At 35.8% G+C, this 72,089-nt stretch overlaps 2 protein-coding genes across 2 annotated transcripts; both read left to right on the forward strand.

The window, feature by feature from the left end:
* The first annotated feature begins 4,182 nt into the window (after positions 1-4,182).
* On the forward strand, positions 4,183-16,171 carry LOC123658962 (cytochrome P450 6k1-like). Its single transcript, XM_045594253.1, has 10 exons — positions 4,183-4,213; positions 9,047-9,156; positions 10,024-10,227; positions 10,773-10,919; positions 11,326-11,510; positions 12,001-12,143; positions 12,233-12,351; positions 12,970-13,075; positions 15,433-15,681; positions 16,002-16,171. The coding sequence occupies exons 1-10, from the start codon at positions 4,183-4,185 to the stop codon at positions 16,169-16,171; spliced, it is 1,464 nt and encodes a 487-aa protein (XP_045450209.1).
* A 1,964-nt stretch (positions 16,172-18,135) lies between these two features.
* On the forward strand, positions 18,136-33,912 carry LOC123658963 (cytochrome P450 6k1-like). The gene is made up of 9 exons (XM_045594254.1): positions 18,136-18,297; positions 19,454-19,543; positions 20,670-20,873; positions 22,229-22,375; positions 28,888-29,020; positions 29,400-29,518; positions 30,410-30,515; positions 32,094-32,342; positions 33,587-33,912. The coding sequence occupies exons 1-9, from the start codon at positions 18,136-18,138 to the stop codon at positions 33,754-33,756; spliced, it is 1,380 nt and encodes a 459-aa protein (XP_045450210.1). The 3' UTR covers positions 33,757-33,912.
* Positions 33,913-72,089: the final 38,177 nt, after the last annotated feature.

The raw sequence follows: 72,089 nt of genomic DNA on the forward strand, positions 1-72,089 counted from the left end.
ATAGATAAATATATTATAATAACTACTTATATAAATAATATAGTAAATTTACTTATACTTACATATATAAATATAAGCGGGTGGAGGAATACGCCCCGGCAGGGAGATCAAACGGCCGGGGGTTAGGGCTGTAGGCTGAGAAACCGGCGGACAATCCTAGCCGAGTCAAGTAACACCGCCTTCTGCATCCTGGCTGCGAGCGAACCGTCCCGGATCCCCAGCTGCCTCAGATGGTGAGTGAGGCTAACCGGGATCAAACCGTTGGCAGATATTACGATAGGGATTATTTCAGCAGACCCCACACCCCACATGTCGACAATCTCGTGCGCCAGATCCAGATATTTCCGTTTTTTCTCAGTCTCGGCTTTCACGAGGTTCTCGTCATGCGGGACGGTGATGTCCACTAAAAATACCCTCGACCGTGCCCTGTCCATCACCACGATATCAGGCTTGTTCGCCAGTATCGTCCTGTCTGTGGCGATAGGTAGGTCCCAGTAGAGCCGGACTCCGTCGCGTTCGAGTACTGGCACCGGTGAGTATTGGTAATACGGCATCCTCTGTTCCAGGAGACCGTACATAAGAGCAAGCTCTTGGTGGAGAATCTTGGCCACTTGGTTGTGTCTGTGCAAGTACTCAGTATTAGCAAGCGCGGAACAACCCGAAAGCACATGCCTGAGTGACTCACCGGGATGACGACAGGCTCGACAGAAGTCGGGAGTGCCATCCTTCAGGACGTGCTTTCGGTAGTTGTTCGTCTTGACCACCTGATCTTGTATTGCACAGACAAAACCTTCGGTTTCCCCAAAGAGGTCGCCGAATCGCAGCCACTGCACGGAGGCCTTACTGTCCACGTGAGGCGCGTGAAGCGCCTTGTAGAACCGTCCATGCAATTCCTTCTCCATCCATACGGTCTCCCGGTCAGAGGTGCTCAGTACGACCGGTTTCTGCCAGTTCTCTTTGGCCAAGGCTAGGGGGGTTAGTCCTTTGTCACACATTGAAACGTCGCCATGCAAAGCGCTGTCCCGTCTCGTCTGAAAGTAGGCCCTGAGGCTGCACACCTCGCGGTTATGCATGGTCTTAGCGCTTAACATGCCTCGACCACCACACTTCCGCGGGATGTACAGTCTCATGACCGACGACTTAGGGTGATGCACGCGATGGTACGTCATAGTTGTGCGGACTCTTCTGTCCAGGGCGTCAAGTTCGGTCTGAGTCCATCTGAGTATGCCAAAGGTGTACAAGAGAGTGGGCATGACCCAAGCGTTATAGGCTCGGACCTTGTTGGCTCCAGACAAGTAGCTCCGAAGAACTTTTGTCAGCCGTCCAAAAAAGATTTCACAAACTGCCTGTTTCATGTCCACTTCCTTCACCCCTATGCATTGTGACATGCCCAGATACCGGTAAGATTCAGCTTCGGAAAGGGTCTTGAATGATGTTAATTCGAGACTAAGCTGCGACGATTGAGTCACCTGACCCCTGTCCACATGCACGACCGCACACTTATCCACTCCAAGCTGCATCCTGATGGAACTGCTGAACTCCGTAGTGATTTTCAGCAGTTCCTGCAGGCGTGCAGCGTTAGGTGCCAGCAATTTGAGGTCGTCCATGTAGAGAAGGTGGGAGACTTTAGTACCTCCTCTCCGAAACTGAAAGCCTGTTCCCGAACGCTCCAGCAGGGTGCTTAGAGGGTTCAAGGACAAGCAGAACCATAGCGGACTCAGGCAATCACCCTGGAAAATACCCCTCCGTATCCTGATTGGGTCACCCGCACCCGTCAGTCGCTCGCCCTGGAGACATAGGATCGTGCTCCATTGCCCCATACATACTCCGAGGAAGTCTCGAACTGCCTGGTCAATCTTGTACAGCTCGAGGACCCTCAGGAGCCATGAATGAGGCACCGAGTCGAAAGCCTTTTTGTAGTCGATCCAGGCGGCCGAAAAGTTCCGACGGTTGCGTCTGACAAGCTGGCCCGCCACAGAGTCGATGAGAAGGAGCTCCTTTGTACCGCGACCGCCTCCACGACATCCGTTCTGAGCTGCAGACAAGATATTAAACTCACCAATATGTCGTGAGATCTTACAGCTCAGAACGGACGTCAGTGTCTTGTAGATGGAGGTCAGACACGTTATGGGGCGGTAATTGGTGGGATCTGCGGTGTTGGTGGACTTAGGAGCTAAGTGAGTGATCCCGGTAGTGAAAAGGTTCGGGAGTGTCTTCCGATCTATTGCCTCTTGGTATTGTCGAGCCAAGGTCGCATGGCAGACCGAGAGCCCTTTCAGCCAGTAGTGATGCAGACCGTCGGCCCCCGGACTTTTCCAGTTCGGAGCCCGCCGGACCGCACCACTGACGTCCTCCGTAGAGATGGCGATTGGGTTCATCGGTTCGATTTTAGCACATGCGTCCTGAACCGCCGCAATCCAAGGGCCCTCCTCGTGCTCCACCTCCCCTGACCATATGTTGCGCCAGAAGGCGACGAGGTCAACCGTACTCGGTTTTAGGGAAGCAGAGCCCGATATCGGGTTCTCCAGCTTTCTATAGAACCTTTTCTGATCACTCAAGAAGAGGCGATTTTGTCGAAAGCGCTCAACTCTCTCAGAGTACCTGCGAATGCGCTTTCCCCATGCCGCGATTCTCTGCTTCAGGCCGTCGATGCGCTCCGTTAGTTTATCGGCTATGTCAGGCTGATCGAGGCTGATGCCTAGCCCGTTGAAGGCCATTCTAACAGAGCGCACAATCCTTGGCCTTGTGTTGCCCGACCTGAAAGCTAGCAGCCTACCAATGAGGGACCTGGCCAGGTTGATACGGCGTTCTATTCTCCTCTTCCAGGCTGGTACGTCGCTATTCTTATGAGTAGCGCGTCCAGACTCCTGGGTCTTGGCTCCGACAAGGCGGTGCACCGCTAGAGCGGCGCCGAAGAGAATAGAAGCCGTATCCTCCAAGCTGAAGCTGGTTTCCAAATAGGGAGGCAACAGCCTGTTAGCTGCCTCAATGGCATGCCGCGTCGCGGCATTGAGGGGGAGGCGAGAAAGTCGCGGTCTCATTTCCAGAGGAGCGCCTCGAGTCTCGGAAATCGCCTCGTGCAAGATCCCTCTCATCTGTTCTACTTTTTGGGCGACTGCTCCCTCAGTGATCGCCTCCACAGGCGCTTCGCTACGAACGCCTTCTTGTTGCGTTGACACTTCGTTGCGCACCGTGGACACGGGTTCGACTTCAGGAGCAGCCTCACGTCGAAATCGTTCGAGCTCGGCGACGTCAAATATGCCCTTTCGTTGGATGTACCGAGCTCGATCTGCCAGGTTCTGTTCCGTGACAGTTAGCGTAGGCTCAAGCAGTAGGAACTCGCGGTGCATTACTGCCCGGTAGCCAGTCCGCCCGGTCTCTCGTCCTACAGCCCTATAGTACGCACGCATGACATTCTCATTCATCCCCCAGCCGGCCAAAGAATCTTTCCTTTACCAGTTGTTTCATGGCTCCGTCATCAATGCCCAATGCCTCTGACATTCCGAGATATTTATAGGTTTCACCTTCGTTGAGAGATCTAAAAGACAAAGAGTTGTTAAGTTGTAAATTTTCTGATGATACAATTCTACCTCTTTCTACATGGATGACAGCGCATTTATCCACACCAAACTCCATTCTTATACAAGTGCTAAAGGTTTCTGTTATTTTTAACAACTTGTATAAGTCTGGTAGTTTGGATGCGAAAAGCTTCAAATCATCCATATAAAGTAGGTGAGAGATTGCTTTGCTTCCTCTACGAAGGTGAAAGCCCAACTTTGAATCCTCCAATAAAGTGCTTAAAGGGTTCAAGGCTAGACAAAACCACAATGGACTCAAACTATCACCTTGAAAAATACCCCGCATAATCCTTATCGGTTCAGTCGATCCTGAAACATCGACAGCACCCGGATGACGCAAAAAAGTGTTCCACTGTCTCATACACGTACTCAGAAAAGAGCACAAAGCAGCATCAATTTTGTATAGCTCCATTACTTTCATAAGCCATGTATGAGGCACTGAATCATACGCTTTCTTGTAGTCAATCCAAGCGGCAGCCAGATTTTTCCGGTTTCGACGTACCTGTTGGCATATGGTCATGTCTATGAGGAGAAGTTCCTTGGTACCGCGACTACCAGACTTACATCCGTTCTGAGTCGTAGCCAAAATATTATTTGTAGTAATATGTTTTGTAATTTTTGCGACGAGAACAGATGTAAGTAGCTTATAGATGGTGGGTAAGCAAGTTATAGGGCGGTAGTTTTTAGGATCAGCGGTACATCCCGATTTGTATAACAGGAATGTGGTACCAGTCGTCATAAATTTTGGTAATGAATTAGTAGAAACTGCATTTTGGAATTGTGATGCCAGGATGGGGTGCGAACTATGAAACCATTTAAGCCAAAAGTTATGCAATCCGTCCAGTCCAGGACATTTCCAATTCGACGTTGAACGGATTGCATAACTTATATCTTCTGAATTTATCTTAATTTGTTCCATTTGTGGAAGTGAGCTGCACCTCCTTCTGACAACATCCATCCAATCACTCTCAATGTGATCAATGGGGTTCGACCAAATATTTTGCCAAAAATTATTAATCGATTCTCGGGTCGGTAAATCACCATTAACCACATTAGTAGTGCACTGTTCCCAATTCCTGTATACCTTTCGTTGGTCGCTTTGAAATATTCTATTTTGATGATATCGATCCCTGCGTTTTTTATACCTCTTAATGCGTTTTGCCCATGCACAGAGTTTTTGTTTCAGAAAATCTATGCGGTCTGAGACTGATGTTATGTACTCGTTGGATCTTATATTTGTACCCGCAAAAGCCTGATGTACAAACCGCATGATTTTTGGACGCCTGTTACCTGCCCTGAAACATGTTAATTTGGCTATTAGTGTTCTGGTTAAATTTATTCGTTTTTCAATTCTGGCCTGCCAAGCTGGAGCCGTGTAGGGTGGTAAAGTAACTTTATTTGATGTAAACTTCACTTTAGCTACATTACAAACGGCTGCAGCTCCACAGTACAAAAGTGAGTGAGTATCGGATAAATTTTGAGTGCTGTCTAAATATTGTTGTAAAATTTTATTTATTATTATTATTATTATTATTATTATTAAAGTTAATTATTCAGCAATTTAAACAGCGAAAGCATTATAAATAAATAAATAGTATCTAAACAAGTACTTACTTCAAGAAGTTACAAAACAAATAACCAATTCACTAAGATGGCGTTGATTAAGTAAAAACATTTAAACGTTTAATCTTAACCTAATAAATTAAAAACATATAATATATAAAATTCTCGTGTCGCGGTGTTTGTAGTTAAACTCCTCCGAAACGGCTTGACCGATTCTCATGAAATTTTGTGTGCATATTGGGTAGGTCTGAGAATCGAACAACATCTATTTTTCATCCTCCTAAATGAGGATAGCCCCTAATTTTTTTTAGATAAATTAATTATTCTTTATTTTATTATGATTTGGCGTTGAAAAATACATTCAACCCTAAATTTTCACCCTTCTACCAACAACCCCTATTTTTAAATAGCGTTTAGCGGCAAGACAACGTTTGCCGAGTCAGCTAGTAGTTTTATAATTTTGAAGCAAAGCTTGTATTTTGAAGTTCGATTAGCGTCCGCGGTGAGATGTATAATGATAGGGAACTAAATAATATAGTATGAAGTATTAAATAAATATCATTCTACATGACATTGACAAAATCACATGTGTTATTTTGGGACTGTTTGAAAAAGTAATAAAAACGATGACCTAATAATTACATAAATATGATTTGATTTGATTCAGTCTGTAATATTCCACTACTGGTCATATTCCTCTTTCTCCATGCAACTACCATGTTTAACTGAGGTAGGGCACAGCAGGAAATTTTCTGCTCAAAATATGGAGCAGCCCGACTGGGATAGTACCTCGACCTTACAGAAGATCACAGATAAATAATACTGCTTTCAAGCAGTGTTCTGTTCTTGTTGGTGAGTAAGGTGACCAGAGCTCCTGGAGGATTGGGGATAGGGTCGGCAAAGAGCTTGTGGTGCTTCTGGTGTTGTAAGCGTCTATAAGCTACGGTAATCGCTTACTATCAGGTGAGCCGTACGCTTGTTTACCGACCTTCATCATTACAGCCTATACAGTCTACTGCTGGACATAGGCCTCCACAAGTTAACGTCAAAAATAACGTGAACTCATGTGTTTTGCCCATATTTACCACGCTGGGCAGGCGGGTTGGTGACCGTAGTACTGGCTTTGTCGCACCGAAGACGCTGCTGCCCGTCTTCAGCCTGTGTATTTCAAAGCCAGCAGTTGGATGGTTATCTCGCCACCGGTCGGCTTTTTAAGTTCCAAGGTGGTAGCGGAACTGTGTTATCCCTTAGTCGCCTCTTACGACACCCACGGGAAGAGAAGGGGTGGCTATATTCTTTAGTACCGTAGCCACAAAGTACTTACCGACCTTGTTGTATAAAAAAAAATGTAAGTGAAGCTTAATCCGTCACAACGCTCTAATAAATCTAATTTTTAATTACGTTTAGTTAACGAATAAAATTTAAAACTTTTGTATTATGTATGGATTTGTAATATTGCAAAATTCGCTTGAGTTGCTATCTGTTTTAGCGGAATCGTTATTCCTGTTGATAAACTCAGTTTTCTTGAAGTGTCTAATCTCCATTATTTTCGCGTACTTAGCTTTTGTTAACAGGGTTTTAATGCGGCTTACATTTATTACCTTTGATATTTTTGCTAAGGTATTTCTATTTTATTAGTAAAACTTTTATTTTATTTTGTTATACATATAGGAAGCCAAAATAAATAAATAATTTGTCGTCTGCTCCTACATACATATAATTATATTTTTTTCAATTTTTGTCTATGTGTCTGTCTGTTTGTTTGTTCAGGTTAATCTCCTAAACGCCTGAACCGATTTGGACGGAACTTTCACTGACAGATAGCTGATGTAGTAAGGAGTAACTTAGGCTACTTATATTTTAGAAATTTATTTATTTTATAACTCTCCGAACTGGACAATAACTTTTTTGTTAAATTCAGCTAGTAAATAATAAAATATGGTAAAGCGCTAGTTGATCATCACAGTCATCATATCAGATCATACAGTGGGCAGATTACTTCAAAAGAGTGGGTGAGATGAGGTACCCCGATATGTGTTTAAAATTATAATTCACCTGTATTGTATTTATAAAAATTAGTTGAAATGGAAATTTATTTCAATAGAAGCAATACCTTAGGTTCAGTTGTTAAGGGATCCTGTTGCCTGAGATCCGGGACCCTCCAATTAAAGCGGCTGAAGGCTCCTGCAGGGGTTTTGGTCGGTATTGCACCCCCCATTGCTGAAGCCGACATATGGTCTAGGAATGATTACCCGGGCATCCTGAATATCAGCGGTAAATGGGTTCCCCTGCGATACCAAAAAAAGGTTCAATTGTTAACCTACCCTGCCCAAGAAAAACTTATATTACATGGCTTAGAATTTGTATGTAGTAAGGGCGGTTTTATCTAATACCTCTCTCTTTAATACAGTATTTATATTGATAGCACTATACAGCCTGTATTTCTATTCATGGAAATGTTTTACGCGTGACTAGAAAGTCTATTATACGTAATTTTATAATTTTAAAGATCCCAAGAATCAGTGTCAAATACAAAATTTAATGACTGATTAATCCGAATTTAGACGATCAAAATTCAATCAAAACATTAAACTTTGGCAATAAACCGTGCTTCTAAGGCGCGAATGTGATCCGGTCGTTTTAATCCCGATTGTGGAGAATGAAAGGACATTTGTGTTTCAAATTAAACATAACAAGTTATTTTTGCATTATTGGGTCTGACTTGTTCTGATAACGATAACATGAGCCGATCTCATTTTTAAGGGAGAATGTTTCGTTTTCTTTCTTTCTTTGACTAGCCCGTTGGCGCAGTTTGTAGTGACCCTGCTTTCGGCTCCGGGGGTTGTGGGTTCGATTCCCACCCCGAGTCTAGGTGTAAAATATATATAAACCTATACCTACCTGATAAATATACCTAAGTATATTTATCGAAAAAAAAAACCTATACCTATTACACACGCATTAAGTTGCTTACTTTAGGAACAGACGACCGTGTGTGTATTTTGTAGACATTTATTTATTAAAAAAAGAATATAAATAGTTATAAAAAACAGCCGACTGGTATAGCTACACTTTTTTTTCGAAAAATCCTTCCTGAAAGGAATTCCGCTACCCGACACTTGCGGTCGGATGTCCGTATCGTGCTGACTATTGGTGTAGTAATAAATGCTGGGTTCTACTCTAATTCCTTTATCAGTCAATCAGTCAGTCAGCGTCAATTATACATGGCCTCATATTTTCCACTTTCCAAAGATATTCCGAGAACGTTTATCTGACGCTTATAATACGCAAAGATGAAAAAGTTGTTTTAGCAGGTGAAAAAATCACTGTTCCAACACATTGCCCGTTCTTCGGCTTTCGAAACCAATCGAAAGCAGCAATGAAAACAGCCCATTTTTCTGAGATTTTGATTCATCCAGCGTTGAAATGATGAGCTTATAAAGATCCACTACCAAGTTGTTCCTATGGTCACCAACTTAATGCTTGTGTTACAGGTAACAGCCGACTGTTATAACTATTTTTTTTATAGACTTACATAGAAATAATACATATATAAATATATAAACTAGTGATAAAAAAACCAGTACAGTTTTAATTTAAAGTCAAAGTTCATGCGCTTTATTTGTCAAGTTTTATCGATAACGGTAAATACAATTTAGCGTAAGAACATATAATAACTCGAACTTTGACCTTTGATTGTAAATAACTTATAGTCGATTATAAAATCGTTACTTTGAGTGTTCAGTTGTCTTAAAGACGCCGAATTAATAACTGTACTTCGAGCGTTATCAACAAAGAGAACCAGTTTGCTGAGTTCAGAAACAGCAATTGTGATTATTTATAAGTTATTACTATGTGTTTTTATGTGGTATTAATTACTACACTTCTGTGTCTTGTGACTTTAGTTCATTTATGGTGGTCTAAGGTCAAGAGATATTGGGCAGATCGTGATGTCCCCCATCTGCCGCCAGTTCCACTTGTGGGCAACATGACTTTCCTGCTAAGAGAGAATATCGTAAGATTAAGACATTTACTTTAAAGATATTTTGACAACGCGTTGACGCAGCGGTCGCATCACTGGCTGTTGGCGCTGGCAGTCGCTGGTTTGATTGCCGCTAATGGAAAATTTTTGTTTGCTATGAGCGTTAGCCGTACAAGTGTTTTCCGTGGTATGGGCGTTTATGCGTGTGTATTGTGTATATTACCGGAACCCCAATATTGGAGTAAATTTTAGTGAAGGCCGTTGCGTGAGGGCGTTTATTATTACTATTTTAATATGCTTCAACTTGTAACATCCCACGGCTGGGCATAGGCCTCTTTCTCCATGTAGAAGTATCGGAGCTTCATTTTTTTGCACGTCTGGTCCTAAAATAAGCAGTTTAATGTATGTTATTGGTAACAGCCGGCTGATATAACTACTTTTTAACTAACTAACTTTTTTTCTCGATAAATACATGCAAATTGTCAACACATATTACATAATAACATGCGTTCGTGGTGAGTTCGCAAAAGTTACTCTGCGTATAATTATGTTATAAGGAAAGAATTTAGTAATTTTATTTTTAATAATGCCACGTTATTTTTTGGTTTTGCTTTACCGATCCTATCTCCAATCTTCCCAGGAGCTGGACCTCACTCACCACAGGAACAGAACACTACAGGAGATAAGTCATATTTAGCAGTGAACTTGTTATTGACTTAAACACATCATAGCTTATTGATAACTGTTTTCATTTTAACAAACACATCAGTTAATTACTAATTAATTCGTTACTAATTAATTACTAAGTAAACATATTTTGACCGTGAAAAAAAATACCGGTTTATATTTATCATTTCTTTAATTTATAATTCAGTTATTATTCTTTGTATTATGACTCAGGTTTATTGGTTGGAAAGGGTGTATCATCAACATTATGATAGGCCCTATGTAGGCTTTTGGATCTTCTGGAGACCTGGACTGCTCGTCAATTCACCGACTATAGCCAGGAACATATTAAATAGAGACTTTGACATCTTCAAGAATCGTTCTTTGAGTTCTGGTAACACAGATCCTGTTGGTGCACTGAATCTCTTTACCGCCAAGGTTGGTAATTTTTTTTTTACATTTTACATTTTTGTAGTATTTCATAATAATAGCATTTATTTTTAATTAACTTGATAAACCACGACAAAATCCAAAAAAAATGTTTACATATAATGAGTATTTATTATATCATACTTTTGACGATATATTGGTGCAGAAGTGACTGATTTAGTAGTATGTCTAAAGTTTGATTCTTAGACTTGTTTTTTGTTAAATGTTGTACCCGGACACTTAACACTGAATTTTCATTGACGATAGTCATTTCTTTCTGGGCACTTTAAAGCATTTATTTTGATAGAATAAAAATCGTAGTATCAGGGAAACATAAACAATCTGTGGGATCCGTGTAGTTGTCGAGAGTTTTGACAGCTTAATTAATGACTTATCATAAATGCAATGAGTCTTGTATATATATTCAATCACTCTGACAACTTTGACATCGCGATGATATATCAGTTCGTATGTCACGAGATAGATGGCGCCACAATCGCTTTATATTTTTGATGTACTATAAAGTACTCATATAAGTATATTACTAATTACAGGATCCTCTTTGGTCACATTTACGACTGCAACTCGGCGGTTTATTTACAAGTGCAAAGCTCAGAAAATTTCAAGATTACACTCGAATCAAATCGAAAGAATTAGTTCAAAGGATCCATAATGATCGCAACAGCAAGATTGACATGTTGGTAATAAAAAATATATATAATTTAATAAGGTGCCATTTTCATGTCAAGGAGTAAGGTACTGCATGTAAATTAGCAATGACACACAATTGCGTGTCTCAATTTGTATCTTTACACAAAGTTTATAGGATATAAGTAGGATTTAAATTTATAGGATTTTTTTTTATATATTTTATTTAATGTCCTATCACAATTTAATTTGTTGACTCATTTAACACAAGAAAGTCGCACAGGTATATTCAAAAGCAATAACATAGCAATGGTACTTACATCATTTTAATGTTAATCAGCCTGACATTGATAACATACTTGAATTTTCAAATATATTGGGTTGTTCCTTTTTGTTTGATTTATTTTGTTAACGCCAATTACTGTTTTAAACTTATGAAATATAAAAAATTATTTTCAGACTCTTTTTAATGATTACACAACCGACGTAATCGGTACTACGTTGTTTGGCATTAAGAGCGATGCTACTTTGACGGGAGCTGGTCCTTTAAGGGACATCACTAAGGACTTCTCAAAATATAGTTTATTTAGAAGTATAGGCTGGTTTAGCATCTTCTTCATTCCGGAATTGGTTGATATTTTCAGGTTTGTTTTACTTAATATTTATGAATTTTACCTACTATATAAGTATTATATGTATATATATATATATATATATATTCTTTATTGCACTTTAAAAAAAACATAATTACAAGTCATTTTTACAAAGAATGTTGGCAAGAGTGAACTTATCTCTGTAAGAGATCTCTACCAGTCTACCCATGGTGGTGAGAGATGATGTTATCGCGGGACTCATAAGCGCATGTGAGATAAATTGAAAAAAACTGAACAAAAAGTTATAAATTAATAAAAAAAGCCATGTACTTATTTTGCAATATATACATTCAAAATTACTGATATAAAATACATATATACATAAATACATACACAGTTACATGCACATATACATGCATACATACCCACATACATACATACACATATACATACACACATACATACATACATACATACATACATACATACATACATTATTACCTAATTTTCATTCAAGTACATATGATTCTTGTTCTTGCAGATTTAAATTTTTCCCAAAATCTTCAATCAATTATTTTAAAAAAATATTTCAAATACTTTTATCGCGACGTGAAAAAAACGAGAAAAGCAAAGACACTAAAGATCTATTGGACTTCTTGCTTAATATTAAAAAACAAAATGAAAGTAAGACGTAGCATGTTAATTAAAATTTATTAATTGTTAATTATAGTAATAAAAGTGAGTGTTAACTTACCGTCAAAATTCTATTCAAGGTTTTTCAGATGATATAATTGTAGGCCAGGCTGCTGTTTTCCTATTAGGTGGGTTTGATACTTCTGGAAAACTCCTGACATTTTCAGTTTATGAACTGGCACATAATCAAGAAATACAGGTATACTGATTTAAGATAATTATAATAAGTTAAGGACAACGCCATCTTTCGGAACCCTATTGGATTCCGACAGATGGCGTTATGAGAAACTACTTTGATTCGAACTATCGATCAAATGCTGTTACACGGCTGGATCTACTATAATGTAGTGAGCTATATCCACTAGAGAGCAGTGGCAGTTTATTATTTGTAAATAATTTTGATGATTCTTGTTTTAATCGAAAGCTGAGACTTGTCTTGTGGTCATATTTAAATTTGATTGAGTTCTGATAATTACTTTTGTAATTGAAGTCGGTTTTTTTTATATAATTATTTTCTGTAAATAAATTAATGAATAAAAAAGGTTAGGTGAAGATTAACAATGTGTCGAAAAATATGACATCTCTGTGTAAATGGAATCAGTACTTTAATATTTTTACAAAGTATTTAGTTTGCAAATCCGATGAACTTTCGAAAAACGTCCTTTTTCGAAATAAGAATGGGTTATTTGTGACAAAATTTTCTTATGCAAAATTTTATAAAACACTTTAAAAGCTATAAACCATAAAATACTTATTTTATGGTTTATAGCTTGCGTCAATGATTCTAAGTTTAATTTTGATAGCCCTTTATTTGTAGAACAAATTATATCAAGAATTATCAGAAACTATGCGTTGTAAAGAAAATGACGACTTCAATATGCAAACACTTATGGAATTGCCATATCTTAACGCGGTCATTAAAGGTAAAGTACAGTTCCAGTATATACAATTCGAGTATTATGGATTTAGTTATAAGGTTCCTTGAACGCAAGTAAAGAAAAACATGAACTGGAAGGAGAGTAATATTTTATTACCAGCGCGGTTGACCGTGTCGGTGGTCGTGAAAAACTAAAAAGTATGGGATCTTTTAGTCTTTTGTCAAAGCTCTCAAAGGTAATGTCTGTCTGTATTAATTACCATCACTGCGTGAACTTGAAGGAACCCTGGCACATTCCACAAGAGAAAATGCGAAGCTCCTTGGCCTTTTTTGCGTTGAATTTAACGGCTAGTCTTTTGATTAAGACCCGTCATTTTGATATTAAATAGGTTAGGGTTATTTTTTTTGTAACGAAATTATGTCTTTTTCTTTTTCAGTTAAAGCTGTTCAACTTTGGAACGCTCTACCTTCTCTTATAAAACATGCCCAATCCCTGTCTTACTTCAAAAACATACCTTAAGGCGCACTATTTGTCACTTCGCCATAATTGTTTTTAATATCTCTGCATAACATAATGTATGAGTTCTGCTGCACTTGTATTATGTATTCTATGCTTTTATCCATATTATATGTATTTTGTATGTATGTATGTATTATGTTGTATATGTATGTGAATTTGTACTCGATAATTGATAGCATTCTAGGTGACATTAATTGTTAATTGATTTAATTAATAAATAATATTAATTGATATATATATATATATATATATATATATATATATATATATATATACCTAAATAAAATAATATAAATTAATAAAAAAATTAATAATAATAATGATAATAATAATATAAATAAATAATAATATATAATAATATAAATTATTTAATATTTAATTAATTTAATCAATTAATTAATTTTAACTTTATTAATTTTTTCACTACGCTGTGTCCTATATGCCCAAAGGTTGTCTGGAAGAGATCACGCGATAAGAACGCCTTTGTACACTCTTCTTTATTTGTAATAACACGTGGTTCAATAAGTCCCGAGACTAAGTACTAAAAAAAAGTCTTTTTTATAAAATTAATTTTTATTTATCAACATAGTCTCCTCCTCCAAGAGCGATACAGTCCCTCCAACGCTTTTCTAACTTTTCTATCCCATGTGTGTAGAACGATTTGTCTTTGGCTTCAAAATAAGCCTCCGTTGCTGCGATAACTTCACTATTTGAGTCAAATTTCTTACCCTGAAGCATTTTTTTGAGGTCTGCAAACAGCCAGTAATCGCTGGGGGCCAAGTCTGGCGAATAAGGGGGATGAGGGGGATGAGGAAGCAATTCGAAGCCCAATTCGTTAATTTTGGTCATCGTTCTCACGGACTTGTGACAAGGCGCGTTGTCCTGGTGAAACACCACTTTCTTTTTGTTCATGTGAGGCCGTTTATCCGCAATTTCGTACTTCAATCGCTCCAATAAGCACATGTAATAGTCACTATTTATATTTTGCCCCTTTTCAAGGTAGTCGATGAAAAGTATTCCATGCGCATCCCAAAATATAGACGCCTAACCTAACCTAACCTAACCTTACCGGCCGATTACTGAGTCTTTGGACGCTTCGGGCGGCTTTCACCAGCCGCTCTCCACTCCGCTGCCTGCCGATTGGATTCCGGAGTAAAATGGTATATCCAGGTTTCATCCATTGTTACATATCGACGTAAAAAATCCTTTTTATTATGATTCATCAGCGCCAAACATCGCTCTGAATCATTGATACGTTGTTCCTTTTGATTAGTTGTAAGCAAACGCGGCACCCACTTAGAAAAAAGCTTTTTCATGGCCAAATTTTTATGTAAAATAGTGAAAACACTACCAGCTGAAATCTTCACTATCTCGGCTGTCTCTCGCACTTTTACCTTCCGATCTTCCAATACGATTTTGAGGACTTTGTTAATATTTTGTTGAGTCACTGCTTCATTTGGACAACCTGAGCGTTCCCCATCATTGGTGTCCATGCGACCGCGTTTGAAGTCGGCATACCACCGACAAATGATTGCTTTAGAGGGAGCTGATCCTGCATAACATTTTATAAGCCATTGCTGTGCTTTAACGGTATTTTTTCCCATTAAAAAACAATGTTTTATAAACACGCGAAACTCGTTTTTTTCCATTGTATCGAAATTACAACCGTAGCGTCACTTAAATGTTTCAAAATCAATAATTTTATTGTTCCATTTTTAAAAATTTGACACACATATTCTTATATTGATAGCCAGTACTTTTTAAAAATCAAAAGAGTTTTTAATATATGCACCATTTCCAGGTTAGTCTCGGGACTTATTGAACGATCTAGTATGTTATTGTGTTGATTGTTGTTGTGACATCATAAAATTGACATTTTACAGAAACACTTCGAATATATATTCCAATGGGATGGATCGACAGAGTTGCATCAGAAGACTACAAGATAGATGAAAAATTGACTATAGAAGCTGGTACCGTTGTTTATATTAACGCAGTTGGAATGCACAAAGATCCTAAATACTTTCCCGAACCTCACAAGTTTGATCCCGAGAGATTTTTACCAGAAAATAAGCATAAAATCGAACCTTACACCTATTTACCTTTTGGAGAGGGACCAAGGGCTTGTATCGGTAAATTATATTTTTCGTTTCCAAAGTTTTTACTATTTAACTAATTTTGATCGTGGATTTTAGCATTAAAATGAGTAAAGATATGCATACTTGTAAGAGACATTGGTAAGGTAAAGAGTAATGCATTCGTTTGCGATATACAAGGAAATGTACTCAGGTGAATTAGTAACTTATCATATCTTAAAAATTAAAATCTGATCATACGATTTGTATTATAAATGCATTCATCTAGATTATGTAATGAATCCTTACAATAAAAAAAAAAGTTAATTTTTTTATGATTTGTGTGCTTGTGCATTGCGTTTTGTTTTGTATTTCAGGCAAGAGGTTTGGTTACATGACGGTACAGTTCGCTCTGACACACATTTTACTAAAATATAAAATTCTTCCGTATCCCGATTCAACCAAGCCCTCAGAGATGAAAGTCAATAGTAAGACTGTTTGGTTCTTCCCAGGAGAAGAAATTCATGTTCAGTTCATTCCAAGATAATGTTTTTACTATTTATTGTTAAAAAAAAATATTTAAAACTCGTATTTAGTTATGATCAGATGTCTTAAAAAAATGTAAAATAAAATTATCGATTTTTATTTGTTTTACTTATTCCACTTTCGAATTAAAAACATGTGAGATCTTTTCAAGGATATGTATAAGTCTCTATCAATCTTCATACATTCAAGACGTCTCGTCGTGTTTTTCTTGTATAAGTAAGTACGCTACGATTCAGCCTGTAATATCCAACTGCTGGGTATAGGCCTCTTTCCCCATATAGGAGACAGATCAGAATTTAATCCATCACGCTGATTTAATGCGGATTAGCGGATATATTCCATATTATGAGTAACGATCGCAATCAGGTGTATACGATAACAACCGGGACCGACGCACTATGGGAAAGCCCCATACAAAGCCGTCTCAAAACCGTTTCATGAGAAAGTTGTTGTTATGGAATAAAAGTAATAAATTAATATAGTCTAATAAATTAGCTTTCTTTATCCTACTTATTTTATTTTATTTTTTTAGTTATAATGTGTATAAATAGGCTTCAAAGCTAACTCATGTTCAATAACGCAATTTTGACACAATGCGTTACTACAATTCAACGCCACATTACTCGAAAGTTTTTAATATAAATGTATAAGTATTATACATTTTTTAAATGTTCATAATCTCCTCTTAACGTTTCGTAATTAATATTATATATATTAGTTTGATAAAATAAAATTAACCAATATAGTTTAATATGGTATGTTTTTAGAGTTTTTTTTTTTTAACGAGACGTTTACCCATTACCGCTGCTTGCTACTGTCGAGATATTTGTTGTATTAAGATCTTTATACATTAGCTAACGCAAGGAGAAAAATAAAATTGCACATATTTGCACTTTTTTTGTCACGCTGTCAAAACATATCGCGAGGTAAAAATCATTATTTTTTTCAATTTCTTTTTATTTCTCATAAAATCATTTGTTATCTATTAAGGCCAATTGATAAAAAGTTCATTACAGTGATGAGTATGATTAATAGTTCTTTCTGGTTTTGATACAGTTTGACGACCTTACTTGATAAAATATGGTCACTTATCTATTAGGGTCGAATTAAAAACAGGTTGGTTATGGGAAGAGTGCAAATTACTATTTTCTTATCTTTTTGCACTATAAAAGGAATATGCATCTATAAAAGGAAGGCGGGCCCTGAAAAATTCACAGTTGTTGGTCAGACAGTCAGTTGCCCTAAAAAGCAGTTAATACCTATTTTCAAATATTCACAGTTCCGCTACCACCTTGGAACTTAAAAAGCCGATCGGTGGCGGGATAACCATCCAACTGCTGGCTTTGAAATACACAAGCCGAAGACGGGCAGCAGCGTCTTCGGTGCGACAAAGCCAGCCCTGCGGTCACCAACCCGCCTGCCCAGCGTGGTGACTATGGGCAAAACACATGAGTTCACGTTATTTTTAGCGTAAACTTGTGGAGGCCTATATCCAGCAGTGGACTGTATAGGCTGTAATGATGATTCAAATATTCCCAAAAGTTAAGTGATTTGAAAAATGGATGAATTTGTTTGTAGCAAGCGAGAGTTGTGTAATTTGTTGATAAATGGGAATAATATAGAAGACTACTTACAAGTGGTCTGCTACTACATCTGAAAATAAAAAAAAAAACAAAGACGAAAAGAAAAAACTGGTACAAAAGCGGTTTAGGGAGGAAATGGGACTGCATGTCGATAAACCTCGACAAGGCACTGGAAATAGTAATGACGGAAACACAGCTCGGAGATTTTTTTCAGAATTACTCTTGCTCTACAGACATTACACGTGTAGACGTAGAATTTATAAAACGAATGTACATAATACTACAAACTATGTCATCTGGAATGGCTATTAATTCAAAATAGTTCGGTGAATACGCATATAGTACAGCCCAACTGTACGTAAATATTTATAATTGGTATTATATGCCTTCGTCCGTGCATAAAATACTTATTCACGGAGAAAAAATCATTGAGTACTATGCTATTTTAACTATAGGACAATTATCCGAAGCCGCGCAAGAATCCCGAAATAAGATTACAAAAAGTTTAGACTTCATCATTCTAGAAAGTGTTCAAGACGATCGGGTGCTGGGTCCATCGTGTGGCAGAAGGAGAAACTCAGAGAATTTCCTAGGACTTGTGACCTAGGTGTAGGCTTAAAGAGTACTCTTTGAGTGGTTTTAAACGGCTGGAACACATTCGCACGATACAAGCGCGGTTTACGGCTAAAATTTCATGTTTTTATTGAATTTTGATCGTCTTAATTCAGTTTTGTTAGTAATTAAAATGTTTTTTGGATTTACACAGTTTCTTGAAACTTCTTCACTCGCTTCTCATCATTACATTACAGCCTATACAGTCCACTGCTGGACATAGGCCTCCAAAAGTTTACGCCAAAAATAACGTGAACTCATTTGTTTTGCCCATAGTCACCACGCTGGGCTGGCGGTTTGGTGACTGCAGGGCTGGCTTTGTCGCACCAAAGACGCTGCTGCTCGTCTTCGGCCTGTGTATTTCAGACCCAGCAGTTGGATAGTTATCCCGCCACCGGTCGGCTTTTTAAGTTCCAAGGTGGAAGCGGAACTGTGTTATCCCTTAGTCGCCTCTTACGACACCCACGGGAAGAGAGGGGGTGGCTATATTCTTTAGTACCGTAGCCACACAGTACAGTAAAAAAATAATAAATAATATTTTCTAAAATTCTACACATATAATAGAGCAAAACAAATAATACGTTGGCACTTGAGTATTAATTTTGGTTATATAATGAAACATACAAATAAATCCCTAACGATGACACTTCTAGTTGCGCATATTTCTGCTAACTTGTGTATAGTTACTTTTATTCTACCCTTCATATTGTTTGTTTCTTGTCTGAACTATAATTCGTTTATATATTGTATTTCGTTGTACCCGACATATAAATTTTTATTTAGTTTTAGTGTTTGTGATTTCTAATGTCGGTTAATTATATTCTTTCGAGATATAAAATATGATCTTTAACCTTAAACATCTGATAGTCGACTAGTATATTACAGGGTGGTTACGTTTTAGTATTCAGTCGTCTTAAAGACGCCGAATTAATAACTGTACTTCGAACGTTATTAACAAAGAGAATCAGTTTGTTGAGTTCAGAAATAGCAATTGTGATTATTTATATCTTATTACTATGTATTTTTATGTGACATTAATTACTGTAACTTTGTGTCTTGTGACTTTACTTCACTTATGGTGGTCTAAGGTCAAGAGATATTGGGCAGATCGTGATGTCCCCTATCTGCCACCAGTCCCACTTGTGGGCAACATGACTTTCCTGCTAAGAGAGAATATCGTAAGATTAAGACTTTAACTTTTACTTTAAAGATATTTTGACAACGCGTTGACGCAGCGGTCGCATCACTGGCTGTTTGCGCTCGCAGTCGCTGGTTTGATTGCCGCTAATGGAAAATTTTGCTAATGGAAAATTTTTGTTTGCCATGAGCGGTTGCCGTACAAGTGTTTTCCGTGGTATGGGCGTTTATGCGTGTGTATTGTGTATATTACCGGAACCCCAATATTGGAGTAAATTTTAGTGAGGGCTGTTGCGTGAAGGCGTTTATTATTACTATTTTAATATAAAAAGTTTAATGTATGTTATTGGTAACAGCCAGCTGATATAACTAATTTTTTTTTCTCGATAAATACATCCAAATTGTCAACACATATTACACAACATGCGTTTGTGGTGAGTTCGCAAAAGTTACTCTGTATACGAGTATAATTATGTTATAATTAAAGAATTTAGTAATTTTATTTTTAATGATGCTACGTTGTTTTTTGTCTTAGTCTGTTTGTAATATTAAAATAACCGCTTTTTACTAAATGCATAATTATGGATGTATGTACACGGCACATATACCAAAATAACATTTTTTAATTTTTTTTTCTGTCTGTCTCCCTGTTTGTTCCGGTTAATATGAAACGGCTGGAGCGTTTTGCCGGGTCTTCCACTGGCAGATAGCTGATATAATAATGAGTAACTTAGGCTGCTATTATTTTAGATTGTTTTTTATTTTATTACCGCGAACTGAACAATAGTTACTCTGTTAAATTCCACGCGGACGAAGTCGCGGTTACAGCTAGTAAATAAATAAAACAACACCAGAAGCATTGCAAGCGATTTACCGATTCTATCCCCAAACTTCCCAGGAGCTGGATCTTACTCACCACAGGAACAGAATACTACAGGAGATAAATCATATTTGTTAGCAGTGAACTTGTGATTGACTTAAACACATCATAGCTTATTGATAACTATTTTTATTTTAACAAACACATCACTTAATTACTAATGAATTGATTATTAATTAATTACTAAGTAAAAATATTTTGACCGTGAAAAAAAAATACCGGTTTATATTTATCATTTCTTTAATTTATAATTCTTATCAGTTATTTTTCTTTATATTATGACTCAGGTTTATTGGTTGGAAAGGGTGTATCATCAACATTATGATAGGCCCTATGTAGGCTTTTGGATCTTCTGGAGACCTGGTCTGCTCGTCAATTCACCGACTATAGCCAGGAACATATTAAATAGAGACTTTGACATCTTCAAAAATCACCTCTTGAGTTCCGGTAAAACAGACCCCGTTGGTTCACTGAATCTCTTTACTGCCAAGGTTAGTAATCATTAATTTTTTTGTTTACATTTTGTAGTATTTATTATTAATTAACTTGATAAAACGCGATAAAATCCGAAACAGTTGTTTCGTTATAATGATTAATTATTATTTCATGTTTTGGCGACATATTGGTGCATCAAGTGATGTTTGTGTATTCTATACAAATGTTTTGGTTAGATGTTGTGTCCGGACACTTAACGCAGAATTTTAACTGAAGATGTAATTTCTTTCTGGGCACTGTAAAGCGTTTATTTTGATAAAATAAAAATTTAATATCAGGTAAACATAAAAAAATCTGTGTGATCCATGTAGTAGTCGAGAGTCTTGACAGCTTAATCTAAGAGGAAATATCTATACAAATAAATAAAATTGAAGTGTCTGTTTTTAATATTAAGATAAGCAATTTTTACTAAATACATTTGGATGTAAACACGGTACATATACCGAAATAACATTTTTTACGATTTTTGTCTGTCTGTCTGTCTGTTTGTTCCGGGTAATCTCTGAAACGGCTGGACCGAATTTCAGTGGTAAATTGTTGATGTAATAAGGATTAACTTAGGCTAGTTTTATTTTAGATTTTTTTTAACTGCAAACTTAACAATAAATTTTGTTAAATTCCACGCGGACGAAGTCGCCGGCACAGCTAGTCATAAGTAAATTTATACTGTATTTGCTGTTTCTAAGAATGCGAAGTGAGATATTTTACAATTTTCAATTTGTAGATGTGAGGACTTTACAGTATCGTCAAAATATTTAAAATTGAATTGAACTGATTTCGTTATAATAATTGTGTTTGCAGGCAAGCGAAGAAAAACCAAACTTCAATTATATCGACAAGTAATACAACGTAGGTAGACGAAAAAATAGTCAAGTAAATATGCATTAACAAAGATTACTCCAAATGTTGTAAACAGATCTCAATGAAATTTAAATGTGACCACATGATAAACATCGGCTTTCGACTAAATTAAAAATCATCAAAATCGGTACACCCAGTAAAAAGTTATCCGGATTTTCGAGTTTCCCTCGATTCCTCTGAGATCCCATCATCAGATCCTGGTTTCCTTATCACGGTATCAAACTAGGAATATCTCCTTTCCAACAAAAAAAGAATTATCAAAATCGGTTCATAAAAGACGGAGTTATCCCCGAACATACATAAAAAAATATATGTATACACGGTCGAATTGAGTAACCTCCTCCTTTTTTTGAAGTCGGTTAAACAAAACAGATGCAAGTATCGAATCTAAATTTATGATTGAAGATTGATTATAACAATTCGTACATTAAAATATTGTTTTGATGAACTATACTTTACTCATATATTTTTACTATATTACTAATTACAGGATCCTCTTTGGTCACATTTACGACTGCAACTTGGCGGTTTATTTACAAGTGCAAAGCTCAGAAAATTTCAAGATTACACTCGAATCAAATCGAAAGAATTAGTTCAAAGAATCCATAATGATCGCAACAGCAAGGTTGACATGATGGTAATAAAAAAATTATGTACATTAATAGACTATGTATTTACTGCTACTGAATCAAGTTTTATTTTCATATTGAGGAGTAAGGTACTGCAGCTAGACTTGCAGTGACATTAATAATAATAATAATAATATATTCTTTATTGTACACCAAAATATAAACAAACACTGGTGTTTTAAACATTTTTGAATATCATATCAAAAATTGACCGCTCCAGCGGGGTTCGAACCCGCGTCTCCGACTGACCGAAATAAAATCATCATATCAAAAATTTCGATCTAGCGGGTACATTGTTCCATAGCTTAATTGGCTAGAGCGCCAACACGGTCAGTCGGAGACGCGGGTTCGGACCCCGCTGGAGCGGTCAATTTTTGATATGATATTCAAAAATGTTTAGAATTCCTAATGTGTGGGTATCACAAAAATAAAATCGTACAAACACTGGTGACTAAAAAAAAAGATGTACAAAGGCGATCTTATGACCGAAGAGCGATTTCTTCCAGATAACCTTTGGTCGGTGGACTCACGTCTGCATTAGGGATACTAAGATAGAATAATTAGTTTTCTTAATGTAAGCTGCAGTAGTGTAGCAAGTAAACGATCACTAACAAAAATAAAAATCGGAATAACAAAAGCCCGTCATTATAAGAATGTGGATATAACTTTATATATTTTTAGGAGAAACAAACTTATTTATTTAAAAAAAAGACAGAAAATCGAACACTTAACTTCTATTTATTACAAATTTTTACAAACACAACAATTATCACGAAATTAAACTTAACCACAAACATTTTTTTTTTTATTAGCCCACAAAACTGACTACAATCGTTTAATATAGACATATAAAGTGAAGGACAAAGTGTAAAGTAGGTATGTACAATTGAGTCTCCTAGATGTGGACATAGCATGCATTTCACAAAAAAAAAAACAAAACTAAAATCAAAACAGGTAACTTAACAATAGTGCAAAATCAAAAGTTAGGAATATAAAATACTAAACACATGCAGTTCAAATAATAAAAGAAAAACAAATTAAACATTTCAATATAAAAGAAGGAATTAATCGAAAATAATGACCGAGAATTACAATTTAAATTAACCAAGCAAACAACCTTTACTTTGAATATAAAAATGATCAACGCGCTCGTCATGAAACAACGACCTATCGTTCCGAAAGCCGAGAAGCAAAAAGCCCTCTGAACGGGTAGGGACTGCTTTTATTGACGTTGTTGCATGACGTTACAAAACGTATTAAAATAATCGAGATTATGCTAACAATATATATAAAAAAGATAACCTTTGGGCACATGACACGGTATATAGTAGTGACGGATAGGAAACGTACAATATTCTTAAGGATGCATAAAATGTATGTATCCGGCCGAATTTCGGCCATGGCGACCACTTCGACCCCTTACAGGGCTAGGCGCTGGTGCGCACGCAGATGGCTTATATAGCCGATTTTTGCAGTAAACTCCCTTGCACAAAGTGGGCAAGTGAGCTTACCGCTCTCATAGTTAAAGTGAATGGCGGCGAGTGGACGGTCCCTGAGCTCATCGCGCTTGGCGTCGAGGTCAGCTAGTCGCTGCTCCTCAAATTCACCAGTACGCTCCCTCACGATCTCGCGCCATTCCGGTCGCTGTGCTGCCAAACTCTCCCATCGAGAGGGCTCTATATTGCATCTTTTCATGTGACGTTTCAGAACATCTTTGTATCTGAGGAGTTGTCCACCATGCTTTCGCTGGCCTTCCTCCAGCTCAGAGTAAAAGATGCGCTTCGCCACTCTCTCCTCCGACATCCGTGATACATGACCGCACCACCGAAGTTGGCGACGCATCAAATATGCCTCAATGCCACCAACATTGGCCCGTCTTAGAACTTCGGTATTACGTACCCGATCGGACCATCTGATCTTCATGATGGTGCGCAGGCATTTAAGGTGGAATCGATCGAGAGTGCGTATATGACGACGATACACACACCAGGTTTCGGAAGAGTAGAGAAGGTTTGGCAGCACGATCGACATATAAACCGAGATCTTAGTAGCCAGCTTAAGGTCATGCGAGCAGAAGACCTTGGAACACAGCTTTCCAAATGTTGCAGCTGCAGCACTTATCCTGCTGTTGATCTCGGCATCAAGGTCACAATTAGCTGTTATAGTGTTCCCCAGATAACGAAATTTATCGACCTGTTTCAGCACATCCTCACCAAGCTTAATGGTCAGTGTCTCCCGACCATGGATGTCTAGAGACATTACTTCCGTCTTTTTAACATTGATCTTTAGGCCGAATTTGCAACATGCTTGGTGGAAAGCGGACATTAGCTGTTGCAGGCCGTCTGGGGATTCTGCCAAAAAGCACAGGTCATCAGCGTACATGATCTCTGTGATCAATGCATAAGAGACTTTGGTGCGCGCCTTAAGGCTAGCTAAGTTGAAAAGACTGCCATCAGTGCGAAAGCGAATGCGAACTCCTTCAGAAACAGCTTGTAGGATCTCCTTGACTACTACTGCAAAGTATAGGGCGAACAGTGTGGGTGCTAGGACACACCCTTGCTTTACCCCACAAGTAACGGGAAAAAAGTCGGACTGTTCGCCGTCTACGGAGACGCAGCACTGCATATTGTCATGCAGGAGTCGCAGAAGTCTCACAAACTTCTCTGTGCATCCTAGCTTTCCCAGTACTATCCAGAGGGCTTCGCGAGGCACACTGTCGAATGCTTTCTCCAAGTCAACAAAGCAGAGATACAGCTGACGTCCCTGTTCTCTGCTTTTCTCCTGAAGTTGACGCACCGAGAAAATAGCTTCACATGTGCCTCGGTTAGGTCGGAAGCCAAACTGGGTTTCAGGCAGGATCCTTTCTGATAAGTCCCTTAGGCGGTTCAATAGAACTCTGGCAAAGACCTTCCCAGGAGCAGATAATATTGAAATACCGCGATATGAACTACAGTCAGAACGATCGCCGCGGTTCTTGTAAAGGGCACTAATACGAGACAATTTGAAATCGTCTGGGACTCGCTCCTCCGCCCACATTCGGACAAACAGTTTCCAAAGAGACGTGTGCAAATCCTTACCGCCGTACTTCAACAGCTCGCTTGGTATATGGTCAATGCCAGCTGCCCGCTTATTTTTCTGCTGTCTGATGGCGGTGACAACCTCGTCGAACGTCAGTGGCTCATCTAGCTCGATAGATAAAGGGAGTTGAGGCATTAAGCTGATGTTTCGCAGATATGCTGATCGATCCACGTTGAATAGAGTGTTAAAGTGTTCAGCCCAGCGTTTTAATACTTCCTCCTTGCTAGTGAGGAGGTGTGAACTGTCTAAAGACCTCAGAGGTACTTTTGCTCGGCAGGAAATACCAAGCAGCTTTCGCAATTCGCAGTAAAACTCCCGAAGCTGATTAGTGTCAGCAAGCCACTGCATTTGACAAGCTTTGTCACGCCACCACTTATCTTTTATCTGACGAGACAGCTTGCGCAATTCTTGGTCACTCGCTTTGACCGCCGCAATGTTTCCGCCTCTTCTACTGTGCTGTCGCAAGAGTTCCCGATGTTTGTCGAGTGCTGCCCGGAGAGCCTCATTGTTGTCATCGAACCAGTCTTCACTACGCCGGTCTTTGGTGCCCAATGTAGCTAACGCGGTTTCCATAATATGACTAGACATAGCTCCCCAAGCAGCACTGACATCATCTGTCTCATTAGCAGGCAACAGATTTCCCGATAAGGCTTCGGCATATTGTTTTCTAGCCTCGCAGCACTTTAGCCTATCCACGTTTAAACACACAGGCTTTTTCTCTATAGATCTACGAGGCCGGCGGAGGCGGAGTCTTAGCTTGGTGACAATGAGTCGATGGTCAGTCCAACAGTGCGCACCTCTCATAACACGGGCAGGGTTCGCCAAACCGATTCATAAAGGTAACCGTTTGAAACGGTTACCGTATGAATCGGTTACCGATTGAAAAGGTTACCGTTTTATTTCGGTTCCAAAACCGTAATAAAACGGTTACCGATTAAACTGTAATACCGAAATATAACGTTATGTATTTCGGTTTTAAATGATTCGGAGAAGTAACAGAGGGAGACAAAATCTGTGAGCCATCGTTTGAAATGAAGAATCTGTAATGTTCCTTTGCTTTTATTGATAATGCTTGGTTTTTCATAAGACTGGCTTCTTTAACTATGAAAGTAATTAAGTTTTTTGTTTTGAATTATTCGTTATATGCAATGTAAACATTAACGCGAAAAAGAGATGAAAACTTGCTCGCGCCACGCCCTGGGCCTGTCGTCTATCACAAATAAATAAGTTTTAAGTAAAATCACGCAACACACGGGAGCGAATGAGATAGAGATATGGTGTACGTTCGGACCGCAATCCGAGCTAGCGCAGCGCAGCTACAAGAACGGGAATTGCCCGCTTAAACTTACGACGCGAGCGTTATGCCTACTACCGGTTTATTTCGATACTGTATTACCGATATGATTCGGTTACCGAATGATTCTCTTACCGTTATTTTGATTCGATAAGTACCGTTTTATAAAGGTAAATAACCCATACCGGAATATCCCTGAACACGGGTGACTTGTACTTGACTGATATCTCGTTGCCGTATGATGGCGTAGTCTATCAAATGCCAGTGTTTAGACCGCGGGTGCATCCAGGTTGTCTTGTGCTTAGCGGCAAGCCGAAACATAGTGTTCGATATCGCAAGGTCGTATTGAGCACATAGACTGAGCAGCAACTGACCATTGCTGTTCATGTTGCCGACTCCATGTCTGCCCAGAACTCCAGGCCAAGCCTCATAGTCTCGGCCAACTCTGGCATTGAAATCGCCTAGCAGCAATATCTGCTCTTCGCTGTTGATGTTGTTAAGGCATTGAGATAATTCCTCATAGAATTTGTCCTTGATGTCATCAGACTTGTCCAGCGTTGGTGCATAAACACTGATGACATTAAGGTAGTTGTCCGAGTCCAGGTGAAGGCGCAGCGTGGTAACGCGGTCCGTGATGTGCACAGGACATTCATGAAGTCGCTTTGTTAATTGAGTTTTGATGGCAAATCCTACCCCAGACCTACGAGGTTCAGATGAAGGGGTACCCTTCCAGAAGAAAGTGTAACCGCCCCCAACCTCCACCAGCTCTCCTTCATCAGCGAGATGTGTTTCGCTGAGTGCAGCCACATCGACATTATAACGAAGAAGTTCACGAGCTACTATAGCGGTTTTGCGTTCGGGGCAGGCGTTGCCATCTCGGTCAATGAGCGTTCTTACATTCCACGCGCCAAATATCATGGTAGGCGGTTTCATGATTGTTTTACTCTTTCTGTTACGTCGACCACGAATTAGATTGATGCAGTGGCAGCCGCGGTTACTACCACTTTCCGGGTTGGGACGAGCCTTTTTTTAGGGCACCTTTTCTAGCCCCCTCCTCGACTGAGCGAGGAGAGCAGTGCCTCCCTAAATAGGGCTGCTCTGTCACCCCAGGTGCTGCCGAGTTCGCATTGTCGTCCCATACTTGCAATGCGAAGGCGACCAGGACGTGTATTCACGCCCCTGGGGCCGCCTATGTGTAGGTATCAGACAAAGCCCGGCTCGCATCCCGCCGGGCCTCTCTACCTCAACCCATCGCCATAGGACTTAGCGTACACGGAGTCCATGAATCGGAAGCAGTCAACTGCGCAGGATATATTAAGGTGCGCAAGCGTTCGCGCATACGCAGGCGCACACACTCGTCCTCCCCCTCCCTAATTCAGTGGAACGGTGAACCGATACGACTGTGGAAGAGGTCGGATGATGTGTCTGGCCGACGGTAACTGTACGCCCTCTGCCGTCGCCCTAGGCCATCCACCTTGCCTTGCTGAATCGCCGAGTGTACCAAACCCCTTCGCAATATCTACATTGGGTTGCCACCCTCGCCGAAGCAGACTTTCAGTGGGGATACTACTGTCTCGACGGGAGGGGGCCAGAGACAGTAGCAGCTCGGGAAGCCGGGGTCGCATACCCGTATACCACAATACAACTTTCGACAGAAGTTGCAGTGGTACCCCTGACTCGAAAAAATCATGAATACTAAACACATGAAAGTTCCATTGTGGTTTTACTTTCAAGCCTTATTGTCTTCAAATTCAAATCAACATTTCACAAATGATAAAACCGAGACTTATTTTATAATTTTTGACCAAGATAGCAATTGAAGCGCTTAGCGAAAATGCGAAAATTTTCGGATGCATAAAAATAGTGTATGATAGATTCAATAATACTTACGCATACTCATATACAAATATCCATACATTAATAATCAAGATAGTATAATATACGTGTATAAATGTAAAATATATATATTAATACAATTACAAAGTAATCACATCGTGTCAATGTCAATCGCCTTGACATTAAAAAGAACATAGATGTATTTGCAAATCAATTATGTTGTCCCTTTTTGTTAGATTTATTTTGCTAACACCAGTTAACTGTTCTCAACTAATGAAATAAGTATAAAAAATATATCTATAATATTTTCAGACTCTTTTCATTGATTACACAACCGACGTAATCGGTACTACGTTGTTTGGCATTAAGAGCGATGCTACTTTGACGGGAGCTGGTCCTTTAAGGGACATCACTAAGGACTTCTCAAAATATACTTTCCTCAGAGGTATACGCTGGTTTAGCATATTCTTCATTCCGGAACTGGTTGATGTTTTCAGGTTTGTTTTACGTAATATTTATAAATTGTACCTAATATGTAAGTATTATTTCGTTATTTCAATTTAAGTGCATAATATGATTCTTGTTCTTGCAGATTTAAGTTTTTCCCAAAATCTTCAATAAATTCTTTTAAAAAAATATTTCAAATACTTTTATCGCGACGTAAAAAAAATGAGAAAAGCAAAGACGCGAAAGATCTATTGGACTTCTTGCATAATATTAAAAAACAAAATGAAAGTAAGACGTAGCATGTTAATTAAAATTTATTAATTGTCAATCACAGTAATACAAGAAGTGTTAACTTATTGTCAAAATTCTATTTATAGGTTTTTCCGATGATATAATTGTAGGTCAGGCTGCTATCTTTCTATTCGGTGGGTATGATACTTCTGGAAGACTTCTGACATTTACGGTTTATGAACTAGCACATAATCAAGAAATACAGGTATACTGATTTATAATAAGCTAATTATAATAAAGGAGACTATTATACACAACAAGTCACAATTGTTGTATTGTAAAAACATATTACTGTCATTGGAAATCATAGTAGCTTAATAATATCTTTGACATTATAATGTTAATCTAGCTACGCAGTCTACTGTAAAACTGTACATTGGTTTGGTTGCACTGCTCATCACACAAATTGTATTTTTTTCTGTAAATAAATAAAAAAAATAAGAAATAATAGGTAAAGATTGACAATGTTTCGAAAAATATTAATTTCCTTTTATAGCAGCTTTAACTCTATTGAGCAATGCAATCCTAGGGGTAAAGTAGCAGATGTAATGTTATCAATATTACACTTTAATATTTTTACAAACTATCAACTTTATGCAAATCCAATGAACCTTCGAAAAACGTCCTTTTTCGGATTAAAGATGAGTAAATTTTGAGATACACCTTTTATGTAAAATCGAAATATTTAAATGTATTCCTTTTGGTTTAAAAAGAATAAATCACGGTGCTTAAAATGGAGAATGTCATTACTAAAAGTCATAAATAAGATAGGGCCCAAAATTGACCCTTGCAAACCCATTTGGAGATGCTTTTAAACACAAATAATATACCCAGTTTCCTCACAACTTGTGGTGCAGAAAGTAAGGCCACTACAAACTACGCCAACGGGCTAGTAATTTGCAGAATGAATCCTAACTTGTTTTTAGAGTATTAATAGGTATTAAAATAACTAGACAAGAGATAAAGCTATTAATATTCCCTTCTTAAAATGCTATGTACAGGTTCAACTAATTAAAATACATTACAAAATACTTATAATAATCTATAGATTTCGTCAAAAACTGTAAGTTTAATTTTAATAGCTCTTTATTCGCAGGATAAATTATATCAAGAATTATCAGAAACTGTGCGCTGTAAGGGAAATGATGACTTCGATTTGACAACACTTACGGAATTGCCATATCTTAACGCTGTCATTAAAGGTAAAGTACAATTGCACTATACACAATTCGAGTGTTATGATTTTAGGAATAAGGTTCCTTGAACGCAATTATAGAGAAACATGGCGTTTTTTGAACTTTCTTGAATATTTCTAATTTAACTTACAGCATAAACATATAAAAATAAATTAATTTCAATCATTTAAGTAACAGCGACTCGTGTTAATTTGAAAAATACTTATTCTTTGTTTAGCTATTATGTACTCGATCGACTCGATCGACGAAGAGAAAAAGCAGAGAAGAAGAAGAGAAGCCCTCACTGATACCATTGTGGAAAGAAAGTTATTTTTCATTCACAGCGTGGTTGTCCTTTTTCCGTGGTTAAACGGTGGAAATGCAGTTTACGCAGCTAGCTCTGCCACCCGAAGGTGATGGGAGTGTGGAGCTCCCATCCTAATGTGCTATGCTAAACTATCCACCAAAACCGACATCTTTTTTGCCGACACCTTAGTGGGGACGCCATGGGATCGCTTTCGCACACTACCATGACGACGCCCCTAGTGGTAGCCTTTCGTCCCCGTCGGAAGGGATGCTCACCCTTTCAAGTCAATCCCTCCACCATCTGCAGGAGGCAGATAAGGTCCAGAAACTGCCCACCACCTGAGTTCAAGCGACCGTGAGGTCCAGTCCCCAGAAATCATAAGTTTGTACGCTTACCACTACGAAGACGTCTTTTAGTGTAGATTTTTCACAACGCTTCACTGTATATCAATAATAGTATAGGAATTCTTGGGGTAGATATAATGAACGAGTTCCAATTCAGAATCGATCAGAATGGGACATTGATTCACATCGTGATTCTGTTTCTGCTTCACAAGGCTCAGGCCCTTCCGGACGAGAAGTACTGTTGTCACATTAGGGAAAATGCCCCCATAAACTAATTCTAATGTTTGGCTCTATGCAATGTCGGGCAGCTCTCCTTCTCGTCGATTCCATACTCACAACGATTTAAGTGTAAAGAGAGATCTTGGTTTTCTGTGTGTTTATTACGACCTGTATAATAAAGAGTGTTCTAAAGAAGTCTTTGCTTGGTTGCTACAATCATGTTTCAATTGTGTTTGCTCGCAAACAAAAAAATAACTGAATTTAATTGCAAATATCAAATTTAAATGGGATCAAAAAAGTAGCATCAACTTTCTATTAAAATTAGAATCATCAGAATAGGGATACCCAGTGAAAAGTTATGCGGTTTAATACAACCTATTGATGAAAAAATAGTAAATGAAATACGCATTATAAGATATAACTTGAAAAGAACTTTTTAGATCTCAGTGAGATTCAAATGGGACCAAATGTGACATACTAGCTTTAAAATAAAATAAAAAATAAAAAACAAACATAATCATCGAAATCGGTTCACCAGGAAAAAGTTCTAAGATAACATACATAAAAAAAACATTCGATTTTGTTGAAGTTGGTCAGTTAAATCCTTTTTTGGAAGTCGGTTAAAAAGTAGTTTCATTAGAATTTAAGGGTCTAGGAAAAATATTTTAAGTAAGTTAAAGCCTTTTTTAACTTTCATGTGTTTTAATGGCATCGTTAAAAAATTACATTTTACAGAAACGCTTCGAATATATATTCTAATGGGATGGATTGACAGAGTTGCATCAGAAGACTACAAGATAGATGACAACTTGACTATAGAAGCTGGTACCGTAGTTTATATTAACGCAGCTGGAATGCACAAAGATCCTAAATACTTTCCCGAACCTCACAAGTTTGATCCTGAGAGATTTTTACCAGAAAATAAGCATAACATCGAGCCTTACACCTATTTACCTTTTGGAGAGGGACCAAGGGCTTGTATTGGTAAATTATGTTTTTCCTTTACTATATTATTACTATTCCAAATTAACTAATTTTGATCGTGGATTTTATCATGACTTAGTAGACTAGACGACTAGTTTATAAGTTAATTTTTTTTAGTGATTATTTTTTTAAAGTAAAGCTACCACCGATTCGAAATTTAAATTCTGCAGAGAAGAATCGGCTAGAAACTCCGCAGTTTCTCTTTTCAAAATAATAATGTATAAAAAGTGTGTGTATCAGCTCTGACGCACGACTGCAGTTCACTCCTTGAGATCGACTGTCTAAATAGGCTTACTAGTCTAAGAAAAAGATTAATACCATATCAAATGGTAAATAAACGAATCAAATACGAGAAACGTACGAGAAACCTAATGAGGCCATTCGTTCAGTAGATTTTACGCCTTATATTTTTTCATGTACTGTGTGGCTACGGTAGTAAAGAATATAGCCACCCCCTCTCTTTCCGTGGGTGTCGTAAGAGGCGACTAAGGAATAACACAGTTCCACAGCTACCACCTTGGAACTTAAAAAGGCGACCGATGGCGGGATAACTGCTGGCTTTGAAATACACAGGCCGAAGACGGGCAGCAGCGTCTTCGGTGCGATAAAGCCAACCCTACGGTCGCCAACCCGCCTGCCCAGCGTGGTGACTATGGTGACATACGTGGTGGCAAAACACATGAGTTCACGTTATTTTTGGCGAAAACTTGTGGAGGCCATGTCAGTGGACTGTATGGGCTGTAATGATGATGATGATGATGATTTTTTCATACCGGGGGCCTTATATGAAAATCGATTCTTGAGGACTAACCTCCAACTATTTTAGTACAAAATTAGTAATATTTTGCATAATATACAGCGTCATCAAGTCCACTCATTTTTATCATCTATGAAATCCTACGCAGAATAATACGCTTTATTTGTTAATTTCTTTTTAATGAAAACTTTAAAGTTATGTTGAGACAATTGCAAAATTGTTTGTGGAATTTTATTATATATGTGAATACCATATACCAGAATTGAGACTTTTTTTTTGCGCAATCGGAAATTTGGAGTTATAATTTTGTTATTCCTTCTCGTGTTTACAAAGCGATTATTACTGTTTACTATATCAAAACACGTTTGTACGTTTTGTAGTATAAATGTATTCTAAATATTTCGTAATTATTCTAAAAGTTTTCGTAATAAAATAAAAAATGGAAAAATAAAATCATTTAATTTTTTATGCTTATCACTTCTTTCAGGCAAGAGGTTTGGTTACATGACGGTACAATTCGCTCTGGCACACATGTTGCTTAAATACAACATTCTTCCATACGCCGATTCACCCAAGCCTTCAGAGATAAAGGCTAATACCAAGGCTGTTTGGTACGTTCCCGAGGAATTGATGTACGTTCAGTTTGTACCGAGATAATGTCTTCGCTAAGAATAATATGATTTTTGAAAGTACTATTTGTATAATATATAATATGCATATAATTAATTGAAGGATTGAAGATTTAAGAAGGAATTTATTAATTTTTGATTTTCTCATTTCAATATTTATATTAAAACTAGCTGACCGCGTAAACGTTGTTTTGCCATTTATGTTATTAACCCCCTTAATCCCCCCCTTAACCACCACCCCTACCAACTCGCCTTAATTCCCTCGCCCCTCATTACTTCGGGATATGAATAATAGATGTTGGCCGATTCTAAGACCTACCCGATATGCACACAAAATTTCATAAAAATCAGTCCAACCGTTACGAAGGAGTATTGTAACTAACATTGTGACACGAGAATTTTATACATAAGATTATAATGATGATGCAGCGTCTTCTGTCACAAATAAATTTCCAACCAAAAATAAGCAATTTAGAAACAATTACATTTACTTAATAATATTTATATATACTTAAAATACCTCATAACAATGAGTTGCAACGTTTGAATGCAAACTCTAGCACCATGCGTTTCAAGTTCTGCTAAATACCTATTTTTGGTTTGCTACAAACTTGCAGGTGCTATAAGAAAAACAAATGCTTTTTATACCCAGATGCTGGTCGGGCAGCGGTAGAGATGGATACTGGTTCAATTCTCAAATGGAATGCTTTGAACAATATTTAGTTTATAATTATATATTATCATCTTTGGTCAAATAGTAATAATATATAATATATCAATAGTAATAATATCATTACAGCCCATACAGTCCACTGCTGGACGTGGGCCTCCACAAGTTTACGCCAAAAATAACGTGAACTCATGTGTTTTGCCCATAGTAATAATATGTAATCTTTTAAATTTAATTTTATAATTGGCGATCAAATAAGTGTAAACGTGTAATCTTTTGTTATTAACTTTAACTGAGGTAGAGCACAGCAGGAAATGGAACCTTGACCTTACAGAAGATCACAGCTAAATAATACTGTTTTCAAGCAGTATTGTGTTCCTGTCTGTGAGTAAGGTAACCAGAGCTCCTGGGGGATTGGGGATTGGCTGGGCAACGCGCTTGCGATGCTTCTGGTGAGATATATATATATATATATAAAAAAGATTAAGGAGTCTAATTGAGTTAAATGTTTATATTGCACGATTATGTAACTGCCTTGGCTATGAAATTACATAGAGGTATTGGATTTTTTTGATTTTCAAAGAGACCTTTGCTAAATTTATTCTGTTCGACTAATCTACAGACATATATACTGCACTGATATAATTAATGCTTGAAACCATGCGTCTGGGGTTCGCACGAAAACAATTTCATTCTCCTTTCGGAAGAGGTTCGAAAGATTTTTAAATTATAAATATTTTTCCTACAAACATATTTACGGATGTGCTGTTGATATTTATGGATATATTATTGACTAGCCCGTTGGCGCAGTTTGCAGTGACCCTATTTTCTGCTCCGGGGAATGTAGGTCTGATTCCTGCCTCGAGTTTGGGTGTATAATATATGTATATATAATTTATCGAAAATATAAAGCCATATATACAATTGTATATTTAAATACATATGTGTAGTTACGATTTCAGTTAATTACCAATTGTATCAATAAAGTGCAGCTTGTACCAATTTTCGAAATCGACCAACGCATCAAGTGCTGTGAAATTAAAGCGTGGCCACGAATCCTAAATATTAGGTTTCGGATATATTCGGATATATGCGTAACCGAACGAGTGGGGATAACTGTAAAACTTCGAACGCTTGGATGCGATTAACGGCTTATATTCAAATGTATATTTGAATATTGTTTTTGATGTAAAATGGAAAAAAAATTGTTAAAACATAAGTAAATTTATAGCTTTTGCTATACATTTTTGTCATTTATGCTCTAAGTGTACTATTCAGAGTAAGATTATCTAACAATGAAATTTAGGTAAAGCACAGCAGAGTACTTGTTCTAAATCTAGAACAGCCCAACTGGGAAAGTACCTCAACCTTACAGAAGATCACAGCTAAATAACACTGCTCTGAAGTGGTGTTGTGCAGCTGTGGTGGTGAAGGTATCAAGAGAACTTGGTAAAAGTTGACAGTAGGGAGTAACGCAGTTGGTACAGCGCAGCAGTTAGTAGTAGCTCATAGGCGTCCATGCACTACGATATTTGATTATTATATGGCAGAACTGTGCACTTGTTTGTCACCTTAGAAGGATAAAAAAATAGCATCATCATCATTTCAGCCTATTGCAGTCCACTGCTGGTCATAGGCCTTCACAAGTTCGCGCCGAAAATGGCTTGAACTCACATTGGCTTTGCTCATAGTCACCACACTGGGCAGGCGGGTTGGTGACCGCAGGGCTGGCTTTGTCGCACCGAAAACGCTGCTGCCGTCTTCGGTCTGTGTATTTCAATGCCAGCAGTTGGATGGTTATCCCGCCATCGGTCGGCTTTTTAAGCTCCAAGGTGGTAGTGGAACTGTGTTATCCCTTAGTCGCCTCTTACGACACCCACGGGAAGAGAGGGGGTGGCTATATTCTTACTGCCGTAAACACACAGCAAAAATAATATAAATATATAAATGAAAAAAATAGCAAATAACTATAACACTATTATCAGAGATAACAAATCCTATTCCCGATAGTTTACAAGGTGGTCCCATCTGTGCTTCAACTCACACTTATAAGTTAGCTGTTTAAAAAGTTACCGTTTGACGCTCACTCTAGGAGTCAGGCTAGTTTACTCGCAGTTCGGTTAACTTAGGCTACGTGCTTTGGATCGCCTGCGGTGGAACTGTTCTGGAATTCGTTGTTCGTGTGGTTTGCAAGATTATTGAAAGTCGTTCCTCTTGTTTAGTGGGATATTAATTGACATTTCACTAGCTTACATAATACAATTGAATTGTTTAAACGATTTTGAAATTAAAAGAAATCAGATCCGAATGTTATTTATTCAAACTAGCTGACCCAGGAAATTTTGTAAGGCCATATTTTTACGGCACTTTTTAACATACTCTTGTAGACAAACACTATTCTGGCATTACAAGACACACAAAAAACCTGATTCTGATTTTGACGACGCGTTGGCGCAGCGGTCACAGCGTAAGTTGTTGCGCTGGCGGTCGCGGGTTCGATCCCCGCTCACAACAGACATATATTGGCCAAGATGTTTGTCGTAGTCTGGGCGTTTGTGCTTGTGGATTGTGTGTGTTTCCGGACATAGGATTAAATCCTACTGGGGGCGTTGAGTGTGAAGCGTTTATTGTAGCGTTAACTTAGTATACTTTGTTAGAAATTATTCACGTACTTAAATTTCGGCAATTTATTTCAATTAATAATTATAATTATAGATAGTATGTATGATTAATATTAATTTATTTATTTATTAGTTTAACCAACATTTATTTAAATCTATTCATAATTATTGCGAAAAAAATTTATTACTCATAAATGTTACAACCACATTATAATAACAATGATATCCTATGTTGTACACCACACTATGAAAAAAACAAATATATAAAATACAAAGGCGGTCTTATTGCTAAACGTACAGCCACACATACACATACACAGATCACTCAGACATTTTCACAATTAATAGAAATTGGATAAAAGATTGTTAAAAATTTATTTAAAAAATTCTATAAAAATAATAAATAGTATAAAAATAAAGTATAAAAATACGGCAACACCTAAACAAGTATGTAAATACTATGCAGTTTCTCGTTTAAGATTCTTCTTCGTAGACAAAAATCAATAATTGTATTTGCTCGCAAACGAAAAAAAAAACCGACTTCAATTACATCGACAAGTAATACAACGTAGATCGACGAAAAAATAGTCAAGTAACTACGCGTTATCAAAGATTACTCAAAAAATAGTTATCAGGTCTCGATAAAATTTAAATGTGACCATATGATAAACATCAGCTGTCGATTAAATTAAAAATTATCAAAATTGGTACACCCAGTAAAAAAATATGCGGATTTTCGAGAGATTCCCTCAATTTCTCTGGGACCATCATCAAATCCTGTTTTCCTTATCATGGATAAACAATAAACTAGGGATATCACCTTTCCAACAAAATTTTTTTATCAAAATCAGTACATCCAGTAAAAAGTTAAGTGGTATAAATCAACGTAGGTCGACGCAAAAAGCGTCAAGTAAAAACGCATTATTAGGTATAACTCGAAAAGCAGTTGTTAGATCTCAAATAAATTTAAATGGGACCAAATGACACACACCACCTTTTGATTGAATTTTTTTTTTTTTTTGTCGAAATCGGTCCACTTAGTCGAAAGTTCTGAAGTCACATACATAAAAAAAATATAGTCGAATTAAGAATCTCCTCCTTTTTTGGAAGTCGGTTAAAAAATTATCGATTTCTTTAAATCTTAATTACTTTCCTTTCATAACTCTTATTTTTCCTTAATTTTTTATCATCGAAAAACTAAGCATCTTTAATAGTTAAGTATGAAATATCTACGTGGTCGACCTCATAACCAATTACGCTTAAATTTTTCTCATATTCGTTTTAATGAATTATTTATAGCTAAAGTAACTCCAACCCGCAGATCAAGCTCTGATTTTTCTCCTACACGGTGAAAGAGGCCTATGTCCAGCTGTGGGATATTAGAGGATGAATCGTAAAGTAAACTACAAGAAAAGAAGATTCTGTAAGAATTCGGACATAGGAACCACACTGCAAAACACTGCTTGAAATCTGTATTATTTAGGTGTAATCTTCTATAAGATCTAGGTCATCTAGGATATTTTCTCCATATACTTTCATACATTGAAAGTATACGCCTGTATATCGATATAATCTACTAACAATAAACATTAGTAAAACAAATTACATAAACTTTTTCAGCCAAAAAAATGGCACAGCATAAGCCTCTAGTGCGTAAAAATCAAGCTATAAATAAAGTGGCTGAAGAGAATCTAGGTTTGATTCTAGATAATCATCTAACTTAGAAGCCACATCTTAATAAAATAAAAACTAAACTTACTACCTTAAACGGAATTATAAGAAATGTTTCAAAATGTCTTCCACGTGAAGTAAATATACTATTTATAACTCTCTAATTAAACCAAACTTAGACTATTTAATACAAATCTGGGGTTCAGCGGCCCCAACAAACATAGTTAAACTTCAAGTCAAACAGAACGAATTGATTAAAAATCTTTTTAAGTATGACTTCCAAACATCTACTACAAAAAAATTATACAGACTCGAGGATTATGAATGTTATTCAAACTTAGAAATACTTAATTTGTATATTAGTTCGAAAAATATTAAACAAAAATATTCACACAGAAATTCAATTCAAAAACATCAAGCACGAAGAACAAAATTAAGAAACCATAAGGACATAGAAATACCTAATTCTCGAAAAAAAAAGACGGAAATGCTTTTCGACTTATCATAAAATAAATAAAAAACAAACAAATATATTCAATTTCTACTAACTCATACCACTTCCAATTCTAATCAATCTGTGCTTTCCTATAAAACTAGTATCAACAATAGTACAAAGTATTCACAGATACCCTCTTTAAAAAATTCAATTCTTTGTATGTTTTGCGATTGTTGTTTCGTTTCGCCGCACATCGCCATACGATTTAAGTTGTAAATTTAATTTAATGTTCTCATACAAGTGAATATTGTATTCTTTTTAAGAATAAATATTCTTTACCCCCCCCCCCCCCCTCCTTTATGTTATCCCAATAATCCAAATACAAATGTTTTCTAAATACTTCCATGCTTGTATAAATCCCTATTCAACGCTACATAAAAGCAACATTCTTCTTTTGAAAATGAGATCGGCTCATGTTACGTTATCAGAATAAGCCAGCCCCAATAACGCAAAAATAATTTGTTATGTTTTAATTTGAAACACAAATGTCCTTTCATTCTCCACAATCGGGATTAAAACGGCTGGAACACATTCGCGGCATACAAGCACGGTTTACGGCTAAAGTTTCATGTTTTTATTGAATTTTGATCGTCTTAATTCAGTTTTGTTAGTAATTAAATTGTTTTCGGGATTTATACAGATTCTTGAAATTGTTAAAATTAAATAATTACTGAGAATAGTCCTTATACTCACACTAAGACAAAACTCTTAAGCAGAACCACACACACATACATTATCCACAAACACACTCACACACATGCTCTGATAATTAAGTTACCTATTCATAGCTAATTATGATGGCTTGATTTTAATTTCTCTCTATTAATAAGAATTTATTATTAATTAATTAATACGGATATTGAAGAGAATTAGGTCAAAGTTTATTTTCATTCTGAAATGTTTAACTACAAGCTGATAGGATACAATACAATAAGAACTTCTTTGAAATTCATCATTTTCTAAACTTGAAACATTACAACGGGAGTCTTACTCGGGGCGGTAAACAGTTTTAAAATACTGGATGCATTTTTAGGATACGCTTTCGAGAAATGTCTGAGTGTAAGTAAAAATGAGATTATGTTGAATTTTAAAAACATTTTCTGCTAGTTTAAGAGTATCTGAGCACTTGAATGAAATATTTTTCTATAAGTGCATTTCATGTGTCGTTTCACTGTATTTATTAAGAAATATTTAGTTGGTTTTAGGCTCAAGAATCTCAAAGAGATTTTTTTTGTATAGAAAAAATAGAAATTCTATTTACTAGTTCAAAATTAATGCTTTATAAGTAAGCGTTTAAGAATTGTTGTTAGACGCTTCAGCCTGTAATATCCCACTGCTGGGCATAGGCCTCTTTCCCCGTGTAGGAGAAGGATCAGATGCTTAATCCACCACGCTGCTCTAATGCGGGTTGGCGGATATATTCCCTACTATGTGTAACGATTGCTATCAGGTGTACATGATAACAACCGGGGCCGACGGCTTTACGTTGTTTTTAGAAACAGATATCTATTCAACATTTGAGATTTTACTCTTGAAATAGGAATAAGGTGTTTTATTCAAAAAAACATCTAAAGTAATAATGTAAGCCGCATTAAAAACCTCTCAACAAAAGTTAAGTAAGCGAAAATAATGGAGATTAGACACTTCAGGAAAACTGCGTCTATGTCTGCGTATTTATGTTAGAATTTTGGGATATTACAAATCCATATACTATAAATAATTGTGTTTGCTATCAAACGAAAAAAACAACCAACTTTTATTCACCATAACATGACGGTACCCTAGAGTAATCGAGGGGAACCTGAAAAAATCGTTGTGAGGACTATTGCGTTTGTTAATTTTTTTCGTCTACTTACGTTGTATTGTACTTTTTCATGTAATTGAAGATTGTACATAATTCTAGTTTTTTTATAATAGATAAGTAATATTATATTTTAAGGAAAAACTCCTAAAAAGAATTAAGTGTGTAAACGTAGTTCCACTACCAACTTGGAACTTATAACTGGTGGCTTTGAAATACACAGGTCGAAGACGGGCAGCAGCGTCTTCGGTGCGACAAAGCGAGCCCTCCGGTGACCAACCCGCCTGCCCAACGTGGAAACTGTCGGCAACACACATGAGTTTGGGCCATTTTTGGCGCAAGCTTGTAGAGGCCTATGTCCTCGCAGTGGACTGCGATAGACTGAAGTGGTAGTGGTGTGTAAACAACCAGAAACTTCCAGTATTGGGACATATATGTATCAAAAAATATAATTATGTATTTCTTCAATTATTCATTTGTTTTTATTAATGGTTTCCAACGGTGCTTAAATAGCAGCATATTTAATATAATATTTCTTCTTTTTTCAGTATTCGATACGATCGTTGATTTTTTTTTAAATATCTTATATACATAAGTAGTCGCTGATATTATCCCGTTCTAATAAAGAAGCGAAGTAAGGCTATTCTTGATGTTCCATACTAACATCCTCTATTAGCAGAAAATCTACTCAACAACAGGAAATTGGATGTCCTCTTATATTATCATTAAAATACGTATCATTATTTTCTTATCTCAATATTGATATTAAATAACCTGCTTTCTAAATAAAAGGTTATATCAATTAGGAAATTTTTCTTAAGTTGTCAGCCATGTCGAGTCATTAGTGACCACTGCTGTTAAATATTTTTTTTCATATACACGAGGTAACTGAGGTAGGGCACAGCAGGAATTTCCTGCTCAAAATATGGAGCAGCCCGACTGGGGTAGTACCTCAACCTTACAGAAGATCACAGTAAAATAATACTGTTTTCAAGCAGTATTGTGTTTCTGTTGGTAAGGTGACTAGAGCTCCTGGGGGGATTGGGGATTGGGTCGGCAACGCGCTTGCGATGCTTCTGGTGTTTCAGGTGTCTATAAGCTACGGTAGTCGCTTACCATCAGGTGAGCCGTACGCTTGTTTGCCGACCTAGTGACATAAAAAAAAACACGCCATATTTACTCCCAGTGGCAAATGGACATCGCATAAATCAGACAAAAGCCCTCATCAACTATATTCTTGCCTGTAAAATTTTATCGAAGTAAAACTTCTTTAGAAACGTCGTGATCTGAAACTCAATGAAACGAAAATGTGTTACGATGAAGAAACACTTAGATATACAGGAGAGAATGAGACAGAATACATTACAAAGAATTTATACTTATGGTGATTTTTTTTCTTGCGGGTTACTTTTCAGAAATTTCACTTCCGTGTGAATGCACAGACACATTTTTTTTTTACTAGACAAAAATCTATCAAAATTATATTTTATTAAAGTGGAATTTAAATTGCTTGTTGACCGTCATTTATTATATTCCCTATTTATAATTTTACTTTTTAATTATAATCGGTTAAGTTTATAATTAAAAAGTATTTATTATATTACTAAATTATATTACTATACATAGATCGACATTGTAGACTCAGCTCACAGATACAAGAAAGTCAACAAGTACTCATCTAAGCAGTTTCTATTTCTGTTGAAACTAGAAACAAATTGAAAGTTAATCAAGACTTGTTATACTCTAAAATTGCTTCAAATGTGTACTCGATTACTTGAACGATCCATTTTATATACGGTAAGTCAAACGCCGCACAAAATAAATACATCAAAGCACTAATGGTAGTAATAAAAGTGTTTATTTTTACGTCGGCTTTAAAACGTGTTTATATTTCCTTCAGCTGTAAATTTAGGACTACTTCATTACGTTATTTATCCATTTTCACTTCGCCTGCGAAAATTTATTAGCAATTACACTGACTGGCACATTGCGCGTTTATTTGCAGAAGGGTATATTTTCAAGCGTAGATATCGAGTAATGGAATTTATCCAGTACGGAAAAATTTTGGGCTACAAGCATCTTGATATATTAAATCAAGCCCTTAAGGGCACACAAGATAAACAGGTAACAAAAGAAAAGGTCGCTCTCAAAATTTCGTTTCTCATTCTACAGCCCTTTTTGTGAATAGGCCAGATTCGTTGACTCTCCCTTTGCATTCTTCTATAGATGATATTGATAAAGGACTTCGGGAGTTTAGGGTCAGCTGGTCGCTGTTTGCATAGGTCCTTGTGTGGGTCAATATTGTTTGGACAATTCGTTTAGGTGCTTATATTAGCAACTATTTTGTGTATGATATTTTTACTGAGAGAGTGTTTTGGTCTTGAATAATTCATACGAATATTAAAAAAAACTGTGCTGAGAACGACTAATATTTAAAAATTGGATAAATTGATCTTTTTAGGTCTTTTATCGATTCTTCTTTATATTTGACTCGTGAACAAGATATTCGTAGATAATGTCGAAATATCGAGCTCCGCAAAATTAAAATTAATAGAAATGGTAAATATCCCGTTTTTGAATAGTTAGTAGAATAGTAGTCAACAGTTTTGGTGTTCAATAGATTAAACTAACTGTAAATAATAATTTACTATAGTGTAGACCAAACATGAAACGACATTATTCCTGTACCGTAGGTCCAGACAAACACAACACAATAACAGTTGCCGAAATTACTACATTCTACAATTAATTCGTATTTTAATAACGACAATAATCAACACATACATTTTATAATAAAATGTAAATATGTTTGTGCATGCTAATCTCAAAACGGCGTATCCGATTTCGATGCAATTTTCATTAATATATTGAAGTAAGACTCACGTAATCTATAGTGTTTGTTTTATATCAATCGATTCATTAATAAAAAAGTTATGCCAATTTAAAGAATCACGTTAAATCAAAAGATATTTCCAAAAGAATGCTGTCTAAAGTCACTATTCCACGCGAACGAAGTCACAAATGGCATAGCTCAATTTAATATATAAAATTCTCGTGTCGCGGTGTTTGTAGTTAAACTCCTCTGAAACGGCTTGACCAACGTGAAATTTTGTGTGCATATTGGGTAGGTCTGAGAATCGAACAACATCTATTTTTCATCCCCCTAAATGTTACGGGTAATCTACCCCTATTTTTTTTCATTTTTAGATAAATTATTTATTTTCAACCCTCTACGATCAACCCCTATTTTTAAATAGCGTTTAGCGGCAAGACAACGTTTGCCGAGTCAGTTAGTCATAGTTATATAAATCGATTCGTTAGTTTCGTATGCGTTTGCCCTTGAAGTGGTATCTGTTAAAGCAATTTGTGGAGGATTCTCAATATTGAACAGCTTAACATCGATTGTAGTCTCGTTGCGATTTGCTACGTATCGTGGCACTTTCGTAGCACGTAGCGGAGCTACGGAATAGAACGCAATATTGAATTACTTATTGGTTCAAGTGATTTATATTCTGTTCGTTGATAAATAAAAAACAATTTTATATATTTTATTTTATTTTATATAATAATATAAAATAATAGAACGTGTAAAAGTTGCATGTTTAACCTCTTTTTCATTTATTTTATCTACTATGACGGTATAAACTTTCAATAAATTCAGTAGAAAATAATAGATGCTAAAAACAAACCGAAAACAATAAATATAGAAGCGGTTAAGTAAATTAAAATATAAAAAAATTACGTAAATAATATATTTTTTATTCATATATTATTTTTTTGTTCTAAGTTGTTTTTTTTTTTGCTACGGTTTTTGTGAAATTTCCGGCAAATCGTCGAAACAATTACAGTATAAAGCTCAACGTAAACAATCGCGTTATTAACTGTTTTCTGCCCACGAGGGAACAAAGAACTGTTTCCATTCAGAGCAACAAATCGGTAGGTAGACGTTTTTATTATTAGTTTTTTTTTCTACCTATATTTTGTAATATAAACGACTAAGCAAATGTGTAGATACTACTTAAAAAATAATTCATTTGTCTTTGGTCGAGTTTTATATTAGTTCGGGAAGGTAGATAAAAAAAAAATTGTGACAATTCCCAATAACGATAGCCCTTCATCAAAATAACGATTCTTTAGCTTTATAATATTAGTATACCTTTCTATACTTTAAGTTGACGTAATTAAAAAAAAAATAGTAATATACAACGTTAGTAGCGCGACGAGTCGCTGCGGGCAGCATACGTGCTCCGACAGTAATCTTGGGAGTTGGCTCGCATTGATTTTACTGCCTTTTGAATAACGAGCGTTATTCCCATTGTTTCATGGATATCTATTGTTTCATAAACGGACTACTTCACTACCGAGTCCATGAAAGAATTTCTATTCTCGGTAGAAAGAGGTTTGATAGCGAGTTTTTTTTTTTTGTGTCACGCTGTTTTTAAAATATGTATTCGATTTTTAAAAGTTCATGTTTATAGTTTCGCAAATTGTATTCTTTCGTTATCAACCACGATATTTTGTTTGTTTTGTTTTTTGGGATAGGATGAAAAATGAAAAAAAGTGTTAAAAATGTTTCTCCATTTATTGTTTTCGTTTTTTTTTACTGTCGATTTGACCGACAGCTTATACCGTAACAAAAAAAGAAGAATCATTGAAGTGTATACCAGAGCACAAACAAATGAAAATGAGGTTTAATATATTGTTTACTAACGTTTACGTGAATTTTACTCATTATAATGAAACATTTATGGGACTGGCATGTCCTTGTAGCACAAAAGTCCCTAAAATCAATAAAAGAAAAAAAAAAAAAATAATGAAACATTTTTTTCGGATTTTATCGCGGTTTATTAAATTTTTTAGATGCCCGACGTTTCGGATACTTTACAGCAACCATGGTCATGATCACGCGGTGACCATTTCATTATAAAGACACAGATCTAGTATTTCACATTGTGTGATGTGGAAAACCACTTTTTTCGATGATGGTAAAAACGTTTGAGACAAAGGCTTACTTATGGTAGGTCATAGCAGGAAGCTACTTATAAATACCTCTTGAACCATAAAATCACAATATTCTTCACTTAAGTAGGCTTAAAAAATTGTTGTCCACCGTATATGAACAATTAAAAAATTGTGAAACATTTTATAACTAATCACAGTCATCATCACTTCAGCCTATCGCAGTCCACCGCTGGACATAGGCCTCCACAAAACCTGTGTTGCCCATAGTCACCACGCTGGGCAGGCGGGTTGCTGGCCGCGGGGCTAGCTTTGTCGCACAGAAGACGCTGCTGCCCATCTTCAGCCTGTGTATTTTAAAGCCAGCTGTGGGATTGTTATCCCGCCATCAGTCGGCCTTATAAGTTCCAGGGTAGTAGTGTGGAACAATTTTATCCCTAAGTCGTCTCTTACGACACCCACGGAAACAGAGGGGGTGGCTTTATTCTATACTGCCGTAACCATACAGCAAATCACAGTATATCATATCCAATATTGTTAAAATATTCTTAAATTACGCTCCACAATAGGGGCCGATATGCCAGTATAATCACGGTCAATTAAGTGTTATCTCGCTTGGCGTGTTCGGCATTTGGCAACAACGTGCCAGTAATTAATATTTAATAATCCCGCTGCATTATTCAGGGATGCGGTTAAGTTTTATATACAATATTGATGTGGTTAAGTAAAATTGTATTATACTAATTTTTATATTAAATATTTGTAATTTGAGTGCGTGAATTTTAACTTTAAAATCGTCAATGTGTAGTAGTAACAACTATGACTTTAAAACCCAACATAATAGAGTGGATTTTAGCTTGAGAGATGATTTTCTATATTTAAATTAATATTATAAAATGATTTGGTTTTTTCGTTGTGGTCTCGATTTCCGCCCGAGTCTGTAAAACATATTTATTTATGTGCGTATTATGTAAGTGTACTTTATGTACGCACGTAAGAAGTTATACTTCATTGGCTAACTTCACGTTGCGAACTTCTTCGTTGACTAGCTAACTTCAGGGTGATGGTTTTTTGTGTTGGTACTCGCGCGCATCGTAACTTTTACTCTCATCATTTTTTCCTAACACGCAAAATGAAGTATAACTTCCAAAATATGAAGATAATCATATCCAGCCGACTGTTACCTAGTACATGTATTTACTTAATTGTCTACATAAGAGTTTAGTATATATGTAAGAATAGTAAAAATTAATTAGTGAATGTTTATCATTTTGACGACGCGTTGGCGCAACGGTCACAGCACTTGTTTGTGGATGTTGCGTTGGCGGTTGCGCGTTCGATCCCCGCACATGACAAACATTTGTATCGGTCATGCAGATATTTACCGTTGTCTGCGTATTTGTGCAATTCTTGTGGGTCTCCCCACCGTGCCTCAGAAAGCACGGAACGGTCCCAGTTTTTATCACGTACACTTGATAGCGATCGTTACTCATGGTAGGTAATATATCCGTCAACCCGCATCAGTTCAGCGTGGTGGATTAAACTCTGATCGTTCTCCTACACGGGGAAAGAGGCCTATGCCCAGCTGTGGGATATTACAGGCTGAAGTGTTATCATATTTATTTACTTATAAAATAACTTCTAAAATATTTATACCGCCCGACACGTGTTATGACACGTTAAAATAATATAAAGTGCAAATTTTATATAAAATTTAAAACTGATAAATTATCACGAGGTCATCCATAAGGTTTATTTTATTGTGAATGTAACGTACAATATTGATGCCTCGATTAACCTCGAAACATGTTCAATTGTCCGCGGGTTTAATTTTAATCGATCCCGTGATATCAGCTGTGCGCCGCTGACAACAAACATTCCAACATTATTTTATTGAGGGTATAAAAAAAAAATCGATTTTGTTTGTGGTCCGCCAGATTGCTTACCGGTTAATCCTTCGATTTCTAAATATTTGATAATCTTTTCTAAAATTTTAGTTACGTTCTAAGTCTGTTCAACTGTTTGATATGTATTAGCTTCGGAATCGGATATACATATAATTTATGTTATTGATATACATATCTTGTACTTTCTCGATATATCGATGGTCTAGATAAAAACGAATTGCCAAAATACGTATGTATGCGCGTAATTTCCTTTGTTTTGTGTTGGTCATTTCGAAATTTGCAGCTTCGTTTCATACCTATGTATATGTACATGTGTTTGCTGACGAACGAAAGAAACCGACTACAATTACATCGACAAATACAATACAATGTAAGTAGAGGAAAAAATTAACAAATACACTAGTTGCTGCTATGATTTTCGAAGATTCCCTTTGATTTCTCTGGGATGCAATTATCAGATTCTAGTTTCCTTATCGTGGTTATACTCTTGAGATATCTGCTTTCCAACAAATTAAGAATCAGTAAAATCGGTTCATAAACGACGAAGTTATACGCGAACACACATAATATATATATATATATATATATAAACGGTCAAATTAAGGTTATTAACGGTTAAATAAGGCGGTTAATAAAAACTATATCTAATTATTATGTTATTCGTAGTAATTTAATTTATAATTATTTAGGTAACTGTTAAATCAATTACTTCGCTCGAGGAAATCAATTTTCCTATATGTTGGATACAAAAATATTAGATTTTCGTTCCACATGTCAACCACTTATTTTATGGTCTCTCCATTTCCATAATTTATTCATCCATTTCGATTATTCGGTCCGAAATCCTTCTGTCCAGCACGCTATCTGTTGTTGTTTGACAAATTTCCAATTTTGCATAACACGGAGTGGTCAGGACTGGGGTGCATATGTTAAGACATATAGATCAGGTTTGGTAAAATTTTGTTTTGTTAGATCTTAGTTTGTGTGGATTTCGCTACTTGGAACCGTGACTGAACTTTCTCCTGTGTTTTTTACTTTTTAACGCTTCATTTCTTTTGTCAGTTTTAAGAGTTGCAGAAGTCATAGAATTTATCCATTTTTAACCAACTTCCAAAAAAGGAGGAGGTCCTCACACATTTTTTTTAATCGAAAGGTGGTGTGTGTCAATTGGTCTCATTTAAATTTATTTGAGATCTAACAACTACTTTTCGAGTTATATCTAATAATGCGTTTTTACTTGACGCTTTTTTCGTCGACCTACGTTGTATTATACCGCATAACTTTCTACTGGATATACCGATTTGGATAATTATTTTTTTGTTAGAAAGGCGATATCTCTAGTTTAGTACCATGATAAGGAAACCAGGATCTGATGATGGGATCCCAGAGAAATCGAGGGAAACTCTCGAAAATCCGCAATAACTTTTTACTGGGTGTACCATTTTGATAATTTTTAATTTTATTAAAATCTGATATTTATCATGTGGTCACATTTAAATTTTATCGAGATCTGATAACTACTTTTTGAGTAATCTTTGATAACGCGTAGTTACTTGATTATTTTTTCGTCGATCTACGTTGTATTACTTGTCGATGTAATTGAAGTCGGTTTTTTTTCGTTTGTCTGCAAACACAATTATATATTATAGACGTCTCCCCAGTAAATTTATGCAAGGTTTTAAATTAGTTATGTCAGTTTTCAGGCTTTTACAAGACATTGTTGATACTTGCTGTTATTGTAACTGTTTTTGGTTATATTTGGATTATTTTTTATAATTATTACGTGATATCTTCCTCCATTATTTAAAAATCATACGCTTACATTTCAGCCTGTAATATCCCACAAATGGGCATAGGCTTCGTCATATAGGAGAAGGACTAGAGCTTAATCCACAACGCTGTTCTACTGCGAGTTGACAGATATATTGCCTTCTATGAGTAACGATCGCTATCAGGTTTACATGATAACAACCGGGACCAATAGCTTAACGTGCTCTCCGAGGTACGGTGGGGAGACCCATTAGGACTACCAACCAGACCGGAAATTAATATAAACACAAATATCCACTCCGCGGCCGTCGGTGTAGGCGCCGCCGACACGGCACACGCACCATTACACCAGAGTGACCATCATTAGGCGCTTATGTTTATCAATATTTTTAATAATATTATTTTACAAAATTTCATCAGTATTAACAATTATTTTTCTTAGTATAACTTATTAGAAATTGCCACAACCATATAAAATTGTGGACTAAGCAAAAAAAAAACGTAAATACCAAATCCTGTATAGTGTATAAGGCTATCGATAAACACTGCAAGCGTTGTATGAATAGATCATAGTTTAAAGCAAGCTCGGTTTATTTTTAAAAAAACGTTTTCATAGCGGAACTCTTGCTCAATATAGTCTAAACCGTTTTTCTTCCATCGAACAATCAATTAAATAGGGATTATTCGAAGCAACGATAAAATCTAGCGTTTCTTTTTTATTTCGACATGTTTCTTTTAAAAATGATTTAATAAATAAGTTCGACATCGCTTTGATGATATTTTTTATATAATTTTTTGAAGTTTTAAAGTGTAATATTTAGTTATTTTAAGTAATTTTTAGCTCTTTTCGCGGTTTTCATACTTGCATACAGAAACATAATTTTCGTTTTTTTTTTTTTTTTTTAATACTGTGCTTAAATTTTTAATCTCGATATAATCCTCTTTAGGTTAAATTTTTGACTCGAACGTTTTAACGCTTCTTCAACCTTTTACATATTAATTCGGTTACTATTGATTGAAACTTAAAAAAAAAAAAACATTAAATAAAAATAAAAACATAATTATAACGAACACTTTTACACATTAAGTGAGCAGTTGCGCAAGTGCCTTGTCAGTGTACTTGTACAGTACAGTCAATTAACTACATCATGCTAAAATCATTTAAAACATCAAAAGATCCATACAATTATTATTAATTATAATAATAATAAATAATAGCTTCAATTTTCATCAAAATTATTACAACTTTGCTAAAATATTAATAATATTGCTATAGGGAAAACACGTTTGCAAAACATTACACATATTCCCCCTTTTAGACAGAATCACTAAAACCCTCAACTAACAAACTACTTAAATATTCATAAACAATGCACATGCAAAATATATACCGTCGATTATATGCAAATGCATGTAAAACTTTGGATGCGAGAATTTGTTTCACAATGAAAAATCAGATATCTCATAAAGGTGCATAAACAAAAGACAACAGCGGCGGCCATTTTAAAATGAATAAAAATCATTGAGCGCGCGAACAATGGCTTGTTTATTTGCCGGCTGTTCGAATCCGCCATTGTTGCGAGATGAAATATAAAAAAAAAGTTCGCTAATAATAAAATGTTTGATGTTTCGTTTTTACGTTATTTAAATAAAAATATTTAATGAATAATAGTTTGTGATATTGTAAGAGTTTTGTGAATGATACAGAATAATAATTATGTTTTTCATTTATGAGGAGTTGCTTTCAGATTTTTAAAGAATGTAAATTGATATATCGGAGAAAAATAATTATACTGATTTTTAAAGAATCTAGAAGGTAAACTAAACATTATCCTGTGGCTTTGGACATATTTAAGTGCGTGTTATGCCACTAGCAGTTTCTAATAATTTTGCTTGTACTTATAACTTATGAAAATGGCGTTTTATACCTAGGTACATCTTTTCGACTTTTACTGATCTTGGGGTAATATTCTTAGGCATACAATATGTAAAATCTTCCATAACAAATATTCCAGTTAAATAATTTAAATGAAAAATAAACGATACAATATTTTTTACCTCCATTTCATTATTGTACATCTATAATATAAAAATGAGTCGCTGAATGTGTTGCTAAGCGCAAAACTCGAGAACGGTTGGACCGATTTCACTAATTCTTTTTTTAAAATATTCCTTGAAAATTCCTTGTAAAATTCTAAATTAAAAAAAAAATAATAAAATTAAAGAATCGACTGTTAGGCGATACGAAGTTCGCCGGGTCAGCTAGTTATATATACACTTGGTTCTCAAAAATCCAGTCAGTGTTGACAGATTGTGTTAATGTTTACAAATTAATTAGTCAGACTTACATTTTTTTTACACAACTTACACACGGTCGTTAGTTCCTAAAGTAAGCAACTTAATTCTAGAGTTATAGGTAACAGCCGACTGGTATAGCTACATATTTTTTCCGATAAACATACTTATAAATAATGCATATATAAATAAATAAATAAATATTTATATTACACCCAGACTCGGAATGGGAATCGAACCCACAACCCTCGGAGCAGAAAGCAGGCTCACTACAAACTGCGCCAATGGGTTAGTCGACATTTCATACATTTATGTAAATACTATTTGTGCTTCGGTTTCACGCGCGTTGATTTTAAGAAAAAAATTGCCTATAGCCTTCCTCAGTGAAATAGGTTATCAACTATAAGGCATCTATATCGGCTCACCTGATGGTAAGCGATTACCGTAGCTTATAGATGCCTGCAACACCAGAAGCATCGCAAGCGCGTTTCTGACATACCTCCAATCCCTCAAGCTCTAGTTACCTTACTCATTAAAAGGAACACAACACTGCTTGAAGCAGTATTATTTTGCTATGATCTCCTATATGTTCGAGGTACTACCCCAGTCGGGCTGTTTCTGAATTTGAGCAGGATAATTCCTTCTATAATGCTGCAGTACCGTAGTTAATATACAAAAGTTACACTATTCATATTACAATATACAATGATATAAATTTTAATCTTAGTCTTATATTTATCTGAGTTTCAACACGCACAGTAAACTGTAAATTTTAAGTAAAAAATGCCGGCAAATGGAACAGCGCCGACTAACTAGTCGGTCAATAAAAAACGGACCGTTATTAGTTGCACGGTTCGTTAACATCAATTAAAATGTAAGCGAATAACTCGACAACTAGCGGGAACTTTTGTACGTGTCGAATGCGCGATTTTGTGGGATTTTAAAATATATTTTTTATATATTTTGTTGAATTCATGTGTGATTGGTTTTTGTAAAAGGCTAAGTAATCTCGTTTGTGTGTGGGTTTGAATTTGGGTCTAAGATATAGGATTATTATCTTACTGGACGTTATTGAATCAGATATTTTTTGCAGCCATTTTATTGCTATGTCTTGTAGAAACAATTGTTTCACCATTTTTCCAATTTTCGCTTTCTATTTCGTCCATTTTTTCATTTCCGTTATTTACTGTTCGTTCCTACATATTGTTGAGTGATGGATGTATGTTGATGAAATCTAATCAAATATAATGATGTCATCATATTCACGTCATATTGTGAGTTGAAATTGATAACGAAGAACACGTAGATCGCTGAAATGTTTAAAATTCATCTCGCGTTCGACGGTGAGGAAAAACACCGAGAACATGTCTATATTCTCCAAAGCATAAAGTAATATACAATCATTTTTCATTTTCTTTGCATGTAATACCTTTTTAACGGACTTCAAAAAAAACAAGTACTCGATTCGAGTGTATTTGCACTGTACCAAGCTGTATCAAGCACATTTTTAAAACTATCGTTTTTTCTTATACACTTTATATGTAGATATATATGCATGTATATGTTCTTTGAAGTCATAATAGGAGTGAATATTTACGAGTTGACCTTTTTGGAGAAAAAAAGTAAATAACCGGACACTGGCGAGCTTTAGGGGAGGCCTTTGCTAGACAGCAAGACGAACTACCGATGTCAACAACTAACTAAGCTGTAAAATTTGTATGTTAAAAATTGTGAATGACTTTTTAATAAAGGCGATTATTGTTATAGAACTGAAGTTCCCTATCGCGCGGTACACGGACTGAGCGGGATAGAAGCGAAATAGAAAAAAGCGTAAGACTTTTTCTCGACACTTCTTGCTTTTGTATAATATTAGGTCTCAAATATATGTGTCATATTTTATTTACCTCAAACTAATTATTACTGTGATTGAATATGATGATTAAATGTATTATACCTTTGTTTAATTTTATAATAAATAATAATTAAGGATTTTTTTTATAAAATTTAAAAAATATAATTAATAAAATAAACTTTTCGTACCACTTGCTCAAAAAAGTAACATTCTGCCACAAAAAGCAAACATAACAATAGTCATTTTTAATCTGTTAAAAACAGGGAATGTGATTTAAATTTGGAATACTTACCGAAATTTATACTGAACTATATCTGTGTTTACACCATTGAGTTTGTATATAAAGCATTATACATTTTTTTGAAAAAGGAATACGTATTTATTATGCAGTTATGATTATTAAATAAAATTACGAAAACTATATACTATCTGCAATAAAACGCAAGTTCCTCAGACGCAAGAACAGAGAAATAGGTACTCAAATCAAATCATCGACAATAAATGTACCAAACAAAATTGTAACTCTCTCTATCAATAATTGGACCAATGTTTTGAATTGTGTTAACTTTTACTTTTAATTGTCATTATTACACACATTACAGTTTCTAAATTTTTATTTGTTATTAACTTGATTACCTCGCATCATTCAGTGTTTAACTTATTAGTTTTTTTTTTTTAATTTTGTATATTTGTTCCATGTACAGGTTTGTGCTTTTTACATATACCCTTTACTCTTCATATTAACTCATTTGATAGAAATAAATATATTCGGTCCACAAAGTCAAAAGTTCTGCGTTAACAACATACAAAAAAAATACAATCGAATTGAGAACATCCTCCTTTTTTGGAAGTCGGTTAAAAAACAAACGGAACTTTGTTGCGACCGGGAGTTCGTATACCCCTCACGCTGTTTTTTATTATTATAGTAGTAAATATTACTACTATTTAATTACAGACACATCTGCTACCAGGGTAACATAAAACCAATCATACTATTCCATCAGTATTCCTTTTTACAGTCACAAATCCTAACACGCCGTGTTTAGTGTTACATTGTTCTGATGGAATGGATTAATTACACAAGCTTAAGCGATCCAACAACGTCATTCCGCTGAAATCCAATCAACGTTGGACAATTTATTTAACCCGAAATCCCAAAACAAAACAAAACTCGATCGGCCTCACAAAACTAGTTTCCGAACGAAATGTGCTTTAGTTATCCGCAACTATGGCCAACCATCTTCTAAATGTCAGCTATCACTCACTGCCTAGATCCTATCATAATGCCCAAACGCGATCATTGTTCTCCAATCGATTTTAAACTTTATGATAATAAAGCGAAGGTCGTGATTTGAACGTGGTCTTCTGTGAGTAGTACACAGTATGAGAGTTTTTGTCATCTAAATTGCATGCCATTTACAGCGTTGTACGGTAGGGTTTTTTAAACGGTGGCGTAAGTTTGAAGGGACGATTAACTTGGAAATATTTTCTTTGTATTTTTCTCTTTTTCCTTTATATATATATATATATTTTTTGTAACAATTTTATACATGCTCTTAACAGTAAATGTAAAACTTGTCTATAGTATCTGCTTTTACTCTCTTCCAAGTTTTGAAAAGTCATCTTAGAGTTGAATTTAAAATGTTATGTACTTTATAACTTTTGCTAACAGAAAGATACCTTTTACGTAATTACGTCATCGATATAGCTATTGTCAATTTCCAAATCATGGTGTCATCAGAATATGGATCAGGTCAAATATGATGCGAAAAATTCTACGGAAAATTCGGAATTATTTCCGCTCTTTGACAGAAGAGAAGATTCTCACCTAGCTATGGGACATTTATTAATAATTGAGTTCTTATATACAATAGGACATTTAACGTAAACAATATTTTTATACAACTAGGTCGGTAAACAAGCGTACGGCCCACCTGATGATAAGCGATTACTGTAGCTTATAGACGACTGCAACACCTTACTTCCTACCCTGGTTGGTCAGATGAGTCCAAAAACTCAGGCCATCCCATTTACCATAGAATGGGTTTCTGTTGTTGAGAGCAGTATTATTTAGCTGTGACCATCTGTAAGGTCAAGATACTTCCCCAGTGGGGCTACTTGGGGTTTTGAGCAGGATATATTCTGACGCCGCGTTGGCGCAAAGGTTACAGCTATGGATTGTACCTGTTGCGGTAGCGGTTGCGGGTTCGATCCCCACACATGACAAACATTTGTATTGGCCATACAGGTGTTTGCCGTGGTCTGGGTGTTTATACAGTCCTTGTGGGTCTCCCCACCGTGCCTCGGAGAGCACGTTAAGCCATCGGTCCCGGTTGTTATCATGTACACCTGATGGCGATCGTTACTCATAGTAGGGAATATATCCACCAACCCGCATTGGACCAGCGTGGTGGATTAAGCTCTGACCCTTCTCCTACATGGGGAAATAGGCCTATGCCCAGTAGTGGGATATTACAGACTGAAGCGTATATTCTGCTATGACCTATTTCAATAACTACTCAAAAAATTCTCATCATTATACTAACGTAGATTATTGTTATCAAAATATAAAAAAATGCAATAACAATACAATACGAGATTACGTATCAACTCAAATTTTCTGTAATTAACCGTTATTATGGAATGGAACCACAGGGTCGTATTGAATCGGTTCATATTCGCCACGAACCATTGCGCGATTACAAATTACGATAATATGGCTGATTTTTATGTAATTTATAATTATTATTTTAATTTTTATTAACTTTTTAAAAAACAGATTGAACATGATAAGGAAGTAGAACGAAACGTGATAAATCTACACACACACACACGTCTGTGTGTGTGTCATGGGAAGCTTAATAAATAACGGAAACGTATTGAAACGGTTTTTATACATTTATAATAATATTATAATATAAAGTTGAAGAGTTTGTTTAATTGTTAATTTGAACGCGCTAATATCAGAAAGTATTGGTTCAAATTGAAAAATTATTTAAGTGTGTGGATAATTCATTTACCGAGGAAGGTTGAAGAATATATATAAAAAAAAACAAAAACTCGGTAATCTATAATATAAAAATGAATCGCTGAATGTGTTGCTAAGCGCAAAACTCGAGAACGGTTGGACCGATTTCGCTAATTCTTTTTTTAAAATATTCCTTGAAGTACGAGGATGGTTCTTACGGAGAGAAAAATTCTAAAAAAAAAATTTAAATTTCCTGAAAAAGTCTAAAAACAACACTTTTCTATACTCCCATACAAAAGATTTGTGATAATACTTAAAAGTCAATTTGAACTTTAATAGCATACGATAAGGTTTGTGTTAGGCGATACGAAGTTCGCCGGGTCAGCTAGTTTACAATAAAATAATTGCATTTCGTTACGAAAAATCCACAAGTTAGGGTACAACAGGAAATATCCTGTTCAAAATCTGGAACATCTTGATTAAGGATGTGCCTCGACCTAACAGAAGATAACAGCTAAATACTGCTTTCAAGCAGTGTTGTGTGCCTGTGGTGAGTAAGATGACCAGATCACCTTGGGGGATTGAGAATAAAATTAAGCAACGGACTTTTCTTTGATGATACAAGCATCTATAAGCTACGATAGTCATTAACCATCAGGTGAGCCATAGATTCCTTACTATGAACAACAATCGCTATCAGGTGTGACGGGTCCGACAGCTTTGCGTGCTGTCCAAGGTGGGGAAAACCCACAAGGTACAAATATTTGCAAAAATAAAAAGTTGTTTGAGTGCGTACACGGAACACGCACCACTACACCCGAGCGATCTAAGTACTAGTTACTAGTACATACACACAGACATACATACATATAAAATAAAAATTGTATTTTGACATAAAATTTATGTACTTATTATCAAACGTATCTATAAACCTATTAAATATTAAAACGCGTTTACTGTCTCAAGAGTAGTAAACCTAAGCATTTTCATTTGAGAAAACACTCGTTTTATGCTTCACTTGAAGATCTCCTGATATATCGTAAAACTATTCTATCAAGTCTAGACTTGTTTATATGAGTCTAGTTATTTTAGTCAATCCTTTGTTGGGTTAGGATGACCGTTTAAAGTTTTATCTAGTGTATAAACATTTAAAAAATACTTTCATTGGTTTAGGCGACAACACGCAACATTACACCAGAGCGACGGTTGTTCTTTTTAGCGCAATTAAAATAAAAGCTAGTTTTTTTAAAAAGTTTCTTACTTTAATTTATTTTTTACTTTTTAGTTATCGCTGGATCGGTTTTTTAGTCTGGTATTCTCAGAAAGCCCTTCCATTTGGAAAGCATATTTTAGGATAGCATAAAAAATAATTAGTCAGCCATTTTTAAAAGTCTGCCATATTGGATTTAGCGTTACTTCGTGTTTCAAACTATTTTTTTTTTATACAATGATAGGCTTGCGTTTGACCACTATTTCACCTGATGATAAGTGAAAATGCGGTCTAAGATGGAGCACGCTTACCTAGAAGTAACCTATTCACTCGCGACTTAAAGATCCCCAGGTTATAATTTTCTGGAAACACAGACGCTGGTAGAGAGTTCCATTCTTTGGCTGTACGGATCAAGAATGTACTAGCGAATCGCTTAGTGCGTATAAGGGGAATGTCAACCATATAAGGGTGGCGTAACGCAGAGCGTCTGGTTGTACGATGATGGAAGGGGGAAGGGGGAATCTTATTATGCAGTTCCTACGCACACTCTCCGAAGTGTTTCCGATAAAAAACCGACAGGCCGGCCACCCTCCGTCGATGATGCAAGCTTTGCAGCGACCAGTGCATTATCATCGATGAGCCTCCTGACTCGTCTCTCAATCGAAAATTTTCAGCAAGCCCTTTCATTTGGTACCCATATTGTAGGAGTGGGTTAAAGTAGCACTACTTTCGCTATTTTGAATTTAGAATGACGTCACATAGCTAAACATGCATTGTCATCCAAACTAAACATGCACACAAAATGTCAGCTCAGTAGGTAAAATATTTATGCTTCGAAATTAGGTTGCAAGATTCCACCCTAACAAATAAATACATACAAATCATATCATCATCATATTTTTATACATTGCAAGTTAAGCATAAGCTTTTAATAATAATGCATAGGTAACTGTATTGTCAAAATAGAAATGCAAAACGTTTTTTTACAGTCAGAAATTCAATTACGAACCTTCACAATATATTAAATCAAGATTAAATTTAAACAGAAGTTTAATTAAAAATAAAATAACAGTGATATGAAGCAATCAACGATAAAAATGAAAACCTTCGTCAAGCGGCCCTTGAGGGTTGATGCCGAAGTACAAAAGTCGGGACATTAATACAACTTTTAATGGAAACTACAGCCGATAGCCTTCAGGGACTGACCTCCATCATCGGAGCGATAGGGGTCATATTTTTTTATTTGTCGTTAGTTATTGTTTGTGATTTGAATTGTTCTATATTTCCGTAAGATGGGAAAATAACGTATAATCAAGTAAATGAAATTATCTTGCGCTGTACTCCTAAACTTATCAACTAACATAATTAAAATATAGGCAAGACAGTTTGTTTGTTATTGATTTAAAAAATTATGTTCTGTATTTAAATTATTATTCGCTAGATTTGGGTGCAATTTAATAACAATACTTGTGCAATTTTTGTTTTCAAAAGGTTTTTATCGTCTGTTCTAAACTCGAAAATAAATATTATATAAAAAAAAAGGGGTACAAAAAACCATCTTTTGTTTATGTCAAATGAATCTTAGAATTTAAATAAACAAAAAATGGTCCGCTTAAATAAATAATGTTAAGCAAAACTGGAAAGTATAAGCGTGAATTATTGCATAGAGCTGACACGCGCCGAAATCAATTTTTAGATTATACGTAGCGAAAAATTTAAAAGTATTAAATTTTCAGTTTAGTTGCGACTAAGGATGAAATCTCATTGTAAGAGATATTACTTTTCTTTGAGATATGTTTTAATGGTTTTTGTCGCTTTGAAAGCAACTCTGAGTCTGTGCTTAAGTTCAGCAGTGAGAAAATGCCCGTCTTCAATTACATCGACAAGTAATACAACGTAAAAAGACAGAAAAATTGTCAAGTAAATACCCATTATTGAAACCTGAAAAAGCGCTTGTTAAATCTCGATCAAATTTAAATGGGACTACATAAAAAGTACCAGCTTTTGTTTAAAAAAATATTCATCAAAAAACGGTATACCATCGTTAAAAGTTATGAGGTATCAAACAACTTGGGTCGACGAAAATATTGTCAAGTAAATACGCATTATTATATATAACTCTATTAGAGTCTTCGGTGCAACAAAGTTAGCCCTGCGGCCACCAACCCGCCTGCCCAGCGTGTTGACTATAGGCAAAACACATGAGTTCACGCTATTTTTGGTGCGAACTTGTGGAGGCCTATGTCCAGCGGTGGACTGTATTAGGCTGCAGTGGCATATAACTCAAAAAGGAATTGACAAATCTCGATAATTCATGTCTGACCACATTACAAGCACCACCTTACGATAAAAAAATCATCGAATTGAGATATCATAGTTCAAAAAAATACAGTCGAATTGATAACCTCCTCCTTTTTTTGAAATTTAATTTATTAAATATATCATATTTTGCAGGTTTGATACATCACATAATTTTGAATAATAATAATTCATCATTCATCAAACTGGATGTGTGTTTACTTTGGATTATTTATTTGAGATTAAGGAATCGACTCAAACTAAGTTATTTCAGTTTTGACGACACGTTGGCGCAGCGGTCATGACCCCCCCCCCACATGGCAAATTTTTGTATTGGTAATATACCGTGGGTTTTCGGACCCCCGACACAGGAGAAAATCCTACTGGGGGCCGTTAAGTATGGAGCCTTTATTTATTATTCATTATCATTATTGTAGAAGCAGTATTTTTCGTAAAAAGTTTTTCGATTTCCAATTAAGTTATTTCGTTTGGTTAAATTTTGTACTTAAAATTCTGAAATGGCTGTATATGAATCTGCAAATGACTCTATTCTATTGTGGCTAAAGACAATCAAACAATTAATAACTTTAGAAAAGTAATTTCTTTCATGTTTTTTAAACGGTTTTATTTAGCTCACCCCGTTTGTTTTATTTATTATTCTGGGGTCAAATTTAGTAATTCAAATTTCACCCTCTTCCTGTCAACCGATTAATCTGAAATTTTGTATACACTTTGGATTTTGGTGACAATACAATTATGTTTATTCATTATCATTGTAAATTCAAGATGGCCGCCGCTACAAAATGGCGGATAATTTATGTTTTATTAATCCCATCAATATGGGTATCAAATGAAAGAGCTCAACAAGCAGAATACAATATACTATAAAAAATTGAAATTCAAGATGGCGGCCGCTACAAAATGGCGGATAACGTAGGTTTTATCAATCCCATCAATATGTATATCAAATGAAAGGGCTCAACAAGCAGAATGCAATATACTATAAAAAATTGAAATACAAGATGGCGGCCGCTACAAAATGGCGGATAACGTAGGTTTTATCGATCCCATCAATATGGGTATCAAATGAAAGTGCTCAACCAGTATAATCAATGTACTATATAAAATTAAAATCCAAGATGGCGGCCTCTACAAAATGGCGGATAACTTAGGTTTTATCAATCCCATCAACATGGGTATCAAATGAAAGGTCTCAACAAGTAGGATACAATTTACTATGCAAAATTGAAATCTAAGCTGGCCGCCGCTACCAAATGTCTGATAACAATTTTTTATCAATCCCACCAATATGGGTATCAAATAAAAGGGCTTGACAAGAAGAATACAGTGCACTATAGAACCTCAATATTTAAGATGGGCCTTGCAATAATGAAGCACTAAATGAATTAAACAGAATGCGAAATAAAAACTAAAAACTAGAAAATAAAAATAGGTAAAAAAACTTTTTAAGTTAAACGGTTTTATGTTAAACATACATTGCAATGTTTAAGATAAATGTACTAAAAACCAAAAAATAATAAAATAGATACAGTCGTGGGAATTATAAACATATGCATAGACTAGACTAAAATAAAACCGTGGGGCACGTCAATTGTCTACAAATTATCGACTTAATGTGCGATAGAAGAATCGTTTAATTCGTCGTTAAAATAGGCAGTTGGCCCGCAGACGGTGAGGAAATTACTTACTATTTTCTTGCTCATGGAAATTCCAATAGTGATACACTCCATGTAAATAAAAGAGATGTTTCAACTAGTTTATCGTTGGACATTCACACTGCTGGCTGGCGAGGAATCGTTTCACTGCTCGTAGTTTGTCTTTAATCGACAAAACATATGATAAAAGTACTACTCGCTCACCACTATGAAACCCTAAAACTCGCTTATAATCGAGCTTGCTAGCTTGTTTCCACATTCTAGCCCTACTTATCACACGTCCATCGTTGTCGGTTGAACAACTGCCTAATTATAGTGTAACATTACAAAACAAACATTTTAATCAACGATTGTAGACAATTGACGTGCCCCACGGTTTTATTTTAGTCTAGTCTATGCATATGTTTATAATTCCCACGACTGTATCTATTTTATTATTTTTTGGTTTTTAGTACATTTATCTTAAACATTGCAATGTATGTTTAACATAAAACCGTTTAACTTAAAAAGTTTTTTTACCTATTTTTTTATCTTAACAAAAACCCTTAAAAGTATATACTCTAAATTTATCAATAGAACTATACCAAAATAATTAAATCAGATATTATTTGTTAAATAATTCGTAAGCCTATGTCCAAAAATATATTTCACTTAAAGCTATGCCTAAGACCTATTGACGAAACTATCCTTCGTGACCTTTGACCTCAAGTAAAAAGCTTAGCGACGTTTAGACTCACCGGACTTCACTGTTATTACATAAGGACATTAAGAGGTAAGCCTTTTGACTTTATTCCACTTTACTGAGATGTGCTTTTTACGTCTCGAATGACTGGAAATGATCAAGATAATATTAGTCAGTCAGTCAGTCAGCCAGATCAGGTTATTGTAGTCCACTGCTGGACAGAGGCCTCCCCAAGTTCGCGCTAGACATCCTGGTTTTCTGCAATACTCATCCAGCCTGCACCGGCAATCTTATGTAGATCGTAGGTCCAGTGGGCCGGAGGACGTCCGACACTGCATTTGCCAAGACGCCGTATCCACTCCAGGACATGTCTCCTGCAACGGCATTCGATCCTGCGAAAGTAATTTCGATTATATCAAGTGACAATTGACAATTACATAATGGCTTTGAAATACACAGGCCGAAGACTGGCAGCAGCGTCTTCGGTGCGACAAAGCTAGCCCTGCGGTCACCAACCCGCTTGCCCAGCGTGGTGACTATCGGCAACACACATGAGTTCACGCCATTTTCGGCGCGAACTTGTCGAGGACTATGTCCAGCAGTGGACTGCCATAGGCTGACATGATGATGATGATGAAGTAAATACTAAATATATAATAAAAGGCATTTTTTTTGTCAATCCTTTCAAGTCTCTGTAGTTCCTTGCCAAGTCAGTGATAGCTTCACTTTTAACTACGAGTATAATTAATTCATTTAAGCACATACAATTTGAATTTGCAAAATGACGATTCAAAAGTACTTTTAAAGCCTACATAAGTAAGTCTTCCAAATTGTTTTTCGATTTATATCAACTGGTAAGAATTATTTTGACAATATCGCCATTACTTCAATTTTCTATTGTAAAATAAGGTTCCATTTACGCCTTTATGTAACCTGAAACACGGCATAATAGGACAAGGAATCGCTGAAAAGCCTTAAAATGCTTCTTAGACTTGCTCCTCTTTGAACACTGCTTGAATAGACTTCTTTTGACAAAAGGGTTATCAAATTTATTGGCAGCTTTAAAACGTTCACAAAAACATAGGTATTACAAAGAAAACTTGTAATTGATTAAGTTACTGTGCTTCCTTATGTGCTTGAACCCTTACCCGACTGCGTTAATCATAAAAAAGGTAATTTATTTAGCAGTACTGACCATCTTACTTTGTATTTGCAAAAAAATATGGTAATCAAATTGTTAGAAATCAAGTTATTTGATTTTACCAATTTCTTATCTTGAATATGTTTTATGTTCTCTTGAATATCCTTAAAAATTTTAGGTTTTAAATAAATACAATCTATAGTAAGATAACAAAAATAAAACTCTTTACACAAATACATTCCAAGCTGGAATCGGAACCACCGGTGTTTGATGTTGTGTTGTGTTGATTCACGTCAAACACACCACTACACCAGATTTTTAAAATAAATGAAGCAGAAAAAAAAAATAAAACAAATTGTAATCAACAAAATATAAATACTATGTGTGGTATTTATAATAGCCTTAAATATCCTAAAGTGATAATATAGGAAATCGCTAATCTTTATTGATCCAAGTATGCCTTGCTTATCTGTTGTATTAGTAACAGCTGTTGAAAATGGTTCAGATTGCAGCCAGTTCAAACGGTGCCGCTTAGTAAAGAAGTCTAGTCTGTAATTGTCAAAGTCTAATTAAGCTGGCTGTGTTGAGACATTTAAGCACTTGAATGATATTGTTTGTTGACAAAACATTACTGCAAGTGGAGACTAAGATTTACAAATGCAAATATATTTTAGCATCGAGTATGCAATCAAATACTCGTATATCTCTTATTAACAACAATAATACGTAAAATTAGATCTCACAACCTGACTTCAACCTATGGCAATCTACTTCCAGGTATATTTAGAGGTCATATATGACCTCTCTGAGTTCGTGTCAAATTTTTGGCCTTATTTGTATAGGCTTTAAAAGTTGCAAATAAGCGTACACTTACTCCGTACTCCGTATACGAATCCCGTAGTTTAAGGTGGCCTGAAATACCAGGGTATTGCAAGCGCATAGTCCATCCTATCCCAGCCCTTATATCGGAGCTTTGGATACTTCACAACAGGAACACAATTGTTCTTGAGAGTATTATTTTGCTGTGATCTCCATTCTTTTATACTATACTAGCTGTGCCCGCGGCTTCGCCCGCGTTGAAATCAGTTTGTCACAAAGTTTTCCCGGCAAACTTCCAGTGAAACTCTCATCAAAGTCGGCTTAGCCGTTCCTAAACCTTCCTCTTGAAGCCCTCTCTCGTGGTTATGAAGATATGCATTACTATTAAGATGCTTAACGCAAATTATTTTTTTATTTCAGTCACTTGAAATGTTTATCACTCTGAGTAACTTTTTCAAAGGCACAATTTAGTATAATTTAATAGTTATTTTTATAAAACCTCTCTATACACCACATTTTTCGTTTTATTTTCAGGCTGCAGTATAAATAACCTAGCAGGCGAACTTATAGCTGCTGTATATGTTTCATACAAACTATCAATCCCAATCAAACCCCCTTAGCGGTGGAATATTGCAAAATCCGTTCTTAGTGGACGTCTACTAACTATAATCTACCTCCCTGCCAAATTTCATCTTTGTCCATCTTGGATGGATGGACCATCCAGCGGTTTTTGAGTTCTCGTGATGAGTGAGTCAGTGACCTTTCTCTTTTATATATATATAGATTACGATGTATTATTTGGACACTTCCTCACCATCTATAGAGCATACATTTTAAATTTCAAGTCTCTTGCCTTAATAACATAGGACTTTCACTCAAAATTTCAACCCCCGTTTTATCCCCTTAACGGTCGAGTTTCGTAAAATCCGTTCTCAGCGGATGTTTACGCCCTATAAGGAATCTATCTGAAAAATTTCAAGTTTATAGCTGTTATAGTTTCGGAGATTTCGTTATGGAGTGAGTCAACCTGTCTTTTTTATATTTGATTATTTGATTAATTAGACGTAAAATTATTATTATTACTATTTTTAATTCATTTTATTGAATTGTTTAAATTAATTGTTAAATTTAATGTTACAGATTGAAATTGATTTAAATATAAATGTACTAATTTATGTTATTATTATTGAATGTTTGTTTTTATAAATTTTATGATTTTTTGTGTGATTATTTAATTAATTACACTTAAAATAATTTTTTTTATTGATTTTATTGAATTATTTAAATTATTTGTTAAATTTAATGTTACTTGTATACAAAAATCTGTAAATAGAGGTAGAATTTGTGATCAACTTAACTAATGCACTGGGTTCACTGTATTGTTAGTTTTAAGTTTTTTTTTATGCATAAACAAAATAAAAATAAATAAATAAATAAACCTACCATACCCCGTTTTAACCCTAAAAAGGAGTTGATCTCTAAAGATACATTATTTGAAGCATACATTTTAAATTTCAAGTCTGTTACTTCAAAAACATAGGACTTTCATACAAACTTTCAACCCCCGTTTTACCCCCTTAGGGGTCGAGTTTCGTAAAATCCGTTCTTAGCGGATGCCTAGGTCTTATAAGGAGCCTACCTGCCAAATTTCAAGTTTGTAGGTGTTATAGTTTCGGAGATTTCATGATGAGTGAGTGACCTTTCGCTTTTATATATATAGAGATAATAGGTATTAATGTAGTATACATGGGATACGAAAGTAATCTTGATCATTATATAGAAGACAAGCGAATTTTTAAAATAAATTAAATTTTGAATAAAAACCTCATATGACATAATTTTTAAAATAAATTAACTGTTAACTTAAAATCCTAATCAAGTGTAGTTGGCATCGGATTTCAATTTTCGACGTAAAGTTTCCCGAGAATTTCTTATTTACCCTCATTCAACTCTTGTCCCGGCGAGAGCTCGTGACTCAGTTCTGATTGCTTTTACGTTTTCACGGACACCGAAGTTAGCGCATTTACCCAGGTCACCTGCTTGACGGGCTGTAGGATTTGAATGAAACTCGCACTTAATTTTTATTCCGTTTTTCCGTTTGTTAAGTTTTTATTTTCCTCTTTTTAAACGGTTTTATTTAGCTCACCCCGTTTGTTTTATTTTTTATTTATTATTTATTCTTGGGTCAAATTTAGTAATTCAAATTTCACCCTCTTCCTGTCAACCGATTAATCTGAAATTTTGTATACACTTTTGATTTTGGTGACAATACAATTATGTTTATTCATTATCATTATAAATTCAAGATGGCCGCCGCTACAAAATGGCGGATAATTCATGTTTTATTAATCCCATCAATATGGGTATCGAATGAAAGGTCTCAACAAGCAGAATACAATATACTATAAAAAATTGAAATCCAAGATGGCGGCCGCTACAAAATGGCGGATAACGTAGGTTTTATCAATCCCATCAATATGGGTATCAAATGAAAGGGCTCAACAAGCAGAATACATTATACTATAAAAAATTGAAATACAAGATGGCGGCCGCTACAAAATGGCGGATAACGTAGGTTTTATCGATCCCATCAATATGGGTATCAAATGAAAGTGCTCAACCAGTATAATCAATGTACTATATAAAATTAAAATCCAAGATGGCGGCCGCTACAAAATGGCGGATAACTTAGGTTTTATCAATCCCATCAACATGGGTATCAAATGAAAGGTCTCAACAAGTAGAATACAATTTACTATGCAAAATTGAAATCTAAGCTGGCCACCGCTACCAAATGTCTGATAACAATTTTTTATCAATCCCACCAATATGGGTATCAAATAAAAGGGCTTGACAAGAAGAATACAGTGCACTATACAACCTCAATATTTAAGATGGGCCTTGCAATAATGAAGCACTAAATGAATTAAACAGAATGCGAAATAAAAACTAAAAAGTAGAAAATAAAAATAGGTAAAAAAACTTTTTAAGTTAAACGGTTTTATGTTAAACATACATTGCAATGTTTAAGATAAATGTACTAAAAACCAAAAAATAATAAAATAGATACAGTCGTGAGAATTATAAACATATGCATAGACTAGACTAAAATAAAACCGTGGGGCACGTCAATTGTCTACAATCGTTGATTAAAATGTTTGTTTTGTAATGTTACACTATAATTAGGCAGTTGTTCAACCGACAACGATGGACGTGTGATAAGTAGGGCTAGAATGTGGAAACAAGCTAGCAAGCTCGATTATAAGCGAGTTTTAGGGTTTCATAGTGGTGAGCGAGTAGTACTTTTATCATATGTTTTGTAGACAATTGACGTGCCCCACGGTTTTATTTTAGTCTAGTCTATGCATATGTTTATAATTCTCACGACTGTATCTATTTTATTATTTTTTGGTTTTTAGTACATTTATCTTAAACATTGCAATGTATGTTTAACATAAAACCGTTTAACTTAAAAAGTTTTTTTACCTATTTTTTTATGTTTGCAAATTGCTTACGTAATGAGTTGAGTTTTGTACACAACGTGATTTAGTCCGTGGTTCTGTCTAGATCTCAAAATAAATGATGTAATTTTAGTTTTTAGTGCGATTGTAAAATTTAGATTGATTTGAGATTGTCTTTGTTTTGTTTGAGTTGTGTTTTTTTTCCATCATATGTACCTGTAAACAATATTTTAATATTAAACCAGTCCTTACATACTTAATGTCCATACTTTTACTACAATTACGAAAGAAAACAGAATAATATCCACACTCTTCACATACATATTAAATATACACTGGTGAATAAAATAAAGTGTGCGTCTTGTGCAGTCCTTGTGGGTCTCCCCACCATGCCTCAGAGAGCACGTTAAGCCGTCGGTCCCGGTTGATATCATTTACACCTGATAGCGATCGTTACTCATAGTAAGGAATATATCCGCCAACCCGCATTGGAGCAGCGTGGTGGATTAAGCTCTGATCCTTCTCCTACATAGGGAAAGAGGCCTGTGCCCAGTAGTGGGATCTTACAGGCTGAAGCGAATAAAATAAAAAACACAATTATTAAACATTCTTAAATTCACTGTTATTAAAGTTGTTAATTCAATGTCTGTCAAAATCAAAAACAAAATCAAAAATGACTTTATTCAAATAGGCATATATACACATACAAGCACAAGTAAAATTATAAACAATGGTTAAAAGTGAAGCGATCTCAAAAGTTGAAATCGCCCTAATGATTGCCAACCTTCGCAAGGAGACGGCACCTTAAGAAGAAGAAAAGTGAAGCTACCACCAATTCGGAATGTAGATTCTGCGGAGAAGAATCGGCAGGAAACTTCGCAGATAATTCTTTAAAAAGAACTGTACCTTAAAACAAAATTGGTAATATCTTGCATGAAATACACCCTGTTTGAGGTTTCAGACGTGTGACCCATCATTGTTTTAATAACAAATATAAATGAAAATAATACATAAATAAATAAATAAACAAATACTATAGCCAGACTATATACAACCTGCAGAGGAGCAGATGCACAAACCCGCAATGGAGTAGCAAAGAGGATTAAGCTCCGATCGCTCTCCTATATGGAGAGGCCTATGCCCAGCAGTTGCTTGAACAGATTGAATCGAATACCCAGACTCAAATTTTAAATAGAACCTGCTTGCTGATTTTCTAGTAAATTAAATTACGTTATATTTTTTTTAAGAGTGTTACAATAGTTATTATTAAACATGAAAAGGGCAAGGGCGAAGTTTCTCAATGTCGTAACCATAAACTGTAGCGGAGACCGCGGCCTGCTAATAATTGTATAAGTTTTGTTTAATTACTTTTGTCATTGCGGTTAGTGTACACTGCTGTTGACGTCACTATTATCAATGTAAGTTAGTATTTTAAGCTTGTAGAGATAGACACATGTCTTGAGGTAAAGTATAATTTTTATTATACTTAAAAATTAATTTTAATACATTAATTCAAATATCAACTCTTCATTTAAAAAACGAGCGTGGTTTAGACCACAAGACTGAAGTAAAACTTCTTTAGTTGCTCTTACGCTAATACACGAAACGTCTCTCTCTCTCTTTCTATCTTCACTAACTTATCCCTCTCAACTTCCATTCGCCCCGCCCGATCACACTTTTCAAAAATTAAAATGACATTGTTATCAATTGCACTATGTGTTTATTTCCCATACAGAGTACATCCGTTGGCAAATGTACGGCCCATCTGATGCTAAACGGCTATCGTAGCCCATAGAAATCTGGGGCACCAGAAGACGCGCGTTGCCGACCCACCCTCAACCCGAACACACACTACTTGAGAGCAGAAACATAAAAACTTATAATGACTGCAACGTCACTGCTTTGGCTTAAATGTCGACCAAAGGACTACATCACTGCCACACAAAAAATCTGCGCATTTACGAGTGCATCTACACTTGCCCTGCTTTATATCACTCGTCAATATAATTTGAACGATCTGTACGTTTGAGGTTTGAGTGCAAGAAAATTTTCAATTTATAAAGACTTCTGTAACGTTTATATCTGAAAATTACTTTAGCCTATCGCAGTCCACTGCTGGACATAACGTCCACAAGTTCGTGCCAAAAATGTCGCGAGCTCATGTGTTTAGCCCATAGTCACTACGCTGGGCAGGCGGGTTAGTGGCCGCAGAATATCTATCTGAAAATGTAAGACTTCAATATTACCAATTTTATTCTTTGTATTCGAGTACATACTGGGTACTAAGTAAAAACTCAGACGTAGATTGTACAAAGCAGAAATGTATTCTGTATTTTCTTTTTTCATAAAACAATTTTATTCTTTAAATCAGTTTTCAACAAATTCTCCTGCAAAAAAAAAAACTAATTTGCTAATAATTGCTTCCTGCAATGTACACCAACTCATATAAGCAAAGTTTTGCGTCTTCGTTTGGCAACAGTCCAATACAACGTAATGAGCCCGAGCCTAACGAATGAAAGCAACTTGCGCAGTAACAGTGGACGAGCCCTAATTATTGCACGTGCATGCCACAGATAGCCAAAGTTTGCCATCTATTTGCGGACTTAATTTTACGTTCATGTCCTAAATTGTAGTTAAATGGTGTTTTAATTTTTTTTTCGTGTTTATGATCCGAAAAATGGTTGACTAACAGATGTATGTTGTTGTTGGCGGATCTATACCCTACTATGAGTAACGATTGATATTAGGTGTGCATGATAACAACCGAGTCCGATGGTTTAAAGTGCTTTCCGAGGCACGGTGGGGAGACCCACAAGCACAAACAACCAAACTACCGCAAACATCTGTATGACCAATACAAATGTTTGTCATGTGTGGGATGGATCATTTTTTTTAATATTATTTTTGACGTTCGTTGTATGTGTGTCATTTTAATTTCGTATAAAAATTAACTTGTGATACATGACTTTTTAACCTATAACCAATACTATAAAGCTGACTAGAAGCTGTTTTGTTTGTTTAAACGCACTTATTTTAGGAACTATCTATTTATTTATAATATTTGTTGTATACCTTAATCGATCTATATATCAACAGAAAAGAGTTGTGCTAGAGGCGTACTTATTGGCGGCCGGCTCGGTAAAGCAGCGATCTCTTCCAGACAACCTTAGGTAGAGGATAGCTATTAAAATCCGCGGGTGTACGCAACATTTAATTGAAACAGCAGGAAATTTGCTGCTCAAAATATGAAGCGGGCCGACTGGGGAAGTACCTCGACTTTACAGAAGATCAGAGGTAAATAATACTGTTTTCAAGCAGTATTGTGTTCCTGTTGGTGAATAAGGTGCCCAGAGCTCCTTGGGTGAATTGATGAGATCGGCAACGCGCTTGCAATGCTTCAGCAGGTGCAGGCGTCTATAAGCTACGGTAATCGCTTATTCACAGATCACAGCTAAATAATACTTTTTTAACCAGTATGTGTTCCTGTTTGTGGGTGAGGTGAGCAGAGAGGTATAATAGGGGTTAGGGTCGGCAACGCGCTTGCGATGTTTCTAGTGTTGCAGATGTCTATAAGCTACGATAGTTGTCAGTTATTTTGATTAAAGCAGCAGTCGTATTACGACCAGGACAGCAACTAGATTGCAAAAGATTAAACAGAGTGTTTTAAGTAAGGAAAACTTTCAATTAATTACTACAACCAACTGATTCGAATTGAAAAATTATTTGTGTTAGCTAGTCTATTTACGAATTTTAGGAAGGCTATAGCCTATTATTTCCTTAAATTAACGTCTGTAAAACCGTGGGTTAAAGCTTGTATAATAATAAAGTATACAATAATTTATATTTATCATTATTAAAACATATCGAGTATTATAAAATGTCTAGCTGACCCCGCAAACGTTGTTTGCCATATATGTTATTAACCCCCGTAATTCCCCCTTATAACTTAGAGGTATGAAAAATAGATTTTAGCCGATTCTCAGAACTACCCAATATGCACACAAAATTTCATAAAAATCGGCCCAGCCGTTTCTGAGGCGTATAGCAACTAGTATTGTGACACG

Source organism: Melitaea cinxia, chromosome 13 (assembly GCF_905220565.1).
Source record: "Melitaea cinxia chromosome 13, ilMelCinx1.1, whole genome shotgun sequence".
NCBI classification, from domain to species: Eukaryota; Metazoa; Arthropoda; class Insecta; order Lepidoptera; family Nymphalidae; genus Melitaea; species Melitaea cinxia.

Excerpts from the sequence above, each read along its gene's own strand:
- LOC123658962 (XM_045594253.1), top strand. The coding sequence starts at position 4,183 with ATGTTTTGTAATTTTTGCGACGAGAACAGAT. Across the intron at positions 10,920-11,325 it reads ACAGCAAGATTGACATGTTG|ACTCTTTTTAATGATTACAC; the intron begins GTAATAAAAAAT and ends AATTATTTTCAG. Across the intron at positions 13,076-15,432 it reads TCTTAACGCGGTCATTAAAG|AAACACTTCGAATATATATT; the intron begins GTAAAGTACAGT and ends GACATTTTACAG.
- LOC123658963 (XM_045594254.1), top strand. The coding sequence starts at position 18,136 with ATGCCTTCGTCCGTGCATAAAATACTTATTCACGGAGAAAAAATCATT. Across the intron at positions 19,544-20,669 it reads TCCTGCTAAGAGAGAATATC|GTTTATTGGTTGGAAAGGGT; the intron begins GTAAGATTAAGA and ends ATTATGACTCAG. Across the intron at positions 30,516-32,093 it reads TCTTAACGCTGTCATTAAAG|AAACGCTTCGAATATATATT; the intron begins GTAAAGTACAAT and ends TACATTTTACAG.